The 64,544-nt window shown below is 46.7% G+C and overlaps 6 protein-coding genes and 1 long non-coding RNA gene across 11 annotated transcripts; 1 reads left to right on the top strand and 6 right to left on the bottom strand.

Annotated features, from left to right (window-relative positions):
• Positions 1-11,382: 11,382 nt before the first annotated feature.
• Positions 11,383-15,475, bottom strand: LOC112886386 (mitogen-activated protein kinase kinase kinase 3-like). Of its 4 annotated transcripts, none has more exons than XM_025952280.1 (11): positions 15,271-15,464; positions 15,124-15,205; positions 14,906-15,017; positions 14,623-14,794; positions 13,934-14,015; positions 13,760-13,822; positions 12,998-13,155; positions 12,832-12,907; positions 12,246-12,323; positions 12,034-12,174; positions 11,383-11,950 (listed from the first exon to the last, which is right to left on the bottom strand). In XM_025952280.1, the coding sequence occupies exons 1-11, from the start codon at positions 15,321-15,323 to the stop codon at positions 11,774-11,776; spliced, it is 1,194 nt and encodes a 397-aa protein (XP_025808065.1). In that variant the 5' UTR covers positions 15,324-15,464; the 3' UTR covers positions 11,383-11,773. The 4 variants fall into 4 exon arrangements, with proteins under 4 accessions (XP_025808065.1, XP_025808066.1, XP_025808068.1 ...); XM_025952281.1 differs by having other exon boundaries at positions 12,264-12,323; positions 15,271-15,460; XM_025952283.1 differs by lacking the exon at positions 15,124-15,205 and having other exon boundaries at positions 14,895-15,017; positions 15,271-15,475.
• Positions 15,476-18,815: 3,340 nt separating this feature from the next.
• LOC112884917 (calcium-transporting ATPase 10, plasma membrane-type) lies at positions 18,816-24,518 on the bottom strand. Its single transcript, XM_025950550.1, has 7 exons — positions 24,342-24,518; positions 22,851-22,905; positions 20,783-22,734; positions 20,534-20,692; positions 20,155-20,326; positions 19,773-20,071; positions 18,816-19,402 (listed from the first exon to the last, which is right to left on the bottom strand). The coding sequence occupies exons 1-7, from the start codon at positions 24,516-24,518 to the stop codon at positions 19,154-19,156; spliced, it is 3,063 nt and encodes a 1,020-aa protein (XP_025806335.1). The 3' UTR covers positions 18,816-19,153.
• Positions 24,519-27,365: 2,847 nt separating this feature from the next.
• On the bottom strand, positions 27,366-30,997 carry LOC112887666 (protein misato homolog 1). Its single transcript, XM_025953909.1, has 9 exons — positions 30,749-30,997; positions 30,557-30,658; positions 30,422-30,467; positions 30,220-30,298; positions 29,322-29,673; positions 28,909-29,152; positions 28,301-28,543; positions 28,100-28,219; positions 27,366-27,956 (listed from the first exon to the last, which is right to left on the bottom strand). The coding sequence occupies exons 1-9, from the start codon at positions 30,818-30,820 to the stop codon at positions 27,505-27,507; spliced, it is 1,710 nt and encodes a 569-aa protein (XP_025809694.1). The 5' UTR covers positions 30,821-30,997; the 3' UTR covers positions 27,366-27,504.
• Positions 30,998-31,894: 897 nt separating this feature from the next.
• Positions 31,895-34,492, bottom strand: LOC112887755 (transcription factor NIGTH1-like). Its single transcript, XM_025954016.1, has 4 exons — positions 33,944-34,492; positions 33,588-33,862; positions 32,721-33,033; positions 31,895-32,615 (listed from the first exon to the last, which is right to left on the bottom strand). Exons 1-4 carry the CDS (start codon positions 34,158-34,160, stop codon positions 32,254-32,256), a joined length of 1,167 nt encoding a protein of 388 aa, XP_025809801.1. The 5' UTR covers positions 34,161-34,492; the 3' UTR covers positions 31,895-32,253.
• A 7,243-nt stretch (positions 34,493-41,735) lies between these two features.
• Positions 41,736-42,501, bottom strand: LOC112883949. Its single transcript, XR_003227001.1, has 3 exons — positions 42,339-42,501; positions 42,105-42,188; positions 41,736-42,009 (listed from the first exon to the last, which is right to left on the bottom strand). It is a non-coding gene; the product is annotated as an uncharacterized LOC112883949 (long non-coding RNA).
• Positions 42,502-46,009: 3,508 nt separating this feature from the next.
• LOC112885933 (serine/threonine-protein kinase SAPK9-like) lies at positions 46,010-48,471 on the top strand. Of its 2 annotated transcripts, XM_025951640.1 has the most exons (9): positions 46,012-46,357; positions 46,488-46,562; positions 46,695-46,796; positions 46,911-46,964; positions 47,070-47,162; positions 47,390-47,482; positions 47,720-47,824; positions 47,902-48,000; positions 48,082-48,471. In XM_025951640.1, the coding sequence occupies exons 1-9, from the start codon at positions 46,160-46,162 to the stop codon at positions 48,373-48,375; spliced, it is 1,113 nt and encodes a 370-aa protein (XP_025807425.1). In that variant the 5' UTR covers positions 46,012-46,159; the 3' UTR covers positions 48,376-48,471. The 2 variants fall into 2 exon arrangements, with proteins under 2 accessions (XP_025807424.1, XP_025807425.1); XM_025951639.1 differs by having other exon boundaries at positions 46,010-46,357; positions 46,488-46,796.
• Positions 48,472-48,788: 317 nt separating this feature from the next.
• LOC112885931 (putative disease resistance protein At5g47280) lies at positions 48,789-52,757 on the bottom strand. Its single transcript, XM_025951638.1, has 4 exons — positions 51,953-52,757; positions 50,408-51,158; positions 50,102-50,313; positions 48,789-49,740 (listed from the first exon to the last, which is right to left on the bottom strand). Exons 1-4 carry the CDS (start codon positions 52,755-52,757, stop codon positions 48,908-48,910), a joined length of 2,601 nt encoding a protein of 866 aa, XP_025807423.1. The 3' UTR covers positions 48,789-48,907.
• Positions 52,758-64,544: the final 11,787 nt, after the last annotated feature.

Raw genomic sequence — 64,544 nt, 5'->3', positions numbered from 1 at the left:
GTAATTTATCCCGAAACAAGAGGTTTTCAAAAGTACTGAACCGATTTGCCAATATTCACCATCAAATCTTTACCGTCATATATTGCATGCCACGATTCTTTGGATCCTTTATTCCAAACCTTGGGGATTTGGATTCAAGACTCGGGGGCTGCGGGACACGTGTCATTGGCGACTTATTTTTCAAATCTGTTGGAAGATAAGGATAGAAGACTCAAGATTAATTGATCGTCAGCCTGATTCTACGAGTCAACCTAAGACTCAGGTGCTACTCCATATGGAGTGCGAGTTTAATCGCACCCCATATAAAAAAAACTTAACAACTACTCAGGGCATGAGCACCTCATAGTCTCGATGCAGCCAAGGAAATACTCGGAAGACACCGGAAGATGGACTTCGGGAGGGCTTGAAGATGCCTTCAGAAGTACTCGGAAGCCTGCAGTACTCAACTACGAAGAGCTTGGGGCTTGTCAGACCCGGGCACACGGGACTGTGCACGTGGCGTACTTTTCTAAGGATACGGGATGGGACATGGCCCATACCCTACATCTGTTGTAACTACTTGTAGTGTAGTAGGACTACTCATGCAGTAGTAAAACTAGTCGGATACAGTAGGGAACTATCAGAAAAGTACTCAGGTAGGACTGTAGGGACTGTACCCGACTAGTACTTCTATGTAAACCTGTCCCCCCAGACTATACAGGGGCGGACTGGGACCCCCTCCAAACAGGGAATCACCCCGGAGATCACCCGGTCACCACCTAAGAAAATACAAACCACATAGGATGTAGGGTATTACACTCTCGGCGGTCCGAATCTGTCTAAACCTCGGGTGTATCCCTCGGTGGGCGTGGTGGTAAAACACCGACAATACCAGTCGTAAACCAGTAAAACAGAGTTATACGGAAAGTATTGATCTCCAGGTGTCGACAGAAGATGTCTTGCTTGATTAAGGATGAATACGGCGCGGATGCTCGATATTCCAGGAATTAGGAACCTCCTGGCCATCAGGGCACTGTAAGCGATACGACCCAGGTCCTGTTGAAGCGTCCCCCCATCAGGGAAGACTTAAAAGTGTTGCTTTATCAGTCCCAGGAGGCTGATAACACTTTTATTACATCAGATGGTACATCACCGTACTACTCTACGCGGTAATGGGCAGTGAAGCGCCACTATCGCGAGGATTACAACCAGAACCCACACAACTACACTAGCTACGAACAAAGGATCATCAGAGTCTTGCGCCATGCGGAATCCAACGGTGGCCTCAACCACAGGCAAGACTGGGTGCAGGACGAAACCCTACTCGTTGTCTTCGGGAACGTAGTCTGGGTCTTCCACTGTAAAAGTAAGAAGGGGTGAGTACAAACGTACTCAGCAAGTCCAATCACACCCACGGAGAGGGGTATAATAGAATTTAATGCACAGGATAATTCAAGGATAAGGTTACGGTTCATTTGCGGAAAACACAGTTATATGCAGGGGTTCGTTTTAAAAGCACTTTTCAAAACAGGTTTTTCTTATACCAAGGAGCACGCAGTATTGATCCACACAGGATCCAGGTTTTAAACTGCTACCGGACTCCCCGTCCGCCGTAGCACACGGCACAACTGCCGGACACTTTCCAAATAACTCACACCAGCCCAATCATTCCCAAGAGAAACACTAGTTATGTGACCACACCATAACTTGCCCAATACCGTGGGCACGGCTATTCGAATAGATCTTCAACTCTGCAGAGGTGTGCAACTTTACCCACAGGTGGGGTACCACAGCACGAACACCTTAGCGCCGGTGCAGATCCCAGCAAAGCCATTACCCACCTTAGCTAGACCCGACTAGCCACCACGGGATCCATCAAGGGGTCATTCGACCTATCACCGAGGTTTAACCGGGGCATAAGTCACACAGAGCTTATCCCGTCTCCTTGATCACCCGTTGCTCTCAGCTCTCCTGATGGCTATCAGGCTAACTAGTGGGATTTATGCTAAGCCGTTGCCCATACAACGGTCAAGTGGTTTGCACGACAGGAAGCTAGGTGAGATGTCACATCAACTCGGTCCTTAGGGGTGACAGGACGGATATCTCCCTTCCTCGCTCAACCATACAGGTATGAGCACACCAACGGCAATTCACACAGAAATGCCATCCATCCCGTCTAACTCGTCTTTCAAAACCACATTGTATCCCTTCCCACACACACACCTTTTCTTTATAAAAATCAGGTGGTCAAGGTAGGGTTATCTCAAACAAGGGTGGCTATCCTACCATGTTTTCATCACACAAAACCATGCAATTTTATAAAATAGGCCACTGGGTTGTGTTTATAAAAACTAGGACAGAAACATGCATCAAAGGGCGGAATTGAACTTGCCATCGTCAAACCCTTGCGGGAAGTCCTGATCGAAGCACTGTCCTTCGGGTTCGGGGTCGCAGAACTGGTCCTCAGTTGCTTGGTCGCGGTCGGGAACCTCGTCGTTCACTCCGTGTCCTACGACGCAAACAAACAGACACACAATCAAGCGAAAGAACTAAAAGCTTTTATCGTTGGGCTTGAATCGGAAATAATTTAGTTACGGAGGTCGGGGCAATATCTCTGGATGGTTTCTTAATGGCATGGCTAAAACTATACTAGAAAGGGCGTGGTAAAGTTTCGGGTCAATCGGAGGTCGTTTCACACATAAAATGACGCGCTAAAGCGGGTTTTAGGGCTTAAACGGGGGTCCAGGGGCCTATTCACAATTATCTAAGGAGGGTAGGGGCTTATTTGCGAATACTAGAAATATTCAGGGCATACTAACGGGTGTCGAGTGTAATTAGGTTTACGTGGTGAGGGGGGCTTGGTTTGAAATATTAAAAAGAGCGGGTTCCTTTTGTAAAAAGGGGTGGATATGTGTGTTAGAGTGAGGGGGGGGGCTTCTTTGGAAAAACAGGAAAGGGGGAGGGGCTTTTGGGCAACAACCCCCTTTCTTACTCCTCTTGCCAGAGGAAAACAGAGGGGGGGAGGGAGCTCGGCGCCGGCCCCAATCCGGCGGCCTAGGGCTCGGGGCGGCTCGGGAGAGAGGGGAAAAGAGAGAGGGGGTCACGGGAAACTAGTTCCCGGCCTCACCTCGGCTTGGGACGCGGTGAGGGAGCGGGTCCACGGGGAGGGGCGGCGGCGGTGCGGGAGCACGGCGGGGGCGGTGCTAGGGCGGTGGAGGCGAGGGGCTAGGCGTCGTAGCAGGTTGTGGGGGGTGCCGGGGTACCCCTCGGCCCCTTTTATAGGTGGCCGGGGCATCGGGGCGGCGAGCTCGGCCGGCGGCGGTCGCGGGCGGACATTAATGGAGTTTGGCTGCCCGCGGCCGTCGTGACGCGGCTTGGTGGCGGGGCGCAGGCGCCGAGGCACGTGGGGGGGTGCTGTGCCGGCACAGCGGCGCGCGCGCGGCGGAGCGGGCAGCGACGGGCGGCGCGGCACGCGCGGCACAGCGCGCGCGGGGCGTGGCGTGGCGCAGCGGGCGGCGCGGCACGCGCGGCACAGCGCGCGCGGGGGAGTGGCGTGGCGCAGCGGGTGGCGCGGCGAAGCGCGGGCCCAAGCGGGGCGCGCGCGCAGGCACGGTGCGGGCGGCGAGGCCGGGGCAGCGCAGCGATGGGCGGCGCGTCGCCACGGCTCGGCCGTGCGCGCGGGGCGACGGGCGGCACGGCGGGCGGCGCGGCACGCGATGCACGCTCGTGCGCGCACGTGGGCGCGGGCAGGCGGCGTGGCGCGGGCCAGGGGGGCGGCCGGTGCTTAGGAGCTGGGCGGCGCTAGGGAGCAGGGAAGAGGAGGGGGAAACAGGGAGGAGAGGAGGGAAGGAAGGAAAAGAGGAAGGGGAAAAGAAGAAGAGAAAAGGGGAAAAAGAAAAGAAAAAGGGAAAAGAAATGGGAGAGAGAAGGAAAAGGAGAGAGAGGGGGAAAGGGGCGCGTCGGCGCCGGTCGCGGCGGCGACCGCGGCCGGTCGGCCACGCGCGCGCGGGGATTCGCGCGCGGCACAAGGAGCGCCGGCGCTAATTACGGCAGCGGTCGCGGCCGGTCGGCCACGCGCGCGGTATTCGCGCGAAGGGAGTCGCGTCTGCGTTAATTACGGCGGACGGTCGCGCGTGGGCGGCGATGCGGAACGGAACAGCACTCCGGTTAGGGTTAGGGTTTTGACGTCGAACAGTTTTTTACGAATTACTCAAGCGCATGATTTTATTAAGTAAATTTTCAGGGCGTCACACGTGTAAACTTGTGCAAGATAAAAGGCGCCTTCCATCACGAGCTTAAGCTTGTGTAACCCGGTGTCATCCTGCATTCGTCGAAGAACCATATCTCCAACATTGAAAGAGTGTCGTTGAACGTTCCGATCGTGGTAACGACAGACTCCTTGTAAATAGCGGGCCAACTGGAGCAAGACGTTGCATCTGGTTTCCTCAGCTGAGTCGAGCTCGAGATGTCTCGCAGTGTCAGCCTCGCCCTCTTCAAACATCTCCAGTCGAGGAGACTTCCACATCACATCAGTTGGTAATATAGCTTCAGACCCGTATACGAGGAAGGTGACTGTCCTATGGCTTTGCTTGGTTATGTGCGAAGCCCCCAGATAACTGATGAGATTACATCGATTCATTTGCCGCCCTTTTTGCTATCCTCGTCGTAGAGTCTTTTCTTCAAGCTATCAAGAATCAAGCCATTGGCACGCTCAACCTGGCCGTTGGCCAGCGAGTGAGCCACTGAAACGTACTTGACTTCAATGTAACTACGCTCACAGAAATCCCAGAACTGATGCAAGTGGAAATTGGATCCCAGGTCCGTAATGATAGTGTTAGGGAAGCCAAAACGGTGCAAGATGTCACAGATGAAGGTAACCACTCGATCTGCAGAGAGCGTTGTGATTGGCTTGTACTCGATCCACTTGGTAAATTTGTCGATAGCCACCAACACGTGAGTAAAACCACCTGGCGCGGTGGTCAGAGGCCCTATCATGTCCAGGTTCTAGCATGCAAATGGCCATGAAGGTGGTATGGTAATGAGGTTGTGAGCCGGGATATGGGGCTGTTTGCTAAATAACTGACAGTTTGTGCACCGGCGAATGAGCGCTTCGGCGTCTGCAAAAACAGTCGATTAGTAGAAACCAGATCTAAAAGCCTTGCCAACTAGTGTGCGAGAAGCAGCGTGGTTCCCGTACACCCCTACTCTGTGCGGACACACTTCATGAGTACGCCAGACGCTGATCCACGCTTGTACATGTTACCCCCGACTAGAATGTACCCTTTACTGCGCCTTAAGATGCGTGTAGTCTCAACGCTTTTTGGGTCGATGCCGGGGGGTAGTTTGTGTTCCTGGATGTAGTCGATGAAGGTCACCCTCCAGTCGACCTCGATCATCAAGACCCCTCGGTCGGGTACCTTTGGACCCTAAACGATAGAACTTGAGTCTGGTGCCTTGATGGAAGGGTGATTCAACTTGTGAGCGAAAACTCCCGATGGGATGTTAGCTCGATCAGAACCCAGTTTTGAGAGCACATCTGCTCCCACGTTGTTGTCGCAAATCATATGGTGGATTTCCAACCCCGAGAACTTGTTCTCAAGCTTGCATATCTCCGCAACGTACGCGTCCATTGTGTCCTTGTTGACGTCCCACTCTTTGTTGACTTGTTGGACCACCAGTAAAGAGTCACCATAGACAAGCAGTCGCTTGATGCCCAGAGAGACTGCCAGGCGTAGCCTGTGCAATAATACCTCATACTCGGCTTCGTTGTTAGAGACCTCAAATAGTATTTGGAACATGTACTTGAGTTGTTCTCCTCCCGAAATGATGAAAAGTACTCCAGTGCCACCGCCACCGAGCTTGAGTGAACCATCGAAGTACATGACCTAATGCTCTAATTGGTTGGCTGGGGATTCCACTTGGTTTTCTCGCCACTAAGCCATGAAATAGATTGGTGCCTGCGACTTGATGGCCGCCCGGGGCTTGAAGTCGAGGGTGAGAGCCCCCAGTTCCACTGCCCAATAGGAGATACGCCCGGCGGCGTCCCGATTGTGGAGGATATCCGCCAATGGGAAGTCGGTGACCACCAAGATGTTGTATGCATCGAAATAATGGTGAAGCTTCCAAGAGGTGATGAGTATACCGTAGCGTAGTTTCTGAATTGTTAGGTAACGAATCTTGGATTCAGAAAGGACTTCGCTGATGTAGACTGGCCGTTGCACACCGAAGGTAGTGGCCTTCCTCCTGGCGCTCCACCATTACTGACGACGTGAGTAGTTGCGGTGATGTAGAGTAGTAGGTTCTCGCCTGGTTGGGGAGCCGCCTCTGATCAAAGCAGTCTTGGACAAGTCGCCTTCTTGCAGTTGGATGGCCTTGATGCCGACGTCGCTGGGGTTGGGTTTAACCCTCAACTGGCTAGGCCTCTTGCTGGAGATCTCCATCTCTGAATTGGTGAGTTTTTGCGTGGCTGCAAGTACTTCTGCAGAAGGTTCTAGCACCGTGATGTCGTGGCGTACTCAATCGTCTCCTGGTCACAATCGTACGATTTGTTCAGGTCACCACGGAGCATGAGTACGCCTATCTTGCCTAGCATCTTGAGTAGCAGGTAGACGTAGTGGGGCACTGCCATGAACTTGGCCAATGCCGGTCTGCCGAGGATGGCATGGTATGACGACTCGAAGTCAGCCACCTCGAACTTGATGTACTCGATGCGGTAGTTGTCCTTCATCCCAAAGGTAATTGGCAGGACCACTAAGCCGAGTGGTATAGCCGCGTTTCCCGGGACAATGCTATAGAACGGAGCTTTGCTAGTGGTGAGCATCTTGGAGATGTCCAGGTCCATCTTCTACAGAGTACTCGCAAAAAGAAGATTGAGGCCTCTCCCGCCATCGATGAGTACTCGGGTCAGCTGTGAGCCCGCCACGACAGGATCTAGGACGAGCGGGAATTTTTCCGGCTCGGAGAAGCTGGTCCATTGATCATCCCTAGAGAAGAAGATCCAGACCTCGCTGTATCTCAGAGGCTTTTGCATGGCCGGCTCTACAGAGAGGATTTCGCGTAGGGTCAACTTCTGCGAACGCTTGGACGGGAATCCGCCGTCTCCGCCGAAGATGACGTTGACGACATTCTTCGGGTCCTGGAAATCCTGAGCCCCCGACTTGTCATCCTCATCGTTGTCATCCTCCTGGTCCTTTCGCTTTCCTGCTTGGGGAAGGGGTGGGGCATTGAGTGACTTGCGGAGGCTGACGCACTCGAAGAGTGTGTGTCGTGACTTCAAGTGCATCGGGCATTGTTTGTGCAAGACTTTCTCAAATTGTGAGTCATTGTTCCCCGACTTCTTGCCACGCGGATTGCACTCAACAGCCGCGACTTCTTGGTCTGGCTTGCGCTTTCGGGGGTTCCCCGAGTGCTTCCGCTGGCCCTTGTCAAAGTGGCTATTGCCGTTGCCCTGCTTGTCGCTATGGCGCTTGGGGAAGCGGCCGTTCTCCTCATCCTCCTGATCAGCCCACCGTGCCATCATGTCACATAGCTCCACGGCGGTAGTCGGGCGGTTGCGTCCGAAGTTGTGGTACGTGTGCTTCGAGAAAAGCCCATTCTAGAAGCAGCGGATGACATCCTCGTTGGTGATGTTGGTGATGGTGGTGCGCATCTCGAAGAAACACCGGGTGTAGGACCTCAGGGTCTCGTTCATCTCTTGCTTGACCTAGGACAGATCATGGCGAGTGCCTGCTCTGATCAAGGATCCTTGGAAGTTATTGATGAAGTCCAGCTTGAGGTCCTCCCAGGAGTCGATGGAGTTTGGCTTGAGGCTTTCAAGTCAAGCGAGGGGTGCGGATTCCAAAGCTACCAGGAAGTAGAGAGCTTTGGTGGAGTTGGATCTCCCTGAAACCTCGACGGCAACGGAGTGGCATCGAATCCACTAGCGCGGGTCCTGCTTGCCATCGTACTTGGGGATTCCGACTGGTTTAAACTCCTTGGGATAGGATTTTCAGTGATGTTGGAGGTGAAGGTGGTGAAGCGGTCGTTGTCGTCATCGTGGTACCTATCAGGACAGTCCCTTCTCCTTGCTTCGATAATACGGCGCGCATTGCGGCCGTCATTGATCTTGTACCTGTGGTCGATCGTGGGAGCATCGTGAAGGCTAACCTCGAGTGGTGCTTGGCCTTGAGGCCATGCGCCATGCTGGTTGCGGGGTTGGCGAGTGGATTGTTGTACTTCTTGTTTGGCGTTGCCACGCGCGGACTGGTGGCCCTCGTTGCGCTGGCGACTATCGTTCCTTCGGTTCTCGGGGCCTCCTTTGAGGGTGCGACTGATCAGTGTAGTGTCACCATGGCGCTCGGACCTCGAGGGCAAGTTCCGAGTGGAAGACATTGGATGTTGTCCATCGAGTTGCACGAGCGCGCACTGGGTTCGATATTGCAGCCTTTGAATCTGGGGGTTAGGTGGTAATTGTTGGGCTAGGATCGCTGCTTCTACAATGGCGCCAATCGATCCACGATACTCCCGATCCACGGCTGCTGCGAAAGCATTATTGAGGTTCCTTTGGTACATTGGATTGCGAGTGCGATTTTCCATGTTCCGCCTAAGCTGGGCGCGCTTGGCGTTCTTCAACTGTCAGGTCCTTCGATGCTCCTCATTCTCATCCTGGGGGGCGTCTGCCGTGGGCTCATCGGCGGACATGTCTGCGAGTTGTTCGTCGTCGTACTCGGGACCCAGCTCGTCGTCGTCCGCGTTGCAAAGGGAGGCCATGTAGACTTGACGATCCGACGAGTTGTCAGCCGTGTGGCTGTGCTCAAGTAGCTCTATGCTACCGTCTCCCTCTTCCGCGATAGGAGAGAGAGGTTCGCCCTCTTGGAAAGGCAATTCCTGCGTGAAGGCCACAAGGCGGGAGTCATAGTCGAATAGTTTAGAGGGCTCTAAGCCCTTCCAATACACGAAATGGCCTTGTGGCGTAGATATTATGGTTAAACCCAAATGATTGCCCAAAAACGATTCGAGGTAGTCATCGGATTGCGAGTGGTTTTCAAGAGCGGGGTCCCCCGATGGGTGGTGGCTCCCTCATCTCTGAGTCCTCCTCGGCTCTGGCTTGAAGGTGTAGTACTAAATAACGAGTACTCTTCGTTGGAGTCCGGAGTAGCTATCGAAAACGGGGCCCCCCGGCAAGCGGTGGCTCCCACGTCCTTGAGCTTAAGCAGCAGATCTAAGTCCTCCTCCAAGTCAGAGAGGAACTTAGATTGTGTGCTCCCCTCAAATCGGTTTGAGTCCGATCCGACTAGTTCTGGTGCATCACGAGTGGAAGTAGCGTCGAAAACGAACATCTTTTCGATCTGCAGGACCAAATCGGGGAGCAACAACTCGTCGAGGTTGTCGATGAACTTGTCGAGGTCGCTGCTTTGAGTTGATGTAGAGGCCTCCGGCTTCCTGGAGTCGGCTAGATGGCTGTTGAAGCCACCCAAACCGTTGGTGACGTAGATCTAGGAGCCAAAGATGAAAGTTGTGCCCTCATCGAGCATGGCGCTGGTGAAGTTGAAGGACACCATCGAGTTCTCCGGTGGATGCTCGATGAACACCCCTACTTAGCGCGCCAACTGTTGGTGTTTTACCGTCATGCCCACCGAGGGATACCCCGAGGTGGTGAGTTTGTAGGTAAGGTGCTGCCGAGATCAAGAACTTAAATATGCAAGGAACACAAAGTTTAGACATATTCGAACCGCTGAGAGCGTAATACCCTACGTCCTGTGTGTGGTTTGTATTGCCTTAGGTGGTGATCGGATGATCTCCTGTTCGGAGGGGGTCCCTGTCCGCCCTTACATAGTGTGGGGGATAGGGTTATATGGAAGTACTAGTCGGATACAAGCCCAGAAGTCCTACCCGAGTACTTTTTAGGTAGTTTCCTACTGTGTCCGACTAGCTGTACTACTGTTTGAATAGTCCTACTACACTACAAGTAGTTACAACAGATGTAGGGCGTGAGCCATATCCAATCCCTTATCCTAGAAAATATATACTATATGCACAGTCCTATAGGCGCGGGTCTGACACATGTCCCCCTGGACTATATAAGGTTGGGCAGGGATCCCCTCCAAAGCATAACCACCATAAGATAATATAAACCACTATACATGACGTAGGTTATTACGCACATCGCAAACCGAATCTGTCTAAACCTTGTGTTGCTTGCACTTTCGAGTTCCTGGTCTCGGCAACACCCTGCCTACAAATCTACTACCTTAGGTTATCCCTAGGTAGGCTTGCCGGTAAAATACCGATAATATGTTCACTGCTTAGATCTACTCACGTGGAGTCCATCAAAATTGAATTTTCTATTTTATAATTTACTATAATTTTTCAAAGATTCAACCAAAATAAATATAAAGAAAAAAGAGAAAAACCACATAGAGAAAACTGAGAGAAAACCGCCTGGGAGGTCACATATCCGGTATCATGAGCCTGAAAAATCCAATCGGACAGTTTTATTATTTAGGGAGAAAATACGGACTCGGCTCGAAGTCCAGGAAGATACACGGAACTTTTTCCTTAAAAATATGGTCTGTGGCCCATAGGCTCCAGGCCATTGCTGTTCTCCATGGTTGCGACAATTCTCGGCCCATGAATGTATTGGAGCGGACGTCATGATATTTTTTGATCAGCAGCAGCTGAGCAGACTCTGCTTCCTCTAGTTCTCCACTTGTACCACACCAACGGGTGCTAACAGCAACGCTTCTCTGTATCAAAGAGGGCTCTGACTGAGTTTCGATAAAAAAGAGAGGGTTTGGCATGATTCTTACGGCTCGTTTGGTTGGGGGTAATTGATGCGAGGAAATGGGAATTTAGAAGTATGAGATTAAAATTCTATTATTTGTTTCGTGTGAAAAGGTGTTCACTGGGAGTAGGGAAAGAAAGTTTAGAGAGTTAATTCCCACCGATCTCTTCCCATGGGAGGGATGGGAATTGGGAGGGAATTCTACTTTAAGATGAAAACAAATAATCTTAACCGTTTATCATAATTTATGATTAATTTCCCACGTCAAAACCCACGTACCAAACAGAGGGTATGAATTCCCTCTCCAACTCCCTCATTTAATTCCATCCACGAATCAAACAAGGGATTGAGACTAAAAAACAAACTAAATAAACTCCCAAGTGAATTCCCTCCATCAAGTCCCACAATTTCTACCATTTCTATACCTCTTTCTATTCAGTTGCTAAACGCATTAGGACAAATTGGTTCCAAATTTGTGGAGATGCGTCGACCCAAACCCTATTCATTCATAGTCAGCTGTGTAGATACTGCTTATGTCCCAACGTCGCATTTGCATCTCCCGACTGAAATCTCCGATAGAGTTTTTTTTTTATGGAACAGGAGGGGGAGTCCCCCTACCGAGTATATTAATAAGGAAGCGGTTACAAAAAATTACAAAGATTTAGCTGTTGCTAAAGTTTTCTAGCCATATTGACAGAATTTTGGCCATGTTATGCCAAAATGCATTCCATTGGCTGCTCACAAGAGGTTTTTTATGGTGCACGATACCCACAGTCATAAAAAGTTCCTGGATCGAGTAACGTGGAACGTGGTACGTTGTTTTAGAGTGATTTTAATACTATTGGAAAAAAAATGTACCCGTGTTCCCGGCATGGGAATGACGTTCCCGGAATGAGGAACATGGCACTGTACCACGTTCCGGTGACTGACGATACCACCACTTAGTGGTATATAGTGTAGTTCATCGACCGACTTAGACTTTACGAGTGCTAAGTAATAACCTTGTCTTCCAATGGGCTGGATTTTGGAGGCTCACGCAGCAGCAAAATACTCCCGAACAAAAGGGTGATCCATCAACTGAGCTGCAGTGCTGCGAGATCTTGGGTCACGTCGCAAGCACTGCCTCAAGAATTCTTTCCCTTCCTCCGAAAGACCCTCTGGGATTTCAGGTGTATCATCAGAGTTTGCAGCCCTAAACATTCCTGCTATCTGAAAGACAGGGTTGGAGAAGATCGACTCAGCATCATCCATTACGGTTATCTTTTAAATACACCTGCTAACTGAAAGCATACCGGATTATGGCATGGTTCCCCGTGTCTACAATGTTCATGCCAAGGATGTTCTCCCGTTGCCATTTCAATAACAGTACATCCCAAACTCCAGATGTCCACCAATAGATTGTAACCGCTTCCACTGAATTTACTCTTTATAACCTGCACAATGATGAGAGAATTTTATTCAGGAACATCCAGTAGGTTATGACAAATAAGGGAATAAAGTTTACAGTTGACAAACAGCTCACTTCAGGAGCCATCCAGAATGAAGTCCCTTTGTCAGAGTGTATTGCAGCCTCATAAGATATCTGTTTCAACATAAGTAACGAAATGTACGTGTTTGAAAAAGAAATCAAAATATTCTAATAAACGAAAAAAAATAGTATTTAAACAATAAGATATCAAAACAAGGACCAAATTCTGTGGCTCTGCATGTTCTTTCTAATGGTGACCACCAAAAGAAACACAAACTTATTATAAGTATATATTCCTCAATGTTTCGGTTTTTAAGCTAGATCCTTCGTCTGGGCATGCACAACAAAGCGCGGGCAAAGGATGAGTAGGTGAAATGACAATTCTATGGAAAAGCGCTGCAGTCCTGTGCTCCTGTGTTTAAGTCTTCCATAAAAGAAAACTACAATGATCCTACAACCGAGCTGTTAATTAACTTAGCTGCATTCATGTAGTACTCTTTTTCGAAAGCACAAAGCACTACTCATTGTAATCTCTTCAAGGATTCACCAGCTAAACTGCACTTTAGGATAATGGAAAGCTACAAACCAGGAGAGAAAGGGATGGAAAGAAAAAACTGCATACTTTCTTAGCCAAGCCAAAGTCAGCAAGTTTGACTTCACCATTAGGGCCCACAAGTATGTTTCCTCCTTTTATATCTCTGCAAAGAAAAGTACTAGTATGAAGTGATTATTGCATTTTGTACTAAATATGGAATAAGCAAACAGTTTTATACAATGCATATTACAACCTGTGGGCAATTTCCATGGCATGCAAGTAGGCAAGACCAGAGAGAATCTGCGCAGTGCAATGGCGAATCGTATTTTCTTTAAAAGGGCCATCTTTAAGTAACTTATGGATTGAACCCTTAGGCATATATTCCATATAAATTGAAAGAATGCCATCAGTCTGTACAGAAACATGCACAATTAGAAAGCCCAAGCAGGTCAACAACTGTATAATGTAACTCCAAAACAATTGATAACTGAACAGTAAAGTAAAATCAGAAAACTAACTCTTCATGAAGGATAATGCAAAATAAGCACAACCAAAATGCGAGTCAAGAACAACAGAATTTTTTAATCAAACATAGAGGCACCACTTACCCCTCTTTGTTACATGCATGCCCTCCGTACTACCAAAAGATGCTGCACTATCACAATATTCTACTTATATCTGTAACTTTCAAGTGGAAATAATATCATTGCTAAATGCTAATACCCTCCAAATTGTTGAATCAAAATCCAGCATTAATCACAATGTGCAGTTATGTGCTTTGGAGGGCAGGATTTTGCCGCTCCACATTTATATAATACCAGCTATATAATTTTTATGGCTTCATAATTAACTGTTAACAATGTGCCCAACACATAAATGGCCTTACCAGACCACAAAATGGATCCTATTAAACCGTATACACTGAACAAATTGCATGATAGGGAAAAACAGGTACAGGAACTACATGGCTGCACAGAGACAAATGCAATGCATTCACTTATGAAATTGAACTTACCAGATTACTTCCATAGTATTGCACAATGTTTGGGTGTGAAAATTGATTAAGAATATTTATTTCCTGTCAATACAAAAAAAAATCATGTTGATCAGTCAGTCAAACAAGAGATACAAATATTGTGATATTCATTAAACGCCGGCTACTAAGCCAACTAAAATGGATAACAAATACCCAATATAATTTTTCGATCTGTTCCTTTGAGTCTGGATCAGGTATTCGTATTTCCTTTATCGCACAAAAGAACCCACGTTCCCTGCATTACGAACTGAAAAAGTTATGCATGTTTCTAAACTTGGTTCCAAGGACAAGTAATACATACCAACAATATGGTAACTTGAAGGATGATTAATCGAACGGACGTGCGTTCAGAGGACATTCCTTTAATCCATGAGGACTTTTTCGATGAAGGAAAGCAACAAGCCAATGATACACATGTAGCCATTACAAAGAAATAAAAGATGCAGAAAGATTAACATGCAGTATGCACAAAGCAAAACTGAATGTCAACATAAGACTAACAGTCCTGACAGTGAAATTTGGCTGCACTTACCACTACTCATTCATCATGAATAGAGAGGCTCTAGAATCTAGAAACAGGCCGATGTACATCCACAAATAGGCGAAGAATATAAAGAACTAAAGCTTCTCAAAAGCCAAAAGCACCCATAAGCGTAAGAATTACATGCATACTTAAACTTCATTGCCAGCTCCCTAAGCCCATGCAAAAATATGAACATTTATGTGCACCACCGTATATATCATCTGGTGTATAAGCTTGGAATGTGGCTCTAATAAATCAATTTCCACACAGGGGCACTATTTTTTTTTATGGTAGGAAAACAGAAGGGATCATGCTGTACCTGTAAGAAGCGAGGTAAACCTGTCCAAATGAACCACTCCCTATCCATTTCTCTTTCTTCCACTGTGACCAACGAACCAAAGATGGATGCTCAGCCACATAATAGTGTGCGGACAAAAGGTATATGGACCCGGATATGAACAGGATAGTAGACAGAAACATCCACATATTGCCTGAAGACATGGGTTTCAGCAGCATGATTACATGCGAATTCTGAGAGCATGGCATACTCGGTAAATCATGACACAAGATGATTAAGTATTAGACTATTACTACATAATTACCGACTCCTTTGAGACGATCAAAATGAAGCATCGCGGTGGAAGGGCACATAAGAAGAATGGAGATGACGGATGCGAGACGGACATCCCTTGGTCGCTTGCTCTTCGTCCGGAACTGATAAGCAGCAACAGAAAATAAGCACAAAACAGAAGATTCACGAGACGACGAGACTAGCGCTAAAGCGACCACTACGCGAGCTGAATCCGGCGCGCAAGCTTACCCCGCTCCAGATCCCGCAGCAGGATCCGTGGCGGGTGTTGGAGTGGTGATTAGAGGGAAAATCTTCTTCGAGGGCGAACCCCCTAGGTACCAACGTCAGTCATGGTGCCAGAATGATAGGAGGAAGAAGGAAGAAGGTGGAGCTGACCTTAAGGGAGAAGAAGATGCGCGACACCACCGCCGCCGCCGCCATCGCCACATCCATTCCCGACAATCAACGTATCCCCTTTCTTCCTCGCTCCCTCTGTCCTCGCTTCACTGCTTCAGGACTTCGTCGGCTTGGTTCAGCTTCAGGACCTCGTCGCTCCCTCCATTTTCTTAACTTTGACACGGTCCTCCTATCGGTGGCGGCATTGTATCCGCTGCGCATGGTCAGAAAGTGCTCAAATGCGCACATTGCTATCCCGCCGTCCAACTCCCATCCAAAGGTGCGAGCCGTTTTTTCGTTTTAGCCCTCCCGCACACAGGGACCGAACCAAAACTCTGGGGCTTCTCGTCTGCGGTCATTCGTTGCTCAGATGCGCACATTAAAACTCACGCGTCCATCTCTCATCCAAGGGTGGGTTACGTTTTTTTATCTTCCCCCTCCCGCACATAGGACTTGGGTGTATAGTTCATTTTATTCTCCAATCGATAGCCCCCAATCGGACGAGGAGGGCAGGCAGCCGGGCGAGCACGTGCGGCGCGGCGGCGGGCCAGGCTCGGCGCGGCGGCGGGCCAGCACGCGCGGCGTGGCGGCGGGCCAGGCTCGGCGCGGCGGCGGGCCAGCACGCGCGGCGGCGGGCCAGCTCGGCGCGGCAGCGGGCCAGCTTGACTTACATTGTCATTTTAGTTCCTGACTATTTGTTTCTAAACTTGAAACTTGAAAGCTTGGTTCCTATTGTACTGCAAGTTAAAGGTTCTGTTGGTACAACATTAACGGAATCCGTTGATCTGGTCTGATCCAGTTCTTTGATATTTTACTGATTTGAACTGAATCAGCACGTCGTGGTCTTTATGGGACTTATCCATTCTTGTTAGATACCTGAAAATTTCTTCACTGGTCTTAAACGAGTCACATATAATAGCATTCCATTTCAATTCCTTCTCGAAATCTGCAGGGTTTTGCAGGTTTTAGAATTTTCCTGTAGCCAATCCTCACATTTATCTGCATTTGGCCGTCTTGATGAAGAGTAAAACATGATATCAAAAGTATTATTTTAGCTGTTCTGCCTTTCATTGGCAAATGGAGTTCCAGCAACTCAAGAATCTGTACTTTTTCAAGGTGAAATTTCTGCAACTTGATCTGGATAAGAAAAGGAATTAGCTTGCAGAGATTCTGCCTGGTGTAATTCTGTACTGTGCAGTACTGCATCTTGCATTGCAGCTAGTAGGCTATACTACTAATTTACAAAACAACTAAAGCAATCAAGTAAAGAACCTGTTACAGAATGCCAGCCTGCTGGGTGCTGGCTGTGTGTTACAGGACAACTATGCAAATTAACAGCTTATAAATAACAAAGGTTACAATATTAACAGCTTATAATTTACATGCCCAAAAGGATTCTTATAATTCTGGTAATGTGAATTAACACAATACCATGACTTACTAAAGCTTTGGAGCATAGCTAGGTACCCTCAGTTCCCAAAATCCTCCTGTCCTATTACCCTAGCAACGCTGTCAAAACACTATTTTCATTCTTGCACAAAATGCAGCAACCTTCTGAGCTAGTGGATCCTGTTTGACATTCTTCCGCTTCCATGGATTGGGTAATTCTTTAGCTTTCTTGATTCTTTTACAACCTCCCTTGGACCGAACATTAGTTGGTGGATGTATCTCTATTTTTTCTGGAATTTGGCATCCAATGAAACCCTCGTACTCTTATTGTCTAGTTTGAACTATGTTAGGTATAATGGAACCAAGAGAAGCTTCTATGTTCATCACACTTGAAACTAAAAAATCCATACCTTCTTTTGAACTCTTCGCGTGTTGAATCAAATCTTCCACTTTATTTCGCACCGTGGCTATCTTTTTTCTTTTCTCCAATTCATCAACATCTATGGGCTTCTCATCCAAAAGGTTGCCTTTCTCATCGTACACGTGATCTCTAAAAGAACAAGTACATAATAAGCTTTAGAATGGTAGTAAAATAATATGACGATATGAAAAGAATAATGTTTTTACCTTTTGCATCCTTTTGATTGCTTTAGTTGTTTTGTAAATTAGTAGTATAGCCTACTAGCTGCAATGCAAGATGCAGTACTGCACAGTACAGAATTACACCAGGCAGAATCTCTGAAAGCCAATTCCTTTTCTTATCCAGATCAAGTTGCAGAAATTTCACCTTGAAAAAGTACAGATTCTTGAGTTGCTGGAACTCCATTTGCCAATGAAAGGCAGAACAGCTAAAATAATACTTTTGACATCATGTTTTACTCTTCATCAAGACGGCCAAATGCAGATAAATGTGAGGATTGGCTACAGGAAAATTCTAAAACCTGCAAAACCCTGCAGATTTCGAGAAGGAATTGAAATGGAATGCGATTATATGTGACTCGTTTAAGACCAGTGAAGAAATTTTCAGGTATCTGACAAGAATGGATAAGTCCCATAAAGACCACGGCGTGCTGATTCAGTTCAAATCAGTAAAATATCAAAGAACTGGATCAGACCAGATCAACGGATTCCGTTAATGTTGTACCAACAGAACTTTTAACTTGCAGTACAATAGGAACCAAGCTTTCAAGTTTCAAGTTTAGAAACAAATAGTCAGGAACTAAAATGACAATGTAAGTCAAGCTGGCACGCCGCCGCGCGTGCTGGCTCGCCGCCGTGCGTGCTCGCCCGGCTGCCTGCCCTCCTCGTCCGATTGGGGGCTATCGATTGGGGAATAAAATGAACTATACACCCAAGTCCTATGTGCGGGAGGGGGAAGATAAAAAAACGTAACCCACCCTTGGATGAGAGATGGACGCGTGAGTTTTAATGTGCGCATCTGAGCAACGAACGACCGTGCGTAGCGGATACACTGCCATCGGTGGCACGCCACGGGAGTAGATGTTTGAACTTTTATCAACTCGCAGGGTTAGATGTTTGAACTTTTATCAATTCCCAGGGTATCATAAGGTACGGTCAGTGCGCTGCATCCTCGCAAAGTAACTTGGCCCCGAAAAAAATACAACTCAAATTTAATCAAATTTATATAAAAAATTACTAACATTTATATCTCTAGATAGATAATAAAAATATATTACATGATTAATCTAATAATACTTATTTTCTAATATAAATTTTAATATTATTCTTTATAAATTTGACTAAATTTGAAATTGTTTGACTCAACAGAAAATGAAAGTTGTATTGAGGGGGTACGCTCTAGAAAAAAAGAAAAAAATAAAAAATCCTAGAAATTCTAAAAAAACAGAAACGTCCGTCCATCTGGTGAACTCTAATCAGTCATTGGATGCATCATGTTTCTAGAAAATAACCGCTGCTATTATGAAGAAAAAAAAGATGGTATAAAGTAACCCCTAAATTTATATCTAAATTAACTACATATGTCATTTAAAAAAGCTTAAGCTAACCTCCTAATATTCATCTAAATCATCCGCCTACGGTATTGTAAAACCCCTAAGTTTGCAGATAATTGCAGACTTCTGTCAATATTAAAAATGACTTAAATAACCCCTAAATCTGCATCTGAATTGCCCATATAAATAACCCTAATCTGAATTAACCATGTTTCCATTCATTGATCCACATAAATATCCTGTAGTCTAAATTCCATTTCAAAGGCTAAGCACCAATCTTACAATTCTGCTACACTAACAGAGCTGAGCCTGTACTCCAGTGTCAAAACACAATGCTTCATACAATGCGATGCAATCTAGACACATTTGCAGGCTACAAAACTTTTCAAAGCAGCTGTTCTCAAGCCAGCTCTCTCCGTGCATTCCAAAAGTTCACGCACAGGGAGTTCAGCTCCACAGAATATCATGCGATTTGGTTAAGCTGAATATATCTGTGCTTTGCAGGTAAGGATCTTCAATGATCACGACGAGCCGACGGGAATCAGCTTGATGGTGGCGGCAATGGGCATCCCAACCAGGCCGAGGAACACGCTGGCGAGCCACTGGTGCAAGTTGAGGGGTGTCGTGTTGGCGAACTCGCCCAGGAACTGCACCATGATGAATTGGAAGATGACCGTACTGGTGAGGACAGCCATGAAGATGTAGTTCCTCGTCATGCCCTTGAGCACGTTGATCTTTTCCATCTCCCTCGAGCTTATCTCATTAAACACCTGGAGCAGCATATATCAAATCAGAATAGAATAGAAAGTGCCTAAAAGAATGTTGATGTTATGTTCCACAAAATTAATTGTACTGACTTCTCCTGCTTTGTTCTTTTAGCTAAGTGTGTTAGGTCAATGAATTCTACTCAGAGTTCTGACAGCCAATTTTTTTTCCAGTAACAACAATATTGCAGGAAAAAAGAATGAAATTGACTTGGTGTGATGCATAGAAAAGGTCGTGATGAATTTACTAATACTACAAAATGAGAAATGTAGAACTGCTTCTAGCGCAAGCTAAGGTGATGATGCCAGCAGTGACATTGCTACTGAGAAGATAGATCACAAGTAGAAAATAAGTTATTTGCAGCAGTAGTCATACCTGGCAGAAGACGAATGAGTTGAAAATTATTGTGTTTAGCACCACATCGGTATCAGAGCCTTCAAGCCCAAAAGCGTTTTTCCCTTGTGTCTGGAGATACCACATAACAAAAAATTGGTAGAAAGACATTCCCAAAATGTTCCTCCACATCACATTTGTAATGAATTTCCCTGTCCTTCCTACAGGCTCTCTCTTCATCAGGTCATTATTAGGTGGTTCTGTGGCCAGTGCAAGAGCGCCAAGGGTGTCCATGATCATGTTGACCCAAAGAAGCTGAACAGCTGTCAGTGGTGCATTTCCTGGCATTACAAGTACATATCATTAGACACATCTGAACTCTGAAGTTAACAGAATAGCAGGGCCAGGAGCCCAGGAGGCATACCTGTAAAGCAAGCTGAGGAGAAGTTAACTAGTAGTGCCACAACATTGACAGTCAGTTGAAACTGCACAAACTTTTGAATATTGATGTAAACAGAGCGTCCCCACTTCGCCACAGTTACTATTGTAGAGAAGTTGTCATCCAGAATTATGACATCAGCACTCTCTTTTGCCACCTGAAAAGGCTTATATTAGATCCACTGGATGAAACAAGAAAGACCAGCAGGGTGTGATATCCTAGCAACACCAAGGTCCAGCGAGGATGAATAAAATCCTACATGCATATACTGCATAAAGCAGAAAAAAAAGACCCCATGGCATATCTGCTACTTAATGAATATGACTTGTTTGATATGGTCTCCTTAATGATTAAGCATTCGCACCTCAGTCCCCGCGATGCCCATTGCGAGTCCAATATCTGCTTCATGCAATGCAGGAGCATCATTTGTGCCATCACCAGTAACAGCAACAACATCGTTGAATGTTGTGCGCAAATGCTTTACAAGTGTATGCTTGTCGAGTGGTGATGATCGGGCCATTACCTTCAATGCACAGAATCAGCAGTAGGTGAGACTTGTTGATAGATTGTCAAAGTGTTTGGAAGTTAATAAGATATCATGTAGATAACAAACCTGGATTTTTGGAACCAGCTTAAGGAGTTCATCTAGGCTTTTCTCTCTGAATTCTGGTCCTTCAATAGCTATGCCATCTTCAGTAAGTATACCGCATTCACGAGCAATCGCCTTTGCTGTATTTATGTTATCTCCTGTGACCATTCTCACCATAATTCCAGCAGCCCGGCAAGTAGCAACAGACTCCTTCACACCTGGACGGACAGGATCTTTGATACCTACGATTCCAATGCATGTGTACCCCTGTAATGGTATATGATCTACGATGGAAAAACCTTCTTCCATTTCCCTATAAGCAAGGCACAATGTCCTAAGAGCTTCACCAGCAAAACTATCAATAATACCATTGAGCTTGTCAGCGGTTGTTTTATCCAGAGGATGAACACTACCTGTATCATCTATGAACTTATCACAGGCAGCCAAGACTATTTCTGAAGCACCTTTACAGTGTGCACGGCATCCTCCTCCAGGAAGCTCAAGAATAACACTCATCCTCTTTTTTGTTGAATTAAAAGGTTCCACTTTCACAATCTTAGTTTCATCACGTTTTGCCTTAAAATCTCCACCTAGTGCCAATGCAAACTCCAATAAAGCTGTCTCTGTAGGGGTACCCAGGATCTGATATTTCCCATCCTGGTTAAATACAACCTCACCACCTGTATTGTTAAATATAGACTCCAGAAGAGTTTTGACAACAATCTCTGGGAGTTCAGAACATAACTTGGATGCGTTCTGAGGACCGTTAACTTCCTTGATATTTCCACAGATGCAGGCCTTAACAACAGTCATATGATTGGTTGTCAGCGTTCCTGTCTTGTCACTGCAGATGGTAGTAGCTGAGCCCATAGTTTCACATGCAGCCAAGTGACGAACCAGTGACTTGTCAATCATCATTTTCTTCATGGCAAATGCAAGGCTCAGTGTGACTGCTAATGGCAACCCCTCAGGAACAGCAACAACAACAATGGTAACTGCAATAGCGAAATGCTCCAGCAACTCCAGTGCTTCATCTCCTGACCAGCTTAAAAGCAGCCCCTCATGGTATTTCTTGCTGAATAGCCCTTGGGATAGGACGATGAAAGTTATAACAGAAAAAAATAGTCCAATCTGGCCAATAATAGTAGCAACTCCATTAAGTTTGACCTGCAGTGGGGTTTCATCATCCCCACCTTCACTTAGAGTGGCCATCAGTTTTCCCCATTGAGTGCGCATGCCCACTGTTGTGACCAGCATCTTGCAAGACCCATCTTGTACTTTGGTCCCCGACAGAAGAAAAGGATTATCTTCATTTACAGCAACAGGTTCACTCTCACCAGTTAGGCTGGATTCATTAATCAATAGAGAGAATCCAGAAATGAAGAGCCCATCTGCAGGGACCTGATCTCCAATTGCTAAATGGACAACATCTCCAGGAAGAAGATCATATATTGACAATCTCTGCCTAAATCCATTCCTTGTAACTTGGACTTGGATTTTCTTTTTCTCCTTGTCCAGGTCCTTGAACTGCAGCGACTGCCGATAGTCACTTGTCGCAGTCACGAACACGACCAAGAGGATACTTGCAACAATTCCAAGACCATCATGAGCACCTTTTGGCCACCCTTCCATCGCAATGCCAACAACCAGAGATACGAACGCGCAGACAGCAAGAATTATCAGAGTAGTATCTTGAAGCGCTTCCCACACAAACACCCAGAAACTGCGGACCTCACTTTCCGTGAACTTGTTTATCCCATATATGTCTTGCCTGCGCTTAATGCTGTCCTCATCTGTACTAAGCCCATCTGTTTTCGATGTTGAGAGCTTTTCAGCAATTCCATCAACTCCACCATGGATGATCAACTTTTTACTGTCATGGCCCTCGACAATGGAGCCCAGCTCATCGGCGCAGATCTGAAACCCAGCAGCCTTGACTTCCTCAGGGACGACATACTCGCTCCGAAGAGAGAGACCTGAACATTCAGAAATATGGTTTTAGGCGCTCTGTGTTAGAAAAATAAAAGACCTGGAGTAAAAATTCCAAAAGCATGGCGAATCCAGGTCGTGTTGCCTGTTGGTACACAATTACCCTGTATAAACTGCAGCGCAGCCTTGGAGACGAGCACAGCAACACGCAGCTTCTCCTGCGATACACCAGCAGTGTGAGCTTGAGTACGCCTTTAAAGCATTGCAGAAGAGAAGCTAGTGCTATTAGGGGTAGGGGGGGGGGGATGGGGAGGCAGCAAGGCCAGAACTGACTCGGATCGCAAGCTTCACCGCCGAAATCCAGAACAGGAGGGCAAAGCAATGAATGTTGCTGCACTGTTTCCGGATTAGCTAGCAAAGTCATGGAACGAGGTTTAATGTTAGGCTCTGTTTGGATCCACCCAACTAAAGTTTAGTCCCCCCATTTTAGTCCCTTTTTAATCCCTAGGGAGCCAAATACAGGGACTAAAAGAGGGAAGGTTTTAGTCCATTAGTCCCTAAGGGATGGCTAAAGCGGACTTAGGCTAGGTTTGGTTACTACAGGGTTTATTATAAACCCCGTCACATCGGATGTTTGGATGCTAATTAGGAGTATTAAACATAGATTAATGACAAAACAAATTCCATAACCCCTAGGCTTTTTTGCGAGACGAATCTATTAAGCCTAATTAGTCCATGATTAGTCCATGTGATGCTATAGTAAACATGTGCTAATCATGAATTAAGTAGGCTTAATAGATTCGTCTCGCGAATAAGCCCTAGACTTATGCAGTTAGTTTTATAATTAGCTTATGTTTAGTCTTTCTAATTGGTATCAAAATATTCGATGTGACAGGGCTTATTAAGCACCTGGAATCCAAACAGCCCCTGAAAGCCCCCTCTCTCTCATTGTGCAGCTACATTAATGACTTTTAGTCCCTCCATCCAAACAGGGTAGGAACTAAAGTTTAGTCCAGGAACTAAACTTTAGTCTAGGGACTAAAGGATCCAAACAGGCCTTATGGTTCTAGTAAGCTTAGAGTGGAGCTGATAGTGGCCGGTTGCAACAGCCCACTGAAAATGCGCTATATAACCAATTGGTGAAGCAAGGCTGGATTACCCCAACTAGCAGCACTAAAACAGAGCAAATCCAAAGAAGCTAAGGTATGTTGTAGCAGCACTGTGAAAATGGAGCAAGAATCAACTACAGTCCCCCGTAGCTGGACAACAATCATCCTCAATTTTCAGCCGCGTTTAGCTCCTCACGGCTGATCCCGCACAGAAGTCAAAAGCCCCCCAGAAATGCTCATCAACAGACGGCCAAAAACAGTGCTAGTTTTCAGTTAGAAAAAAAAAAGAACTCATCCCCATCCGTGTACCCTGGAGAATCGTGACCACTGCCACACACTGGCGGAGTGGCTGTGTAGAGCTCGCTGAATCCAGGACGGCGAAGCAAAACGATAACGATCCGCCACTAGGCGCGGTGTCTAGATCCCGCGGGCGGAGCGCCGCGGCGGCGGATCCCGGCGGAACTAAGCGGCGGCGGAGGTGGCTGAAGAGCTGAAGAAAAGAGGGAGGGAGGGAAGCAGAAAGAATCGGGGAGGAAGAGACGCACGTGGTTGGCGTGCTTGATGGCCTCCGCCTCGCCGCGCTTCTCGAGGTTGGCGGTGAAGCGGAAGCGGCGCTTGGGATTCTTGACGACGCTGCAGAGGCGGCGCCACCGGCGGAGCGCCTCCTCGGAGGAGTTCTTGGGCTGCACGCCCCCGAACCGCTCCTCCAGGTAGCTCTCCATCCCGCCGCTGCCCCCTCCTGCCCTGCCCGCCCGTCCCCTCCGCTACCCACAGCAACCTGCTCCGGGCCCTCTCCCTCCCTCGGCCTCGGGGTCAGCCGGCCAAGCACCAATCAGGCGCGCGCGCGCATGGGGCCGGGGCTGACTCTCGCGGCTGCCGGTCCGGTCGGTGACGAGGTCTGTGGCGGCGGTTCCCGCGAGCCGCGACCGCGGGGGGAGCAGGAAGGAGCGCGGAAATTGCAGGAAGACGACGACACCGGAGGAGGGTGGCAGGGAAGGCGAGGAGGGCGACCAGTAGCGCGTCCGCTGGAGCCTCGGTGACGTCACCTCGTCGTTTTGGTGCGAGGGTCAAGCGGAGCAAAAGCAGCCGAGGGCCCGAGACCAGGTAGTGAGTGTGTGTACCTGCTCATGACGGCTCCTCCTGCTAACCTGCTCGGCCCGGCCTTCACTGCTGAGCACGACTTTTCGAGTTCGAGCTGGTGGGCCCAGGACCGGCCTGGTGTGACAGTGCCACAGTGCTCTTGGTAAACATCTTTCAGCGATGTGTTGGACATGTCAGGTGTCCCAGTGATTTGGTACCTAATTTTTGTTCATTCAAAACGTAATGTTGGCACGAGAAGAATAACCGGGAAGGAAAAGATAGCATCCCCAAGAGAATCGACAAAAGTAGGCAACTTTTCCCGCGCCATTGTGCGCCTATTCTGAAAGCCGCGGCGAAAAGAAGCTACCACACATTTTCGCTTCCGGAACCAGGAGGTAAAGAGTCCTAATCTTTTATTTCGCTTGAATTCAAAATTATCAAATTCAAATTTTGTCGAGAATTTCTTTAAATTCGTACCAGCGAGCGAGGCTCGGATTCAGATCAGACGGCAGGGCTTTTAATTTGATCCATCATCCTAACGAAAGAGCTGGATCGTCTCCGGTGTCGTCTTCCCCGTCGCCGCTCACTCACGCCCGATCAAACGCTTATAATAAACAAAAAATTAAATCCATGTCAACCAACTGCTCTACGCTGACGGTGTTTGTTTTTGCTAGCCTCGAGGCCTGTCGCGGTCGCATCGCACGCGTTTTGGGCACATGCCGGCCATGTGAGCCTCGACGCCACCAATCATGCGTGCCAAGTGCCACGCTTTTGTAGGGCTCATCATTCGACCAATCGTATATATTTTCTGGTACGACCGATCCACCATCACTTGGTTGACGTTCTTGTTTGGCTTTCCATGTTTTATGGTGCCACGTTTTGTTCTTCAAAAACTTTAACCATAAAAAAGAAAAAAAGAAAAAGCTGTCTCAGGCATATCTAATTTGATCACCACTAGGTTTTGTTCCCCGTCAATGGGGGACTGGGTAGATTTTTGGGAGCCTGGGCAATTTTAGGGTATGTTTGGGAGGATCCCTCTTGATTCAACGTTACCTCTTTCTATACCTCGAAAAAAAAAGCTTCACTTATTTTACGCAAACGAGACACTGTAATATGAAGCCGTTTTATATAGAACTACTAAGTGCAGATTATGCTTACCTTTATATATATATATATATGGACTAATTACATGGACCTAACGGACTGAAACATAGATGAACCTGGGTGGAGCGCTAGGGTCACTAAGCCCTAGGTCCACCACTGTTTCAAGCCGAGTTGAGTTCGACAATTCGTCTGCATTTTGAGGAGGTGTTTAGTTTGAGGAATGGGGTGATGCTCACTTTTCATTTGGTTTGTGGGATGAAATTGATTGATCCATCACCACCTCATCACCCAGAAGACATGGTTACCTTAATTACAAAGAATGGATCCATGGGATCAACTCATAATGGACTACTTCCTCTAGAATGAGGAGATTACTCAAACCAAACACCACAAAACTGCTAGGCGTTCTTCCTCAGTCACAAAATGTTCTAAGCCGATTCCCTCTTAATGAAAAACATGCCGACACAATCATGAAATGATTCAATAGGAACGACTACCTTTACCCCAGATTTTACATGGAAGTCGTTGGGTATATCTTAGATATTTACTGAATCTCTAACAAACTTAGATTCCGCATCGCCGCCCTTTGAATGGCGAGAGCTTTACACGCCATTCTCATGTTAATGGCCAAGGCAAAAAGGTTATCATCGAAAAGGTGAGGGAAACGTTCCGGAGAAAGTACAAAAAGTATGAAAAGGGCCAAGAAAAGTGTTCCCCCTTGATCACTGAGACGATGGATGGAACAACAGGGAGTAGGAAAAGACAGAGCCGGCTGGGTGGTATCTGATCTGGATCCTGCGTTTGCTAGCCTCAAACATCGCAGAATGTATGCTGCAAACATGGGTGCGTGTGGCCTGCGATGCATTCAGCAATTCGAGATCGTGCACACACCAACAAAAGGCGCAAGGTCATTGTAGCTGCCCTCTTGTTTAGATCAATCTAAACTCAATTGCAAGAACCTGTTTCTGTCTGGATACAGATGATATGAAGAACTGATGCATGTCTTCTTGCAGGAAAAAAAAGATTTTTTTTGTCCCAGATTAGACCACTAGATGCACGGTTCGGACTGATGCTTGTGAAGTTAAAACGAGCAGATAACAGTTCAAACTTCAGCCCGTCTGAATGATTCTGTTCTTCAGTTTCCACAGCTGCGGTTTGCAGGTACAGCACAGATCCGGACCTCTGCATCAGAGCTGAAAATTTGCAGAATACAACAACAGCTGCACGTGGCAGCGCACGTGCGCGTCGCCAAGATTCACGTGCACCACATGCGGAGCACTGACATGGTGACACGCCCAGACACTCAGATCCCATCTCCAGTTTCCTCAACATACACGGCCATATTTCAGAACTAATTGTACTGCTCTGCATCGATTGAACACAGATAAGAGGAATCATCACAGCAAGACATCTCGCCACGGTTACATTAGTTCTTCCCACAGACCAAAACTAACCCGATCTTTGCACGATACACTGGCAAAGACGGTCCATCTAGTCAGCGATACACTCGCAAAGACGGTCCATCTAGTCAGAATCTGATGATAGGTCCATCTCAGGGTAAAATGGGCGCAGCATCTTCGCCAGGTGCTCGCCCATGTCCTCGACCTCCTCCTTCCCGAAGCCCCAGTCCCGGAGGACCTGGGAGCCCAGCCCGCCCCTGGACATCCCAAGCTTCTGAAGACTTGCTGATCGCCTCTCGATGAAGGGCACTACGGCGTTGCTCGATCTCAGACGTGCAGCCATTGGAATTGAGACGACGTCGAGTGAGCCCTTTGGCCTGGTTCCTTCTGGGAGGTCATTGCTGAGGATTTCCCCGTGTTGGCCTATGCTGCTGCTGAAAATCGATGGGAATGGGACTGGGACTGGGAGGGGGCATGGTGATACTGAGAGATGAGAGAACTTTGGTTTTGTCTCCCTGCCTTCCAAAGCTGAACAGACAAAGTCCTTCACTTGTGATATGGAAGCCCTTTGCCCACCTGTGTTGACAAAATGTAGGTTAACGATTTTACTTCTACATACAAAAATTCGCCAAAAGTCTGCTAACGAAGTAGTATTTTCCAAAACAAAATCTAGCAGAATAATAGAGACTACAAATAAAACTGATTATAAGGAATAAGACCTGAACCCAGAGCTCCATGGAACACCAACGATTCAACAGTATAAGGATCTTCATCCTCATCACTGATTTCAGGGGTCAAAGCGCGCAAGCTCCTCTGTATGGTCCTCAGACCTTTTCTATCTGGAAAACAGGAGCTTGCAGTCAGCAAACGAAATCAGTTTTTCCGTTCAAACTTGATCAAACAAGTCATCTATTATGTACCTGTCAAAGAAGGGGCAGGCATTGCTACGTCCAGAGCAGTGACCATGTTCTGCCTACCTTGATCAGATAATATGTGCACAAGCTCACCAATATCAAGGTTACCAGATGAATGTGCTGAATCTGAGGCTGGGCCGGCATGTTGTAGCCTAAATGGAACAGATAGTGAATGTATTGCTGCAGCACAGATGGCACTAGAGTGGAAGTATTTCTCATCCTTTATAGAAAGCAAAGGTGACAAGTAACCTGCAAAAGCAAGGTTAAAAGGAAACTATTAGCTGCACAAATATGAACAAGTCTTGACAATGATTGAAAATAATACTGTATAAATAAAGTGATAAAAATAGTAATAGTCATGCTAATAAATCTGCTTTACAATGGAATGTGAATTGTATTCACCAATAGTAGGTGCATGTGAGTTAATTAATTAAGTAAAAGGCTACAACCATTGACTTCTTACTTGGCTCATGATCAATGAACAAGAAATTGCTTATTTAGTAGAATTATAAAAATATGCAAATTTACACATGCTATATGGAAAAAGGGATAACAGAAACACATAACTGAACATGGAAATCTATGTAAAAGATTATAAGCAAATGGAAGCATACTTAGCGAAGGTAGTCCCATTGGTACCATCAGATTGCAAGAGGATGAAAGTTTTGAAAATGACACAGCATCATGCAAAGATCTTATGACGGTTTCACGTTGATTTCTGGAAGACCCATGGGAGACTGGATCCCTCACACAATATAGCAATACAGGAGTATTTGTGTAATCATCAGCAATGTTCTCCAAATATTGTGCAGCTACACTGGAAAAACCTCCTGAATCATCCACAATAAACTGGATACCCTGCAGTAAATCAAGATAAACAATTTAAAAGATCAAGACCTCAAAACAGAGGCAAGATGGGAAGTTCTAATAAATTCACTAACTGCATAAGTGAACATAGCCCATAGTACAAGACTAACTGCAGATAGAGTGTTTATTGATAGTTTGCTGTAATAAAAAAAGACAGGACCTGAATGTGGTCACATTCTTCAACAAAGAACCTGAGCCTCTCATTCAACTCTTCCATTTGAGACCATTCTGAAACCACCTCCCTTGCAGCCCCATAGTTATCGAACTTGTCAAAGTCTGTCCATGATCCATACAACTCACACAAGCTCTGAGGGTGATACTGAACTTTCGAATAATCAGTCCAAAATTTGACTCCGTTCTCTAGACTTTCAACCAGATCCTTATCCTCGACACTTTTCTTGGCATTGTTTCGGTCATTGCTAGAACTTGTGTTCTGTTCTTCTTCAGATAAACTTTGCAGAAACAAGTTCCGCTCATGAGGTTTTGCTACTGATTTAGTTACATTTCCAGACCTGCAACAATTGGGATCAGCTCATCACAAGATTCAATGATCCTGTCATATCATGGTCCAGACTTGTGCTCCCTCATCACTCAATAAACAGTATAAATACATCTTATCACGTGAATAGTACAAAGCAACATTTTCAATGGTAGGCAATTATAAGCCAAAAGCTGGCGATGTTCCAGGAAAAAGGTAAGCAGATAACAATTTTCAGAGTGGCTGAATGAGTGTATGCAATGCAACATTACAAACTCCAGAATGCTTGTACTAAGAGGCTAAAACTGGTTCATCGTTCCTTCCGGACGAAATAATTTCCTACAATTTTATGAACAGCGGAAATTGTCTATTTAACAGGAATATAACAAGCTAGACATACACATGCAAAGCTTTAGTCTGCAACTAGTGCAATTTTAGCCCCATCGCACAAGCAACCAAAGGCATACAAAACGAATTGCCCATTTATCGTTTGCTCATAAACGCCAAACACCAGAGACCGATGATGCATGTTGGATTTAGTAGTTAGAACATATAAGTTTGAGGATAGAACATCACTTGCCATGTGAGGACGTTAGGCTGATCAGCAGCAGCACTACTCGAACCCAGAGTACCGGAGGAACTCAAAGAGCCAAGAGACCCTGCAGATATCATCAGCACGTGGTTTACATTACTAGAAACAAAATAGTATGCATGACGAGAAACAAAGTAATATTCGGCATGAACAGACGCAAAGTGAAAGAAGAAAACGGTCGGTCAAGTACCTCGAGAACCGACTGATACCAGACGGGGGCAGTAGGTGGCCACACCCTGAAGAAACCGAGCAGCGTCAGTAGAGGAATCACGAGAAGCATACTGAATACTGACCACTACCAATACAAGCGGGCGAGCGCCTCCACCTGGTGCGTCTCGCCGGCGCGGTACAGGACGTCCATGTCCAGCGCGGCGGTCCTGAAGACCGGGTCGGCGCCGGGGTCGTCGGCGAGCCCGAGCAGCTCATCCTGCGGAGCGGGAGGAGGTGAGCAGGAGGGGAGCAGAAGAGTCTAGGGAACCGCGAGGGAGAGGCACCGGAGGCGAGTCGAATCGGTCACCTGGAAGTTCCAGAAGTGGGAGCCGACGAAGTTCGCGAAGCCTCCGACCTGCACCGTCACCACCTCCCTCATCCCTCCCCTCGTGCTGCGGAGGCCTCAGCGGAGGGTTCCGTATGCCCCGGCGTGGGTTGGGATTTCTGGGGCTCACCGTGCCCCCGGCGTCGTCGGCGGCGGCGGCGGTTTCGGGGAGACAAACTGACAAGGAGTGGGGGGTTGAGGATTGGCCGATCCAACGGCTGCTGTGCTGATCAGAGATCGGACGGCTAGGAATTTACGTGGATTCAAGCGAAGAGGGTCAAAATTAGTCAGACCTGCAGCCCTTGACTTTGACTCGCAAATAGGCAAACCAGTGCTATAGTCAAATTAGCATTCTGAACATGCGAACTTTCGAAGATTCGTGCTTTTCGCAGCATAGTCAAATTTACATATATATATATATATATATATATATATATATATAGCGGGTTTTTTTAGAGACCGTGTCTACGTATTATGAATTATTTACCGTACACTAAATAATTGTAAATTGGTCTGATTATTTCATATAGGCAGATAAATTAAATTTGAATCGTTTGGTTTGATAGGAATCATAAAACAACATAAACCCACTGTGATGGGAGAGAATACAGTTAGTTGAGAAACCGTGATGTGAATCAAATTTACAGTATATTCCAAAATATTTCTGTCAAGTTGACAACCAAGCAAAACGCATTCCGGATTTACTATTGCATACTGAAAACACAGTTACTCTCAAAAAAGAGAGAGAGATGATGCAACTTTATTCCTAAAAAAAAATCTTAAGCTTCGTCGCAGTGCCGTGAACGGTGAGGCCACTGCACCCTGAAGAAGCGAAGAGAATCAACAAGGGTGAGCTGATGAACCCTAACCAGCAGCGTCCGGGCCACCGGCCGGTTCCCTGCCTGAAATAAAACCGTACGGCCTGCACGGCGGATCACGAATCCGATCTCATCATTCCCATCAGGTACCACACCGCCGATCCGTATGAGAGATACGCGAGAACCAAATCGAGATCGATCGGCACAAGAGCATCTCGAAGCATGCCTTCAGTTCTCCATTTTCACAGGGAGACTCAAAACACCATCAGGAGGACTAGTCTGACCGGATGAATGAATCTGCATCAGATTGTGAAGAACAGGCGAGATCGACAGATGGATAGCTCATAACTCCAAGTCAGGCAACAAGGCCAGCAATCCTCCTAAACTCGATCGGCCTCTCGACCACCATTCGATTCAACCTGAAGATTTGTGCAATGTAATGTAACAGCATCTCATTCTCATCTCATATCGCACACCTACAAACAACACTCGACAAATCACTCGCATCAGTTCATCTGCAAAAAGAAAGAATCCTCTCAACGACTGTACACAAAATGCCTCTCATCTGCAGTGTTTGTGTTTGTGGTTTCCATCATCTCATCATACGCTGCATCCATCTTCTTCTTCTTCTATACTGCTGCGTTCCAAGGAAGGATCAAGCAAGATTTTTCAGGACGACGAGGCCTTCGTCCCGTGCTGCGCCCCGAAGCCGTAGCTCTCGGACCCGCCGCCCTCCGCCTCGTCGCCGTCGCAGCTGTCCCCGGCGGTCGCCGACATGGCCCGGCTCGACACCGTCAGCTGCAGGGGCCCCTGCGGAGACCCCGACTGCGACGTGCTGTGCTGCGACGTCGTGTACTGCTGCTCCGGCGCGGGCCACGGGCACGCCGCCGCGGCCGACACCTGGAGGTCGCAGCCGTCCGACGACGACGCGCGCCGCGTGTGCAGCCGGTACTTCTGCAGGTGGCTCTTCACCTCGTCATTCGTCAGCCCGTCCACCTTCATCAGCTCCCTGATCTGCTTCGGCGTGGCAACTGCCGCGACACCAATTAAAGCAACCCAATTCAGCACGGCGAATCAAGAGCTCGATTTCTTAGCAATCGCACAGACAACAAAAATCCTCGGCGATCCTCCCTCACCTTGCGCGCCGCCAAGCCGCTGGAGCGCGGCGACGAACCGGCGGTGTAGCTCGGGCGACCAGCACCGCCGGGCCTTCCTCTGCTGCGCCTGCTGCTGCTGCTGCTGCTGGCGCTGGCGCAGGCGCTGCGCCGCGGCGCCCCCGTCCGTGACGGCGCTGCTGGTGGCGCTCGGGGCGGCCGGGCAGGCGGCGTCGATCGCCGGGGACGATAGGGTCAGGTCCGGGACCGGCAGCGCCGCGGGCTTCTCCGCCGCGTCGTCCGGTGATCTCCCCAGCGTCGGCAGGCCGCTCCGTGGCAGGAACGCGTCCGACACCTGGTGGTTTGGAATTTGCCAAAGCAGGTGAGATAACATGTGGTGTGTACAGCTCTTGTAAGAACATCATGTATATGGAGTACAATTCTACATCAGCTAGACAATCTGATTAATGGATGAACGAAAGAGATTAGATTAGGCATCGTGTAAGAACAAATGAGCTAAAAAGATCCCAGACAAACCCATTTTGGGTTTCTGCTACTGTAATTTCTCTCTCTCTCTCTCTCTCTGAAAGAAACAAAGATTCTTTCCTTTTTTTCTACTAGCTGTACTACCATAAAATTCACCACTTTTTACTGAACAGAAAGATTCCTCTTATTTTTGTTTACACTACCACATGTCCTCCACATAAATTTGCAATCTCGGTTGAAGCAAATTCGCTCAAGTGGCAGTGTTCTTTGTTCCAAAAAAAAAAAACTTTCTTCAAGTTTACGCAAGAATGATTACGAATTGAAACCCAAACTATGCAAGCACATAATTTCTTGAGCAAAATCACGTTCCGCAGAAAATAAAGGAGCTGCCATCGTCTCCTCTGTGTCTGTTCCGTTCCCTACCTTGCGCGAGGGCTTGGCGGCGGCGCCGCCATTGGCGGTGGCCGTGCTGCTGGCGTCGTGGCTCCCGCAGCTCCAGAGCTGCGCGGAGCTCATCCAGCTCCGCTTGTCGTTGGCGTCGGCCTCCGCCTTGACGGTTCCCCCCTCCGGCGCCGCCTTCCGCTTCGCCGCCGCCGGAGCGGCCGCCACCGGCGCGAAGAGCTCCGGCGTGGGGGCCGGGGCCGGGGCCGGGGCCGGGCGGCGGTGCTGCGCGAGCTCCTCCTTGAGCCACTCGATCACTGCACGCAAGAACAGAGCAGGCTGAGCCAAAGCTGCGATCCCCCCCCCCTCGCGGTTGACGAGCCCGCGCGGCTACGTACCGTCGGCGACGAGGTGGACGCTGATGGGGAGCTCCCGGCGGAAGACCTCCATCTTGGCCTTCTCGGCCTCGAGGCTCCGCACGCAGTCCTCGAAGCGCGCGGCGCGCTCGGCGGCGGTGGCGGAGCGCGGCGCGGCCGCGCGGAGCGAGTCCGTGACCGCCCGCGCCGCCAGCGCGCGCAGGTGGTGGTGGTGGTGGTCCTCCTTCCGCGCCATCATCGCCTCCGGTGCCGCTGATGCAGCCTCCGTGTCGTCGGTTCCGGCCACGACGGGGAAGGCGCTCGCTGTTGGCGTGGTGTTGCTGTTGTTGGGAGAGCCTCGGTCAGTCGGTTTATACTGGAAGGAGGAAGAGGAAGAGGAAGAGGAAGAAGAAGATCCCTTCCTGGCCCGTGGTTCAGCCGGAGGGCAGAAGGGTCATTTGGGGGTGGAAATGAGCCGGAACCGGACGAAGATGTGTGCGCAGGGCAGGGGCAGGAAGGTAATTGCGTGGGTGGGAGGGGGAGAAAAGATGCCGCTGCTGCTGCTGCGCTGGAGGGGCGAGAGAATGCAGAGGCGTTTCGTCGCGTAACAGCGAAGAGGCGTCCAGAGACCGCTTCCCCTGCCGGCTGCGGTGCCCCGACTCCGGCCTGGGAATCACTCTCTTTCTTCCCCCTCTCTTTACGGTTAGGCCCCTTGGCCTTCCAACAATTCGGGCTAGCCCACTTCCAACTCAGGATGCACCTGAAAGATGCCGGTAGCGCAACCCTCTTTAGGTCATTAGGTGTGGGATTATTACGGCGAAGTACTAGTGTGGATCAACCCGCTTTGACTCGGTTTTTAGTTAACATGCCACCGGGAAGGTCGCGATGAGAGAGGTATGTGGGGTAACGCGTGAGGCGCTGATGATCAGTTGGATGGTGAAGTGGTGGGAGGCAAAGCGAATTACCCTTGCTAAGTGGAGTCAAACATTTACAAATTGATTGAATAATAATAGTGTCTTTTTTTCTGATGAGGAATGCTCGAGACAGATCTTTTATGGTCTTTCTTTGGACCATGTCCATTTTTGCGATTGTGTATCCCTAAAAGTAATTTGTGCCTGGTATGTGGAAAGTTTTGTGAGACAGGACTCCCGTGCGATATTGCAAAACTTGGAGGTGGCGGCAAGGTTTTTATTTTCCATGGCTGGAAGATTCCTCGCGGCCTCGCCCTTCCTTGTCGCTAGCTTTGAGGTCCTCTGTGCAGTCTATTCCACCAAGGAATTGTCCTGCTGCTTCTTCTACTTCGGCTGTGTGTATGTAAGATCCCATCCCCGGGGTTGGTGAGAGGTAGGTGTCACTCAAGGCCCCGAGACAAACCTAGAACCGGTATCTCTGAAGTTTGCTAGCATCATTCTTTCAAATACAAACTGCCAGCAGCTTAGACATTCACTTAAAATTCCCACAAATTTTCAATATCCTACATTCGGATTATCGTTGTGCGTAAACATTCATGAATTATTTTGTCATCAATTATGCTAGCACCGCATTTGTCAGATGAGAGATTCTTTTTACGGAGGTGATGAGGTGGTTTTGAAGATGCGGATCCTGCGTATTATCCTAGTCAACTGTCCTCTGTACTCCTACTAGGATTCGGGAATTTTGAAGTGTATTAAGACTTGTGATGTGGTTAATAATTCACACGTCACACTTGGAATGTTGAGTAGACACCGAAGCTTATTGAGAAGCGGGGTATGTAAGCATCATAGTATTAAATGCATCTATCCTCATTCTAAATGAAGATGAGGCTGAGGTCAAATGTGAAAACCACGCATTCTAATTAATAATACATCTACATGGTGGTTTATAGATTATTGTTTTGCTTTTGTTTTCAACTCCACAACAAATCAAACCCCCTTTTGAAAACATGCAAGAATTTCTCATTGTTTGAATGGGATATGAAATTGCTTCATATTGAATTCCTATGATCTAATTAGACACCCTTATTTGTGTATGTTGGTGCAGCTCTTCTGTGGCTCAGAATTTTTCTAGGAAGTTTAAGCTCTAGCTTAAATGGTTATGCTTATGTTGTTCAGTTTTATTAGATTCTAACATGTGGTACAAATTAAACTATCCAGTTGCTTCCGCTTAAAATTATCCATTTTCTCTCAAACGAAGGACCAATTGCTACATTCTCTATGCCCAAGTATGCATCAAAGTGGTACATGATAGATCAAGATATCTTCATGTCATCATGCCATGAAAGTGAGAGGTTTCCTCTCCTATCCTCTTCAACGAGCTAGTGCAATTCAAACTTCAGAATCTGTCAAATCTGACGAAAAGGGATGTACAGCCTTATTAACAAAGCTATAATCACATAGGATGTCAAGTACTCACTTCACAAAAGTTAATAGCACTTAACGTTGAATTACTATTACAAAGTATTCATACAGTGCTACTTCCTTCGTTATTAGTCGTTTTGATTTTTCTAGATTTATAAATTTTGCTAACCACCTAGACATAAATATATATGTAGGAGTAGATGCATAACTATGTATCTAGAAAAACTAAAACGACTAATAATTTAAGACGGAGGAAGTACTAATCAACAAAAGGATAGCAGAGTTTTATTCGCAGCAAAGTGCAATAAATCTTTCCATCACTAGATATGATAGTAAAGTTAAAGTCAGTGTGCAGAGATAGATCCATTATTCATGTAGTAAGTTTGGTAAGTTATACCATCCTCCTAGATCCAACACAAGATTGATCCTCCTCCGAACCAATGGGTTTCATCCACGTGGCAGTGGTTTAGGCATCTAATACGAAAGATTCCTCTTGCTGCAGGAGCAGAGCTGTGGAAGAATTATTGGCAAGGGATAAGGATTCCATGTATTAGTGGGCCAGAGAGGAGCGGGTCAGGTCAGATGAGATCTCCATGGGATTTTGTTTTTGCCATTGCTGAAAGGACACGGCTAGGAGAGTGAGGGAGAGATTCTCCTCTCAAAGGGGCAACACGACAAGCCAACGTCACATTGCCCAAGCTACAAAGATTCTCCCCCTGTCACGCTAGAGGGTTGGAGCTTGGAAGAAGAGGATGAAGCACTCCAAGATCGTAAGAGCCGTCGGCTCCTAAGCGGTGTTTGATCGTAAGCACCAAAGTTTCATATCACATCAAATCTTTGAACGTTAATTAGGAAAATTAAATATAAGATAATTATAAAACTAATTACATAGATGGATGCTAATTCATGAGATAAATCTATTAAGCATAATTAATCCATCATTAGCACACATTCACTGTAGCACCATATTGTCAAATCATAGACTAATTATGTTTAATAGATTTTTCTCGCAAATTAGCATCTATATGTACAATTAGTTTTATAATTAGTCTATATTTAATACTCCCAATTAGTAACCAAACCTTCGATGTAACAGGGACTAAAGTTTAGTCCGTGGAACCAACACCTAGCCTATTTTGCTGATTTTAGTTAATCTATGTCTTGCAAGTTGCAAATTACACCTCTACTAAGTTTTTAGTCAATAGAAGATGCCTCATGGTAAAACTTAATTTTGGCAGGCATCAATAGTGCTGGTACGCAAGCACCATACTGATATATTCCATGACTATTTTACTATTTCTACTTTGAAACAAGGCGAGACTTGTAATTCTAAGTTGTATTTGAGAAAAAATTATTTTTGTTAAGAAAAAAGGTAAAAAGGCAATAAGGTTGATGCAAACAGAAACGTTAGCCACTTTCAATAAAGCAAACTTACACACATAAGATGGTTTTGTACTTAACATTGGAAAGCAATAAGAAAATACCACTAGTTTCTAGTCCCAAATAGAACCTATTCCATTTCACTATCCCTACCTTCACAAGGGTGTTTGTCAATTATTGTGTGCACCATTTTCCCTATGGTGTTGAACTCCACAAGAACAGGTTAGAGTTCCATATTCTATTACATTTTCTCCATTTGTGCAAAGTACCTAACACCCTCACTGTCAATGGAAAAGATGAGGAGAACAAAGCTGAATGCTCCCATTATTCCCCATTCAAAGCCAAAGATATTGACGGAAATACCCATTTCCTGGTACAGAAAAAAAAAGGTCCAAGCATATTGTGGTCACATGCCCCACTTGATTTGTGGAATCCGTCTGATCTGCTCCCATGGCATCATACATACCATCATATCACAACTGCAAAAACCACATATTGTTGGTTGTTTCTATTTTTCATTCTTGCATGACATCTCCATTTGGTGCTTATTCTTTTCTTGTCTTTTGCTCTCTTGTTCACTACAGCGATCCGATGAAAAATGGATATATAGTTCAAATTTAAACGGTCAAGAAATTAAATTTGTTTTGATTAACATTTAAGAAGGTTCTGCACGTCATATGTTCACCAACTTCCTTTTTTGACTTGCTAGTTGCTACCTAGCACACAGCTATTCAATTTGTTAAATTTGCATTCATAATCTGTGACTACCTTTTGAACTGACTTTTTGGTTCTATGGAAGAAGGGCATAGCAAAGACCAAACCTAACCCAAAAGCAAAGCAAAACTGCAGCACCCGTTTGGAATGCTATGATTAGCCTTGGATCTGAGGAGATTCTGACGAGCCCCACATGCCTGCCTTTGGACGCAAGGATGGCATATCGAGAGATGCATGGGTCCTCAAAAGGTCAAGAGGCCGTGTAGGTAATAGCCATCGTGTTCACATGCATGTTTTTTTCAACTGGACACATGCATGTGTTTTGATCGATTGGGTCAGATTGTATTCTCCTTGGATTCTTTGCTCTTGCTCCAAGGAGTGTATCTTGCCGTACAAACGAATCTACAAACTTTGTTGAAAGAGAATATTATAGTTTTTTTTTGGGGAAGCTAAGAGAAGGGGGAAAGAGAATATTTTTTTCATTATGTTTGTTTTTCTCTCCTTGGAGTTTTTGATACTTTTGTATTACGTACAATTATCAAAAAAGAAAATGTACCTTTCTTTGTTATGGCAGTAAAATTTACTGTTTGCTTTTAATTCCATAAAACAGGTGGTACTGTGCCCACAAGTACAATAAATGAAAAAATTGGATGCTGTCGGTACAACCTCCTGCTAGTGTGTTCAACCCGAGGGACGCAAGGTTATGTGTAACCTCGCACTAAGCCTTTGAGTGACGGGCATACGGCCCGGGTCTGACAGCTGGGGTCATGATGTCGGGACATCCCCCCATGCTCTAGCAGGTCCGGTGCCTCTATGTGCCCACGAGGACGAGACGCACGGGAATGGCTATCGCCGGCCCGGTCCACCGCAGGTTGGTCCGGGCCCCTACGTATGGAAGCCGGACCCCAGAGGACCTGTGCGCCAGCGCCAGCTGGTGCGGCCCGGACCTCCCTTCCCACCGGGGAAGAGGTCCGGTGGCGCCGCATGCTCCTGAGGAAGCGGCTGCTAAGCCAACTCTGCCACGTATCCGGTGGCAGCCAGTCTTCGGCGGGACGCCAGCCCAACTACCGCATTAAATGCGGGTAGGTCGGGTGCGCGTGTCCAAGACAGGGCATGGGCTGCCCACTGATACGTTGGGCAAGTATGCTGACACCACGGTAAGCTCGCCTGTTACCGAGGCGGCGCATCACATCACCGCGCTACGCGCGCGGGCGGGCGGCGTGTAGGTAAGCTCGCCTGTTACCGAGGCGGCGCATCACATCACCGCGCTGCGCGCGCGGGCGGGCGGCGTGTAGTCACATCACAGCACCGCGCGCATCAGCAAAGTGTAATTATGATCTGCTGCAGGAGGATCGCGGCGTGCGCTGCTACAGTGCGCGCGGAGGTTACAGCATGGCAGGTCAACATAGCCCCTTCGCCTGTCAGCGGGAACTGTGACCCAAAAGTGTCAGCATGTCTCTCACTGTGCATGTCACTGGCAGCAGACCCTGTACAGGCGAGACGGCACAAGACCAAATCCAGACGGAGGATACGCACGGAAGCCGAAGAGGAAAATTTCCGAATCTGTAGCATTTAAGACTCCAATGTTTACGTTATTTACTTATATCGCCGGGTCCACCTGTCGGGACCCCGCTCAGTGTACGCGCTCCCCTTGAGCCTATAAAAGAGAGAGTGCGCACGCTAGAACACAAGGTTCACAAAAGTTCCACGAACACACAAGATTCACAAGCTCAGCCAATACAACACACAGTGGACGTAGGGTTTTAGGCTCCGGCGGCCTGAATCACTCTAAATCCCTTGTGTGCTTTCCGTGTTCATACGGCTCTTGATGTAGCATTCCTTGACTTCCCCAAACTCATTCTAAACTAGGATTAGGCGGGTGCATTCCGCCATCCGGCTGGAGAAATCCTTGGACAGATGCTTTTCTAGTTGTCGGTGTTTTTTAAATGCCTAGACATCCCAACATAACCTAATAAAGCACAATAAAATTGTATGAACTGCCATGCTGTCATTGATTCCTTGTTGGGTGTCCACACGCCAAAGACTTCAACACCATTGGCTGTTTCACCAAACGTATACATGTGGCGGCATTACTATATATTAGTGTATGTCTTATATAAATGATCAATACATTTTACAAATAGTGGTCCTACCACCTATTTGGGCTTCTATACATTACTCAAATAAAAACAGTCTTTATAAAACCAAACTCCCAAAGTGGTTTAGCTAAAACTATGGGGCACATGAAACGTGCATCGGTACCAAAAGAATATGGCAACATTTACTTTGCCACTATTCAACATATATTTGTCAACCAATTAGCAGATAGCCTACTAGAGCACTAGTATAGTGTTTGCTTCACTAACACGAAGGCTTACCGTCACATCCAAAGTGGTATTTTCCAACCTCATTGGAGTTCTATTACAATTTTAGACATCGCACATGGCATATTGGCTCAATTGAAAACTAATAAAGAGCTATGGTGTTCGCGCTATAAATGTAATTTAATTTTTTTTTTATAAAAAAGATGAATACAATGAGAACCTCACAATGCTTCATATTCCACCCAAAAAATGAGACACACATCAATAAGTTCGTAACGACCTTTTATTTATATATCAAATGGTTTTTCCGCTCGCCTCCTCTCTCCATGCATCGATTCCGGATCGGACGGCTCTCGTCAAACCGTGGAGGGCCGCTCCGAGTCTCCTCATCCCATGGTCCCCTTGAATGGATGATGAACCATGGAATCATGCACAAGAAGTGTGGATAGGTGGTGGACGCCATTGTTGATGCCCCACACCAACTAGATGCTGCCGCCCTTTACATCAACCGTGGCTTTTGGTAGAAAGGGGGTCAGGGGCTCACTGAGTCACGGCCTCAGGGGATGCCGTGGGATGCGCACTGCCACAGTGAAACCGTTGTTGCTGCTGCTGTTGCCAGTGACAGTGATAAGGCCAGGGAGATGAGGGATCCCTTGGGACCAAAGTAGCTGATGGAACGAGCGTGGCCATTTGCCACTTTGCTATGAGATTATATTGCTGCTGCCTTTTGTAATCCTCTAGAAATGAAACATCTCATTCTTGTGTTGCAGTTCGTCAACGCACAAAAGATGGCTAGGAGGCGAAATTGAGCGTATTTGTGCCGTCAGATATCCAAGCTTTCCGTTCCTAAATATTAAGTAGGTTTCGGCCATATAATGGGATGTGAACCAAACACGTGTATAATTCGGCCATCGCGACCAAACTTTGAGCTACGGGTATTAGACTCATCAAGCAACCATTTACAAAAAAAAAATGATAATATGGTGATGCTTGAAAAGGGAAAAAAATATTGTATATCCTGATACTGTGATATATACTGCACCACGGTATACACCAATGTATGCAAGAGGAAATGGGATATCATTGTACTAGGTTATCGCAAACCGTACACACGGCCTGCAGCTATCGAGATCCTTATCGGATCTCCAGAGATCAATGGTGGGTTGCAGCCCCAGGGCACTAGATTACCTACCGGTCGTCTCTTCTCTCCTTTCGTTGTGCTGTTGGGTGCTGCAACTGCAAGCTTGAGGGAGAGCCAGATTTCAAGACTGCCTTTTGCTGTCCCCCTAAAGCTGTCCTGCATGCCTGGCCATCTTATCTCTTGCCATCACTCCAAGAATTGCAGGCCTGTCTCCTGGGCATATTTTAATATTTTATAACCCCTGGAATGAATCTGCCAGGGGCAGATCTGCAAAATATAACAAAAATATTCTACTATTCAACAGCTACCTCTTCTCACAAACAAAGTGGGTTCTGTTTCTTGGATGGCTGGTGTTGTAGATAAACTACTTCTGCTAGCTCTGTAAGATAAACCTGCACCAAAAACTTCCATGAACAAACCTTTTGGTACTACTACTAGTAGTTCTATTCAAAGTTGATGCCAAGGACCAGGGTCCAAAAGGACGCATTCAAAGTCCTAACAGCACATAGTTAAAAGCTGGAAGCAAGGACCAGGAGACTGACTGATTGGCCAATTGCCCCCTCAGAGATCCCAAGAGCCACATCTTGACTTGGTTGCAATCTCATCTTCACATGAGAAACATCAACAAGAGAAAAAAAATGGACCAGTTTGAAGGGGCAGAAGAATCTTTGAGATCCCCGGAGATTACTCCGAAGACTTGTTCATCTTGTCCTCTTATTCTCTAGACTGACTCTCTCTCTCTCTCTCTCTCTCTCTCTCTCTCTCTCTCTCTCTCTCTCTCCCACATTTCATTATGCAAGGGATTAGTATCTTATCTTATCCTATCTTAACCCCTTCAGATTTTTATAATGGGGAGTAGTGAGGTAAGATCAGATCCTAATAATCTCCTCCTTTTGGTTGGGCCATGAAAGCTTGGAGATCAGATGCACGCAGTCCAAATGTTCATTCTCCTTTTGGTGTGAGGGTGTTGCCATGGGGCACTCACTACTCAAGATTCTCGCAAGATTGTGACAGGGCACCAGCTGATTTATATATAGTACAAACTCAGCGTGGAGTTTATGCCAAAGTCCATCTCCTCTTTTGTTAGCAGTTGGCACAAATGGGCAAGCAGGGTCTCAAAAGAAACAGGGGATCGACCATTGCCAACCCAACTGCTGAAAAGCAAAGCTGCAGTGGTTGGCATAGCTTCAGTTTCTTTTAAAACGGCTTCTGAAACAGCTTCTTTGATGAAGCTGGAATTATTTTCAAAATCGTGAAATATGGGCCTACGGGAGAAGCTGGGTGAAACTACGATTTTCGGCTCTTTCTCTCTAGTGTAAGCTGGAAACAGCTTCACCAGATATTTCATACCATACCAGATACTTCATGAACGAAGCTGCTAGTAAAAATATCCATTTAGCACAGTTTTAATAAAACTCTCCGTGAATGCCATCCAAAAAGGTGTGCCAAAGAAGAACTTGAATCGAGGTAGACAGGACCTGAGTTTTCGATCTCAAACTAACTGCATAGTTCTAGAATGACCTACGTATAACATAGCAAGAACTCAAGTGAAATTTCCATGAAGGCCAACGCTCGACGGAATTCTACCGCCACGTGTGCTATTGTTGCTGAAATTTCCATGCCATTTGAGACCAATACTCAGCATTCATTCGTCTGTGCTGTTTCGGAAAAGTAAAAGAAAAAAACGAGAGAGGAGAGAGAGATGATTGTACTAACCAAAATCATTTGGAAACTAAAGTGCCAAATTATGAGTCCTTGGAAGATTCTCCAGGACTGAGAAATTTGTATTGTTCCCTTGAAAAAGGAGAGGAAAATGAAAGGGCAGGCCAGCCAGAGGAGAGAATCGGAATCCCGGTGGCGGGAGTGGCACGTTGCCGTTGTCGGTCTCCCTCCAGCACGCTGACGTGGCCAGCTGTTAGTGAGACAGAGGCATCGATTCGCCGCGTAGTGGGGCCCACCACTTGGGCAGCAGAACCAGAGGAGGAGGAATATCACACATCAGTGCCCGACAAAATAGCTTTGGAATAAAAAAGAAACGAATATTACTACAAGCCAGAGCCAGGCGTGCATCAAATTGCACTGAAATTTCCCAAAAGGCAAAGGAGATGCTGGTACTGTACGAACTGTATCTGCAGTTTTTAAAATCTCATCTGAACGTTAACTCAAGTGTATCTTCAAAAGAATTTCGACTGAAACTCAAGTGTAAGTTTGGACTATTTTCATATCAGATTAGCATCGCGTTTGGATGGAAACAACACAACTGAGCCCAAACGTTCAGAGTTAGAACTTTGGTTGCTTTTCCTACTTTGCAATTCAGTGGACAGTGGTTGAGGAGAATATTCGAAGCCGCCAACGTTGATGGGCATGGACCGGACGTCTTTTGTGAGTTGTGTGATTCGAGGGATAGTGTGCGCGCGCTAGCTTTCGGATCAGTACGTGAAATTCAGAGGAGATTCAGAAATTCAGATTTCAGATTGATCCGCTACTCACTCCCTCTGTGGTCTCTCTCGGTCTCTCCACGAACTGTAGGCTTTACGGTTTGTGGAGTCTGACGAGCGATGAGGAAGGAAAGAATCTCGCGCCGTCGCCAACCAATGAACCAAGCACACGCACAATAGCTCTTGTCACTTTCAGAAAATCAGAGAGAATCTCGCAGGTTAGGTCCTCGAAAACTAGTAGTACCTAGCTACTCCCTCCCCCCCCCCCCCCCCCCACCCTCTCTCTCTCTCTCTCTCTCTCTCTCTCTCTCTCTCTCTCTCTCCTGTCTGTGCAAGTTGCACGAACAGGATTTCAGATTCCACGAGTAGCAGAGTCCAGAGGTAGTAGCCAGCCAGTACGACCATCTCACTGCAAAGAAAAGGCTAGTGCACCGGCTTTCCTCACGGAGGGGAATCTCGTGAGGTTTCATTCTCGTTTCCTTTCAGAGGAAAACGATAGCCCGGCGAGGGGAAAAAAAGAAGGCGCCATGATCTGCTGATCCGGTGAGATCTGATCTGACCTCCACATCGGACGGCACTAGCGCTGCTGCACCTAACAACAACCTTATCCAATGGAAACCGTGCTGCACGGCAAGCTCCAACCAATCCCTTCAATGTGCCGTGCCCATCGATCGCAGCAGAGACACAAGCAAGCGGTTTCAGAGTTGCAGAGACCTAACAACTTCTTCCCTGTTCTTATGAACAGGAGTAATTCCATTGGTAGGAGATCAAACTATCGCGCTCCATGCCTGAGAAGCTTCTATGATCAGTTCGTAATAGGAGGGCTTGGTAGGTGATCCTTGGGATTTACGTATTTTGTGTTTCTTCCTCGTAGTTTGCTTTTTTCTTTTCTTTTTTTGGAAAAGGAAGATGCTATGAGCAAGGCGGGCCTCAGCACTATCACTCGTCAGACGACTAAAAAGTCTCTTACGGAAAATAATACTCAAAACGTTTGCAGGCCTGCCCTTTAGGCCCAACATAAGATAGGAGGATACCATGATGGCCCGGATTAGATAGCAGTAAGGCCCATATATACCACGTCCGTTTGCCTTTTGTGTTTGAGGCAATTGCACGCGCGGCACCGAAGACAAACTACGATGACGCTTGCTAATCCGAAGCGACATGGGTCGTGACAACGCATTGCGTGTGGTTGCCGCCCACGCCATAGCAGGGGAGTTTCTCCTCCCTACCCACGCAATACAAGAAAAGGTTCGGCGGCCTTTTTTTATTATTATTATTCCTTTGAGAACCATTTATTTAGCCCTTTATTATTATACTACCCCATGGGCCAATTGTTTTTTAAAATGGATAATAGGGCAGTAGGCTATTTCCAAAAACAAAACGAAAAAAAAAATCCCACTGCGCTTTTGGGCCCCACCACCAGATATCCCCGTGCCTTTTCACCCCCGCCGCCGCGTCACCGCTCCCGACCGACGTGTGGGCCCACCGCCTCCCCCGCCCCCGGGCCCGCGCCGCAGTCGCTGCTGCGGTTTTCCGCTGGGGCGCGCGTCCAGCTTGTCCGAACGCCGCCCGCCGACGGGCGCTGTCCTCGGAGCTACCCGATGACGCGTGGGTCCGGATGCTAGTCGGACCCGCGGGTCAGTGGGTGTGTAGTGCCATAGCGGGTGGGTGTGGGAGGCGCAAGTGGATAACGTCCTTTCCCCCACGCTGGGCTAGTCGCGCAATATAAAAAAAAGCCAGCGATTAAAAATGAGAAAAAAATAGCAGGAAAAAAAGGGGGGGAAAAAACAAGCGAGAGCGAGAGAGCAGAGGAAGCAGAGGGGGGCTGGCTGCTCGAGCTCGATCAACGGGAGGAGGTGGAGGAGGTAGCGGCGGGCGTTTCTGTTTCTTGGTCGCCGGCGGCGGAGGAGCAGGGGGAGGGGGCGATGGACGGGACGGCGGCGGTGGCTGGAGGGGCGGCACAGGCGCCGGCGCCCGCGGTGCCGCTGCCGATAATGCACGATGGGGACCGGTACGAGCACGTGCGGGACATCGGGTCCGGCAACTTCGGCGTCGCGCGCCTCATGCGCTGCCGCGCCACCGGCGCCCTTGTCGCCGTCAAGTACATCGAGCGCGGCCAGAAGGTACCCTGCCACTGCCAGCTTCCCCCCGGTCCCGCTCTCCAAAGCCGCCGCCGCCGCCTTTTCGTCCGTACGCCGAGCTGCGAGTTCATCCATGTGCGCCGCGTGCTTTATGTTTTTTTTTTTCCTGCAGATTGACGAGAACGTGCAGCGGGAGATCATCAACCACCGCTCGCTGCGCCACCCCAACATCATCCAGTTCAAGGAGGTGAGCGACGGCGCCGCCGTCACGGCCGTGGCGGTTGCTGCCTCTGTGCTGTTCTGTTCTTCCGATGCCACGCCGAACGACGATGTCAGGAAAAAAAGGAAGGAAAAAAAACCCCACTCTTTTCTTCTCCAGGTGATCCTGACGCCGACCCACCTCGCCATCGTCATGGAGTACGCCTCCGGCGGGGAGCTCTTCACGCGCATCTGCAATGCCGGCCGGTTCAGAGAGGACGAGGTCTCTCCTCATCTCATCGATTGATCGCCTGATAAAAACCTGTCCTCTTAACTGTTGCATGCCCCTGTAGACTGTAGTGTCGATGACTGACTCTGGCTTCCTGTGCGTGTTCAGGCTCGGTTCTTCTTCCAGCAGCTGATTTCTGGGGTCAGCTACTGCCACTCCATGGTAAACCTTTTCTCCCCAAATTACTATCTCATCCCTTCTGTTTCAGTTGTTGTTCTGTGTATGACTAAAATTGCCCTATTTACACGATCTTTTGGTGTTGTCAAGCAAATATGCCATCGTGATTTGAAGCTTGAGAACACTCTGCTGGATGGAAGCACTGCGCCTCGGCTTAAGATATGCGACTTTGGTTATTCCAAGGTATTACTTGCCCCTCGGAAACGCTCCAATGTAATTGCGTTTTCTTGTACTATACTGTGCTTACTATAGTATGGTGCCTAATTGCTGCTATATTCTGGATATACATCATGCAACATGATATGATTATTACTGTATTGTAGTGGTTTGTTAACTGTAAAAAAAGAAAAGACTACTTGTGTTTCCTTTACCTGATTTACTGTCCTGCTGTTCTCTGATCTTTTTTACAGTCATCTCTTCTGCATTCACAACCTAAATCCACTGTGGGAACTCCAGCATACATTGCTCCTGAAGTTTTAATGAAGAACAAATACAATGGAAAGGTATTATCCATACCCTTGTGCTTTAAGTTGCCCTCTGACAGACGCTGCTACCAGCCTGACAACTTATGCCTTCTGCTCGACAATAGGAGTCCGTCTTCGTGCTGTAAAGTCGTTATTGATCTTTTGATGTCATGAATAGTAGTATCAGGTCTTTGCTTTAGAAAAAAAAATAGTGTCTGGTATTGTGGAGCAACTCTTTATACAGTGCATTAGCTAATAATTTGTCATTGGATGGAGATTTCCGATGTTTGGTCATGTGGGGTGACCCTTTATGTGATGCTGGTTGGCGGGTATCCTTTCGAGGATCCGGAAGATCCTAAGAATTTCAGAAAGACAATTCAGGTATTTTTTTGCGAACCTTGGCAGCTCCACTGGCTGCAGTTATATCCAGTCAGCTAAATGCTGATGTCAATTTGCAGAAAATAATGGGGGCTCAGTATGCGGTTCCAGACTATGTCCATATATCTCCAGAATGCCGAGATCTTTTATCAAGGATTTTTGTTGTCGAACCAAACCTTGTGAGTTGTCGAATATTTTCCTTTTTGCTGTGTCACTTGATCATTCAGATGTGAGATACCTATAATATATGGTCTTTGCAGAGGATCACCATACCCCAGATAAAAAGTCATCCTTGGTTCCTGAAGAACCTCCCTATTGACATCATGGATGATGATGGTTCAGTGAGCTATGAGGAGCCGGACCAGCCGATGCAGAACATGAACGACATCATGCAGATACTGGCAGAGGCAACAATACCACCTGCTGGAACCCGCACAGCGGCCCAGTTGTTGTCCGACGACCTTGACGTCGAGGAAAACATGGAGGATCTAGATTCAGACGAGGACCTAGACATGGACATTGAGAGCAGTGGGGAGGTAGTGGTTGCCCTGTAACCATGTCCATGCTTGTGTGGAAACCGTATTTGCGGCCTTCCTTTCAGTAAATCAATCAATCTGTCGAGTTGCGCTTCTGTTTCAGCTCGAGCTTAAGCTATGACCCAGCGATCGGTTTGTCGCCATTTCTGCTTCAGACGGTTGATTCCTATTGTGGTGCTGCTGCCGCTGTCTATTGTGTAGTGTAGTATAGTATGTGTGCTGCGCAACAATCTAGCCCCGGTATTACCATGTGAAAACTCTTCAGGTTCATTTTCAGAACCATTGCTTTGTCTCTGTTTCCTGAACTGAAAAGGCGTATGGCGGTTGTATATAATAATTTTGTTTTGTGCCAAGAAAAAGCTTTTTCCTGTGTGCATTTCGGTTTCGGGACGTGTTCTAGCTTTGTCACCGAAGAGTCGGCGCATGAACACTGACTGAACATGTCAAAATTGGCCAGTGGGTTGATACTCTTGCTGCACTACACAGGGCAAGATATAAACATCATATGTACATGGTCAGTTTGGAAGCCCAAAGCATCCAGAACGTGACATCAGTCTACAAGCCAGTCCAGGTTATAACACTCCTCTGCCACCTGCACCCGGAGGTCAGGGATTACCTGCTCGGCCTCCCTCCACAGCAGCGCCGTCTCCTCGTCGCAGACGACGTGGCCGAGGGACTTGAGGGAGGACGATGACCTCGGGAGGCTCCTTAGGCGTGAGCATTCCCGCATGTCAATCTTCTCCAGGTTTGTCAGGTGGCCAAGCTCCTCCGGGAGGTCTGTCAGGTTGATGCACTGAGATATGTCAAGGTATTTCAGCCTCTTCAGGCTGCACACCGACGGCGGGAGCCGCCACAGCGCCGGGCAGGCATAGACCCGAAGAATGCTCAGGCAATGCAATTTGCCTAGCTCATATGGCAGCTCCGTGAGGTCATGACAGTTTGAGATGGAGATGGTCTCGAGGGAGCTGATCTGACAGATACTTGATGGCAGCTCCTTCAGATCTATGCAGTGGTCAATTGTGAGGTTGGACAGGCGGGGGAAGGTCATGGAGAGATCCATCGTCGATCCTCTTAGACTGTTGTTCAGTTCGCAGAGGACGAGGGAGATCTTGTGCAGGTTCTTTAGCGGGATAGTGGTCTTTGGCAGTGGTGGGAGTGTGATCTTCTCCAACCAAAGGCTCCTCAGGCTGCTGAGCGTGGTGAAGGCAGATAGGTTGTCAAGGGTTGCGCTGGTGGTGCTGTAGTTGATCAGAACCAAGGCTTTCAGGTTCTGCATCGTTGCGATGAATGGGGGGAGGTAGTAAACACTTGAGGCAAAGTTGAGGATGAGCACTTCTGCCTTGGGGAAGCTCATCTGGAACCAGTCAGATTCTTTCATTTCACCTGGAGTTTGGGTAACAGTTGGTCAGATCATTCTGTCCCAAGGAAGAAAGCACATGGTAGAAACTACTTCTAGTACTCTATGAAGAAAACGTTTCAGAACAAAAATACTAAACCATGTTCCTACTATACTGGTGTAAAAATAGAATTTTAGGGATAATGATAAGTTTGCTGATGAACTTAGCAGTCATGGATCAAACATATAGTCTCATTATGTTGTGTACTTGTGTTTATTACTACGATGGTTCTTCTTCCAAATTTCAGTACGAGTTCAGAGTTCAATACAGATGTTGGATGATAAATTGTTGGCAATAAATATCCAGAAAAGTGAAAAGTAAAGAGCAATAAAGGACTAATGTTGTACCTGTGTGAATGGAAACTATCTGAGCTTCAAACGGAGTGTCTTTGTTCCTCTGCCAATCCCTTGGAAGAGTTTCTTCCCTTCTTGGCATCACCAACCGCCTCTGCTTGTTCAGAGGGTCACGCCCACTCATGTGAAGCGCAAGATCTCTCAACACATCATGTTGCGTCACCGAGTAGTCATGGTAGCTACTGTACAAATCTCCAGCCTTGTTCCTGCACAAAGAGCAGCAAAGAGTTAAAACCTGTTCTTTAAGATAATACCAATTCTTGAATATTTTGAAGCACATATATGGCAGATGATACATACTGTGCATCATTAACAAGGGTAAGAAGGTTCTTGTTCGAAAGCTCAACCAAGATGGCGAAAGCATCTGGCTCATCAAGATCATGAATCTCCATCCAAATGTTGATCAACACATCAAGAGGGATCTTCTTATCCTCTGGGAAGCAGCCCAGATCAAGGAAACAATCTCTAACCTTCTCTGGTAAGCACTCAACACTTGCCGCCATTCTCTCTAGGAGCTTGGTCTCATGGGAGTCAGAAATAGCCTCTCCTCGTGACAACCGGTTCTTGGCACTCAGCCATATCTTAGGAGGCTGATCTCGCAATGATGCACCGATGACCTTCAGAGCTAGAGGAAGGCCTCTGCACTCTGCAGAGACCTGCCTAACCAATTTCTTGTCAGCAGTCTTCGGAACACACTCCTGATCGAAGGCAGCGCGGCAGAAGACAGATAAAGCTTCCTCCTCATCAAGCAACTGCATTTCATACGTCCGGGATACCAACGTCGGGAACTTGAATCTCGATACAACAAGAGTCTTGCACCCAGGGAACTTGAAGACGAGATCCTCAAGCTGCAAGAGAGACCACACATCGTCAAGGATAACAAGGACTGGTCCTCGGTCCCTTGGTCCTAACTTGAGCTGCCATTCTGGGATCTGGTTGTATGCACCAAGCACGATGTTTCCGCTGATCTGCTCCCACAGCTTCATCTTGATGGTTTCCAAGTTTGCAGATTGTGAGATCGTCTCAAAGAAGATCCTGTCGTTGTAGTAGGCTATAGAAAGAAACAAACCATATCAGAATCACAAAGCCAAAAAAAACTTGCAAAAAGGAATTAGAATTTAATTTGATGCTTAAAATCTCGATTCAGGATAGCAGCCACTAAAAGATGTTATTTCTCAAAGATGGTGACTATTGAATTTTAGTTTACTATGATCTTGAGTGCAGAGATGATGGGAGATATGAACGCAGGTTGCTCATTTTTTGCTATATTAGAGCTTCAACAACATCGCTCATCCTGATCCCTTGCACTAAAAGAGGATCCGAAAATTGGCATAGCTCCAGATTTTGTTTTTTTCAGAAAACAGATCTAATTGGATCTGAATCTGGAAATAACACACTAGGACCTAGCTGTTTGTGCTTACTCTGTCCGAAATAGATGCATGGTGTGCAGTTCCTTAAGCAGCTATCATATCTCGATTTTAGAGTAAGTAATCACCATAGCCACGATAAGGTTACTCAGGTCCAAGCAGAATTTAAGAGTGTCTGCTAAAGTTGTGAGAATTCAGAAGCAATCTAACCCCATCACAATGGTACTCCTGCCACTAGCTGGTCAAAGCGCCAATTTTGACCAAGCCAGTGGTGTGGAGCAAAACGAAAGCATCAACCTCACCTTTACCTAATTGCACGACACGCACGCAAACCAACCACCAAAGATGCTATGCACCCAATTTGGGGAATTTTTGCACCCCAATAATTCATGAAAGGATGCAATCTTTGTTTGCACAAAAAAAGATTGGAAGAATTTTAAGGAAAAGATGGTTGAGATTTGGCCCTTGTTCTCCTTACCTCGGACCTTGTGATCCTTGAAGATCTCCATGGCGAGCGTGGTCTTGCCGCTGCCGCCCATGCCGGAGATGCCGACCACCTCCCAGCCGCCGCCGCCGCTCATGACCATCTCCTTCACCTTCTCTTTGGCCACCTTGAGGCCGCCGCCAACCATCTCCTCGTCCTCGTGGCCCTCGGCGAGCTCCATGTCCATGGCCATCACCCCGGCCTTGGCGGGCACAGCGACGCCCTTGAGCGGCGGCCCGTCCACCGGCATAGCGGCCACCGAGCCCTTGGTGAGCGGCGCGTCCATGGGCATCTGCATCTGCATCGGCACGCCCTTGTGCATCTGCGGCGGCGGCGCGACGGGGACGGAGAGGGCGGGCGGCGGGGGCTGCGTGGCGGCGGCGATCTCCTCGACGCGGCGCTCGAGGCGCCCGATCCGCGCGTCGGCCTCGTCGCGGAGCCTGCGCACGCCGCCGATGACGTGCGCGGGCGCGTGGCGGGCGAGCCAGCGCGCGATGCCCCGGTCAGCGGCCTCCATCCGGCGCGCCAGCTGCGCGGCGCGGTACACGTTCCAGCGCGGGGACAACGCGGCGCGGTGCGCCAGGTCGAGCGCCTCCCGGACCCGGGCGGCGAGCTCGGCGAGCTCCCCCGCGGAGCGCTGGCCGGCGTGCGGCCCGAGCCCCTCCACGAGCGGCAGCAGCGGCTCGACGCTCCGGCGCAGGCGCTCGGCGGTGGAGCGGCAGAAGAGGGTGCCCCGCACCGCGCCCAGCAGCTCCCGCAGCGCCTCCCCGGCCAGCTGTTCCAGCAGCAGCCGGTCCATGGCCGCTGCTATCCTATCTCGCTCTCTTCTTCCTCGCTTCCCTCCTCTATCCCTGTCCGCCGGGCTGTTTGCTCGTTCCTGCTGCTCGCGTGTGCGCGGTGGAGTTGTTCAGCTGGGTGAGTGAGGGGTCGCCATCGATCGGCGTGAGGTGGGGGAGGCGGCCAGGCCGGGGGGCGTCGCGTTTGGTCTCGGGGGAGGCGGAAAGGAAAGCGAGTGGTTTATAGAGGCGGGAGGGTTGGAGACGGGCGGTTGGGGGTCAACCGCCGCGGCGATGGGGTCGCCGGTCGCTCGAGCTCAGATCTGGGGGTGCGACTGGTCACTGACAACGCTGGCCCACCCGCCGAGTCTTCGCTTCTCCTCTTCTACACTGCTGCTTCACACGGTAGAGGTTAGTGGTCAGCCATCACCAAGGTAGTAGACCAGACGCCACGCTTCGCAGCAAGTAGACCTGAGATCGGTTTACCTTGGAGAGTTTGGCCTGGCTTCGGGTCTCGCAGGTTGATGATGGAAAAGAGCTCAAGGTACTGCAGAGCATAGAAATTTCATGTCCTGTACGACTGAATTATACATATCGCTAATGACCGCTCTAAGTTAGCGTCCTCCTCCGTAAGTTTATATATATATATAAATAAGAATTTTGATAGTTTAAATTAGTAGAGACATATGTTCACTCTACCAACTCTAATTGTGATATGTTATTAGGTGGAGTTAGAATGCCAGAGGATGATGCTCTTCTTTGATTGATGATTTTCTCCATATGTTACTATATCTTTCCATATAAAATGACTAATTTCTTGATTTAGCATCCTCTGATAATACCCTGTTCTTCCTACTTGGTCTCCCAATTAATTTTTTTTTCTAGCACCCTGATCCCTGATGGATCTTAGAGCATCTCCAACCATGAGTCCTATATTTGGGTCCTATAATTTGTATTAGGGACATATTTGATGTGTTTAGGGTCCAAAAAAAAGCTTATACTCCAACAGCGGGGTCTCAAATCATGTCATTTACAACTAATTGGGGAAAGATTGGAGCGGAGGCATTGGGAGAAGAAGTCTCTGTCAGTTAGATTTCGTGGCAAAAGGAAGATAGGACCCAACCAATTGAGTCCTATATCTAGGACCCGGGAGACTGAGTCCTAAATTGATTTGCCTTGCCAGTTTTTTTTTTGTAAAATAGGACTTCTGTTGGAGGCTATTTTTTTCTCTTAAGCCTTATATTTCAAGATAGTACCCAATTTAGAACTCTTATTGGAGATGCTCTTAGGGACCCAGCTTAGGCCTCTTCAGTTTGCTCATTATTTGGCTGATCACTATCCATTGCTAGCTTGTGCTTGTCCTCTTGTGAAGTTAACTTAGAATGTCCACATTCCATAATTTAGCCACTTGCCAAAAACCTCTTATATTATACCCCATGTCATCTTTATAGTAAATGGCGACGACAGAGCTGTATGGACATTGATTAATAACCTCCAGAAATAAAAATGGAGTCGTTGCGAAGATGCATGATGAATATGATATTTGGAATATCAACGGCTATGTACTCTTTTTTTGGGTAAGACTAAGAGGAGCAAGGTTATTATTAGATCGCAGGCCATCAAGGTATGGGATCGATGAGTGACAACTAAAGCATCACTTGATGGGCTTTGACCAAGCAATAATCGAGCATAGTAGCTAGTGGAGACCCATGTGAATGCACGGGCCAATTATTATGATATATATATATATATATATATACCAACAAATTTGCTATGGACTTTGACCAAACAATAATCAAGCATGGTAGCCAGGAGAGGAGCTAGAGATAAATAGGTGTGTGTATGTAGGTGGACGGTGTTTTATCCAAATATGGCTCAGTTTTACTCGCACGTTGAGTAAAACACGCACTCGCACCAACCCCGCTTACGCTTTCATTCTCGCTTCGCGTAAAAGGGTTAACCCGAGGGTTGAAATGCACTTGGCACTTGGGTTTATATGTTGGTGAGACTCACCCTCAACTAGCAAAGTGGGACAACTCCCCACACATGCCATACCACTCATACTTGGGCCACTAGTGGGCTTAAATTCATCCTTGTTGAGCCGGGATGTCACAGATTATATACAGTTGTTATGAGTTATGTACCAAAACAATCCAGCACCTTTGTTTTCAAACATGTCCGTTTCTCTTTCGCTTCATATTCAACAAACTACGGAAACAGCTTTGAACTAGAAAGAGTACACGCTGCAGTAGCAAGCCTCTATTCGTGAAGAGTTTGACGTTTGGCTCCATGGATGAGCAACTTTAGTCTTAGCAATGGAACAAGTTGCTCCATAACTAACGTCGTCAGTACATGTGCTCGAAGATGTTAACATATTAATTATGAAATATATATTATCTGTCTCTATTTTACTGTCGTGTGGAATCTTATGCTAGCGAATTAAGGAAGAGGACCAAGAACATCACGGAGCTCATCGATTACCATGCATAGTTAATCAGCTAATAAATTAAACCTTGTCTACATCTTGCGATCTCTCAGCAATACAACTACAAGCACAAATTGTTACTTTTCACTGAAAAGTGGAGCTTTATGACAGAATATGCTCGTCTTCAAGAAGCAAACAAATCTTTATTCTTATTATAAAAGTACATCTCTTTTGGACTCTGAGAGAGGCACGATATATTCTTGAATTCACGCAAGTCATATCGCTGGTGACTTTGCGGTTATTTATTTATTAAATCTACTCTTGTATCACACACCATCATTATCAAATTCCATACAAAAATTTATAATTGATCATGTTGGATTAGGCCATCTTAATGCTTCCATAGAATATACCTATTTCAACTTTCACTGAAGAATAGACATATATATGTAAGTTAAAATTTCTCTGTCACAAATGTTGCACGCACCAAGCTGGGCAGACCAACTCTCTGAACCCTCCTCAATAGTCAACACAAGCACATGTGCAATCCCTACTTTTCACTAGAAAATAATTTCCATGCATAGTAGAAACATGCCGTTTTCAAACATCATCTTACCAACTGCCTTTTCATGGATCTCATCTTCTATTAGCCACTTTCCCATTGTTAGTATTAGAAATTTTTTTTCTGAATCAAATATTTTTCCTATAATAATTTAAACAAAGTATTGCGTGAAATGGTTATGAACTAGGGTCCAATAATCCTAAAAATCAACTCCGACTGCCCTATTCGCTTTACTGAATGCTAGAACACTTTGGGAGTTTTCGAGAAACATGAATTGCTGAGATGAAAATAGTAGAAACAAATGTATATTGCAAGCTATGCTAGCTCGTACATATTGCCCTTTTTTTTTTGTAAGATGGTAAGATGGCAGTGCAGGAAATTAATATAAGCGATGTGTGGTATAGTACCTGTATCTATAGCCGGTAGTTTGTGTGCCAAATTAGTCAGTAGAGTACCTCAAGGATTGAATGAGCATCAACAAACTCGCCGTGGGCTCTGACCACAATGCAAGCATCCTGCACTGAGAAGTCGCTAGCGCTGACCCCGTTGCACGGGAGCTGGCTATAATCATTCCTTTTGAAAGAAAGTAGTTCCTCTGCAGTAACTATAGAGGAATTTGTCCTATTAATAGGTGAGTCCATGACCCTGTCGGGCTCACATGTTAGTGGGTGAGTCTCTCCACCGTTACTCTAGAGACAACTCAACCCACCTCCCCTTCAATTCTTTTCCAATATGTTCCCATCTTTCGTGTTCCAGATAATATAATCAACATCTCACCCTTTTTTGAAATTAGTTGCTAGATGATCTTGTACCAAATAACTATGGAAGGTGCACGTTGAAATTATGGATCGAAACATTTAGTTTATGCACCATCCATGGGATACTTGGTTTGAGGAATGTGGTGTTGCCGCATTGGAGCGATTTTATTGAAGTCCGAATATCAGGCTCGTGTATTTGTATGAAGTAAATATTTAATTTGAGATTGAAACTTCATATAACAGTTTGATTCTCATGCTGGCGATCCGTAAATTCCGGACGATATGGATAGAAGAATGATGTTCTTTACAATTTTTTTACGATTACAGTGAAACTCAGAAACTCACAACGTACGCACGTGCCCCATCCCTGTGAACACAAACAGATGTATCAAGCTAACTTTATCTACATTCCTTTGAATCCTTGCTAGCCTGTTAGTTCAAAAAAGAAAAAAAATCCTTGCTAGTTTCTGAATAAAAAAATGGCACAGCAGCTTTTCATGAACAGACATTAACCCAGAAAAAAAGGAGCAATCAATATGAAAATATCTAGACACCATCGTCGACGTTGACGTCTCAAGCCTATGATAAATTTCCCTACAACTAAAAAAGATCCTACACATACTTTCCGCCAGAGCCAGACACTGTCTCGTCGCGTGCAGGCGTAGCCAACTTTGGCCAGCATCATCCGGATAACCATGGCCGCCGGCCGTAACGCCACCCCTGACCGGCCAATAATTCAAGCCAATCTGCCACGGACGTCAAGGGGCCACGGCCACCCGGCGACGAAGATGACGACGAGCACATGCAAAATATGTTCGTTGCCATGCCACTGCTTGCTTGCTACATCTTGCAGCTAGAATAATAGAATATGCCAGCAGCACCCACGCCACGCCACGAGGCAGCAGCGATCCAGAAGAGAGTCGCGTTCCCATGTCAATATTTTATTTAAATTTTGAGCAATTTTTCATATGATTACAAGGTATGATTTCCCTTTCTTTCTTTGGCGTTTTCGATTCCCTTCAATGAACCTGGTCAAAAACTTGGACCGGCGACCGGCGGGTCATTGACCTTGGCCATATAATAATACAAACCTTGTTGCCATCCATCCCGTCTCAACCACACACCCCCACAGCCACAGGACACGATAACAACACGAGGAGATGAGTTCATTGGTGTTGAGCACTGCGGCCAACGTGAGAACTAGATCGACCTCGGCAAGTTAGGATAAAAGAGTCAAGAGTGTGCCAGCATCATCTGGATAAAACACCCGTGTCGAGTCGGGGACTCGGAATTTCGCAAAGGAGCTCATACCACCATGAAAGCATTGGTAAGTTAGCACAATCATTCAACAACACTGGGTACCGTGCGCGACAATGATCACGTATAAGAGGAGATATTGCCCATGGAGAGAAGAGGATGGAGAAGGGAACATCTTAATTTGCGTAGTTTGGTACTAAAGTAGCGGTGGTTACAGTAGCAAAACGTGCCGTTATTAGCTACACAAAGAGAATAATCCCTTTGTACATACATACAGCACACGAGGCCTAACTTGATAGTGCCTCTGCCTAACCCCTACACCCCTAGACCATAGCTCGTTCGCAACCGGAGACATGTAGTCTCTTTTCCCACCATGAGCAAGCAAGACCGGCGAAATGGTGACCCTGCCAGAGTCAAGAAGAACAAGAAGAATCGTCTGATTTGTTTGCACACCATCAAAAAAAGGGTTTCGAGCCGAGTGACGTGCCGTCCGCCATCTCTGTCTGCCGTCTGTTCTTTGTACGTGAACGCGCGCGTGCGTCTCGCATTGGCAGCTGCTGCGACCTGCCATGTCCTGGCTCGAGGCGGCAGCGGAGCCTGCACGGCAGGGCACACGGCCATCCCTTCCTTTTTGTGAGTGAACGGGGGACTTTGTGAGTGAACGGGGGAGCGAAGAAGAAGAGGAGGAAGAAGACGATGGCAAATAGGACTCGTGTTCTGGAAACCCGTCGCTGTTCTTGGCCGAATGATTGATGGCCTGTTACCAGGGGTCTTAATTGTGTGCGTGATAATAATAAAGATGGTGTTAGCTACTCCTGAGGTCAATGTTCATGGTACCCGCCGCTGCTTAGAGCGTGATTGGTTGTCTGCGTGGGCTTAATAGGGATTGGTCATGTAGAATATTTTCGAGGGAGTTTCTTGATTGGCGAATGATTAGAACGATTTTGAAGGGAATTATTGTGGCATAGTGTCGAAATCACTGTGGACGAGTGTGACGGCAGTTCTTGTCTGTTTTCTTTTTCGCAATTATTGGGTGCTTTGAAAAGGAAATTTCTTTTAGTTCTTAGCCGGAGGGTTTGCTAGTTTTTCAGGGCCTTTGTTACTTTAACTACAGAGAGATGTAATTTATCTTCTCTTGTTTTTTTCCCTGAAAAATGATGTAACCTACCCCTAAAGCTATGTTTGGTATCTATTACCGTCGCTAATGGCGTGATTGGTTGCTCGCAGAGGTCCAATTATAATAGGTGGTGCTGAATACGTTCGAATGCTGTCTTATATCAAGACGTACACAATCCTTTGAAAAAAAACGTAATCATGATGCTACCAAAATCACCATGGAATGGACAGATTTATTCAGATAAAAGATACTGTTCCTGTATAAAATAAAAATAAAAACAAATGAGCACCTTTCAGTTAAATGCTGAGGTGAATGGTGATGTGGTGCAATGTATCGGCTCGGTGTGGAGGCAGCTGCTGGTTGGTGGTGGTGGTGGTGGTGGTGGCCTCAGAAACAGGGTGTCGCTGTCGCTTCTGGCTCCACGTCCTTTTCTGGGTTTCTCCCCTCAGTTGAAGGTTATTTTGTCTACTGAGTCAAGAACTTTTGAGAGGATTCACTGTTTCACACTGTCCCCTCAGGCTCCATCTCAAGCTAGTAGACCTTAGCTGTTGAACATGAATCAAATTATGTATGTATATAGCTTCTGTTCAAGTCAGATCCGTGAGAGCTTAGTCAAGAGCCCTACTAAACTGTAGCAAAGGGATTTTTACTGCATATATACGCAGTTATGCACCATCAATTTCTGAACATGGTTCTCGAACAGTTAGTGCTCCTGATGAAAAACCGGATTATGGAAAAGGAATCAGAGGTTGCCGCATAAACCGGTTGCGATTGGCAAGAATTTGTGGAAAAAAAACCATACAAAAGGATTGCGAATGGCAATAATCCTTGATAATGCTGTAGTGACGCTGGCAGAATATGTTGTGTACTGTGAGTTTTGACAGCGGCAAAAGTGACATGTTTTGAAAGAGAATAGACCTACACGCGTGCAAGCGTGCACGCACAAAAGCAAAACCTTCCAAAATTACTGAATATGCTGCCTCCACCAGTTTTCATAGTCCTCCCTGAAAGCATGAACCTTATAAAGCTGAGATGAACTTTGACCCCACACACAAAAAAAAATGCTGGATCTAGCAACTACTACCATAGTTCCATTACATGTGCATTACTCACATGCACGATGCATCTAAAGGACGTACACATGGACAAGTTCAGATGATGAGTTTTAAATCTGAACTGATTCAGTGCACTGAACCTGACCTTAGCTCTGCACAGGTGATAATTCTTTTGCAAAAATAAAGAATGATATAGCACAAACTTCAGAGATAAGGAGCCGCTTGTGCTATGGTGTGGTCATCACAAGAGCCCCGATCTGCCAAGCAACATCTAGAAGCTCACGTGCTGAATTCATCTGGAGTGGGGGGAAAAAATACAAGAGGCACAGCAACGGTGGTGGCCACAAGTCTCTCCAATAGATTCTTGGCAGCGACATCAACCAGCAGCAACTCTTTATTTACTTCCTCCATTGCCCCTGAACTCTTTCTGTTCGTTGCTCTAAAGTCACCACTTGCAAATGGCATCTAGCAAAAAATATCCAATGGCAATTGAGGGACACCACACAAGGTGGCTAAGATTAGGCGATACGTGGTTTAACTCAGCATTTTTTTGATTAATTGCAGCCAGGAAATTTCGATAGGTAATAATAAGCCATTCAGAAATTTGGCAGTTGTGTATGTGATGGACAAACTTTTTTTTTTGGAGCAACGCATTAGGCGAATCCATCCATGTTGGGTGTTGAGCTGGCTGATCTGCACCCAAACAAGGGAGTTTCTTCAAACATATCTTGGAATAAGATGGATCATATCTTCTGAAAGGCACAAGAGACAATTTTTGTAACCAAAATTTCACAATTCTTGCTGACCGCAAAGTGGTTAGTAACACACGAGCCCAATGATGCAGCGTTAACGTCCTGTTTTCATTGGGTCCACTTGTAATAAGTGGCTGGTATAGCACTATATGTAAGAATGATGATTTTTGCACAAAAGGGCCTACGGCGTGCAATTTGTTGAGCCATGTTGCTTTCAAACCTTTTGGACTTATTTGGAAGACCAGTATGTTGTTTCTTGCACTCCTGATGCCGATGTCCATGGCCCCTCCTCTCTAATGGTTGAAGAAGATGGTGAGCGTCATCGGTGTGTCATTTTGATAGGCCTGAGTGGATCCATCACCATCGTGAAGGACCACAATTTTAGGCAATGAAATTGTCATGACGCCTTATGTACAATTTCTTTTTTTTTTTGCGGATAGACGCCTTGTGTACAATTGCCACCTTAATTATTATCATGTAAGGACTAGAAGGTTCACAATTGCACAAAGCTCAGCAAGAACTTTTGAGGGTTCTGATGAACTGCAGGAAGCTCTGGATCTGAAATTTGTCAAAACAATTGTACTCCATGTACATTGAGTAGTGCACATACTTCGTGCGGGTACGCCGTGCAAGTAGGACTTTATGCCATAAAGATCATCCAGACACTATGCTTCTTCTTGTACGTGGTGAAATACAGGGAATTCTGAATCCACTTGAAGGGAAAGGGAAAGCATACTTCTTGTCTATCCTTCTCTCTAGTTTCAAAATTCGAGCAAATGTGCTTTCACTGCTATTTTAACGCTAGCTCTCATTGGCACCGTAATAAAGAAGAAAGGTTCTATGGCCATCAAGGCAGATCAGAACGTAATGCATTCAAACTCAACTCCAGGTTTGCGGGTTAGCGATACAGAAAAATGCAATCAGCGTTGATCACAACAGCACATCCATCATGTTCAGGTCGACTTAACTTTTGCTGAAACTTAGAAAGATGAAAAGCGCGAGCCGGGTAAGATGAAAAGCCCGAGCCAAGTGGGAACTACTTACCCACAGTCACAACAGATGTTTCCGTAATGTGGGAACTACTGATGCTTCCTACTCCTATGGGTACGTGGCATAGCAAAGCCACCGGAGCATCTTTAGTTAGCTACTTTATCTATCAACATGCAACACTGGCTTCTGCTCCCTCATATGCTCTTTTATAAACAATTTAAAAGGTAATTCTTTAGGACATAGGCATATCTGATACTATTCACCTAACACTGCATGGACGAGTGTACTACCCATCATTTGAAAATGCAATTGGGCTATTAAATGTTTAATCAGGTTTTGACTGGAACACTTCCCTGGAGATTGTGTAAATAATAGAGCTGTTAATGTTTATCGGGTCATAGATGGGATATAAATTTGTACTAATATCAAAGATTCAGAGCTGACAACCTGAAACCTCTAAACATGCAAGTTCATTATAGATAGACATGATTATCTCTTTTTAGTCCTTTCTTTGTAGAAAATAATGGTTGTGTTATACTCTCATTTGGAATCAACCTAGCTACGGTTTAATTCTTCCGTGCAGTTATGCAGCGTTTCACAGCTACATTATGCACATACTAGCTACCGCGGTGCACGGACGTATCACCGCAACCATTCAAATTCAGACCTGAAGTCCTGTAGTGGATAACAGTATATTTTCACTCAACTAAGTCCCAAGAGAGTCCCCGGCCTCCCTCTTTGTGGCAACATCATATCTTGGTGTAACGTTAGTCTGATGCAGGTTCAGTCATTTGCTTGGTTCAGTTGTAAGTTCGGACGGAGATTTAGATGGCCATGCATTTATGTCCCCTGTTTTCCCAAATAACCAACCAATGTAAGGAACTTGTTAGATGCCAATCAGAAACTTGTTGGGACCTTGTTCTTCATCCAATCAGCTATTTGAATCAGTGTTTTCGTCCCTGACTATCTGGCCGTCGAGGATGTCTTGCGACAGCATCGGCTCCTGCATTCGTTTCCCTTCTTGGAGCATCTACATTCCCATCGCCGCCCACATGCCGCGGGCATAGCCGTCGTCAGAGAAGCAACTGCTCATCGACCAGGAAACGTATCTGTACCAGGAGAGCTCCTGACGCATCCCATGCTTACTACAGAAACAGACTGGTGTGGCGCCTATCTATCTTGAACCAAACGAACAAATGTGAAGGAGGCGCTCATACTCTCAGGATGCAGCAATTGTGTTTCTTCTCCCTCATCGCTCTTTTATGGACCTAAAAAAGGAGCATATTTATCACATAAGGGATGTAATGTTTGAATCCAGTGCACCTTCAGACTGGAATGTAGATGGCCAAGCCTTCAGGTGATAAATTGATCTGGTATGGGTAAGAGGATATGGGAGGAGCTGTGCACTTTGAACTTATCCTGCGATCACAGTTTCAAATGACAAATCAAGTACCGAAAGCCTCAAAATTTAGTTAAAATACATTTTTCGACAAGGGAAAATTATTAAATTCAAGGTTTTTCATCGAGTTGATGCACTTGAACCATTTCTGGCCTCTGCATTACCACGATACATACATCCTTAAAAAGGGAGCAATGAAAAATGACGAACCAGGATGCTAATAGCTGTCAATCCATAGGCTAGACCATGACATGTTGGTTCCGAAACCAATTGGTGCTTTTGAATGACAGAAGGATATAATATAACGTGGAACAATATCCTTTTTCTCTATCCATAAAAAACAAATGAGCAGGGATGCCCCTCTAGTATTTATGACTTATGAAGGACAGTTGGATTTTTACATGAAAAATTTACCCGTGGTTATCAACTACGTTCTTGGCATATCCTATACAACTGGACTTTATCTTCTGCGATCACGCTTCTCATGCGGGCTCCTCTAGTTGCTTTTGGAGGCACATTTGTTTTCGAAGGCGTCCTTTTGATGACTCATCCTCCTTCACCGTGAATTCCTTTCTCCAAAAGTGCTGCCACCCCCAAGCAATAGCTGTTGAATGGTGGCATTGCTGACGAAAGGTGGGACTGAAAAATAAAAATAACTCAAAAATCAGTTATAATAAAACATACACCTGGCGCTAGGCAATTTAATCTTATGCCTCGAATGGGCAAAGATGATGTGGAGGGAAGAACTACTAGCTCTACCGGTTCTTTGGTAGTGTAGGCGATCATATCCTGATGCCTCATACTCCTAGGCCTAGGCATACTACCGCATAAGTGCATGAAGGTTGACTATATATTATTGTTCCATGCATGTCCCACTGCATGTGCCGAGTTTTTGGTTTTTGGGATCTTTGCTTGAGATTTCTAGCATAGGACAACATGTTTCTTCAGTTATAGTGCTATCATATTTATAAGGAGGTGAATCAACAAGTTGTACAATCACAATTCCATTCAACCCAACCTACATTATGTGAGTATTCAGGGGCAAAATGGTCATCACATACACCCACCTTTTATTTACATTCCGTTACACAAAACTGGTGCTTTGAAATCTCTCTCAACGAAAATTTGGGTGCCTATTTTATTCTTCTTAATATACTACAGCTGCATAATTTCTTTTTTTAGATAAAATGATAAATGAAAAGACGCATGATTTCTTACATCCGGTGGCTTGATTTGTGCCAAGGAGGATCTAGAATCTTCACATAGTACAAGAACAGTGGCCACTAGCTCCTCTGTTTTCGTCTGGCCGTATGAACTGCAGAGGTGGCAACGATCAGATCAAAACGGCCTCACAACGAATGGCTGCCTGAGGAACTGAAGTACAAGAACGGTGGCAACTAAACGATGAAGCTTTGAACTCTGCTGCAGCCATAGATGCTGCAAGGTCTGGTGCAGGTTCAATCATTTGCTTGGCTCAGAAGTTCAGACCAAAGAT

This window comes from Panicum hallii, chromosome 3 (assembly GCF_002211085.1).
Source record: "Panicum hallii strain FIL2 chromosome 3, PHallii_v3.1, whole genome shotgun sequence".
NCBI lineage: Eukaryota > Viridiplantae > Streptophyta > Magnoliopsida > Poales > Poaceae > Panicum > Panicum hallii.
Note: the sequence above shows the minus strand (reverse complement) of the source record. Positions and strands in the feature narration are given on the sequence as shown.

What these genes read in the sequence shown, in the direction of transcription:
- LOC112885933 (XM_025951639.1), top strand. Translation starts at nt 46,160, where the DNA reads ATGGACGGGACGGCGGCGGTGGCTGGAGGGGCGGCACAGGCGCCGGCG. An exon ending in GCGACTTTGGTTATTCCAAG is followed by an intron (nt 47,163 to 47,389) that starts GTATTACTTGCC and finishes TCTTTTTTACAG; the next exon opens with TCATCTCTTCTGCATTCACA. An exon ending in AGAACAAATACAATGGAAAG is followed by an intron (nt 47,483 to 47,719) that starts GTATTATCCATA and finishes CATTGGATGGAG; the next exon opens with ATTTCCGATGTTTGGTCATG.
- LOC112887755 (XM_025954016.1), bottom strand. Translation starts at nt 34,160, where the DNA reads ATGATGGCGCGGAAGGAGGACCACCACCACCACCACCTGCGCGCGCTG. An exon ending in CGTCCACCTCGTCGCCGACG is followed by an intron (nt 33,863 to 33,943) that starts GTACGTAGCCGC and finishes TCTTGCGTGCAG; the next exon opens with TGATCGAGTGGCTCAAGGAG. An exon ending in CCGCCAAGCCCTCGCGCAAG is followed by an intron (nt 33,034 to 33,587) that starts GTAGGGAACGGA and finishes CCAAACCACCAG; the next exon opens with GTGTCGGACGCGTTCCTGCC.
- LOC112886386 (XM_025952280.1), bottom strand. Translation starts at nt 15,323, where the DNA reads ATGTGGCGATGGCGGCGGCGGCGGTGGTGTCGCGCATCTTCTTCTCCC. An exon ending in TGATCGTCTCAAAGGAGTCG is followed by an intron (nt 14,795 to 14,905) that starts GTAATTATGTAG and finishes CCATGTCTTCAG; the next exon opens with GCAATATGTGGATGTTTCTG. An exon ending in AAGTGAGCTGTTTGTCAACT is followed by an intron (nt 12,175 to 12,245) that starts GTAAACTTTATT and finishes ATCATTGTGCAG; the next exon opens with GTTATAAAGAGTAAATTCAG.
- LOC112887666 (XM_025953909.1), bottom strand. Translation starts at nt 30,820, where the DNA reads ATGAGGGAGGTGGTGACGGTGCAGGTCGGAGGCTTCGCGAACTTCGTC. An exon ending in AAGAATGTGACCACATTCAG is followed by an intron (nt 29,153 to 29,321) that starts GTCCTGTCTTTT and finishes GATTTACTGCAG; the next exon opens with GGTATCCAGTTTATTGTGGA. An exon ending in CCATGGAGCTCTGGGTTCAG is followed by an intron (nt 27,957 to 28,099) that starts GTCTTATTCCTT and finishes TTGTCAACACAG; the next exon opens with GTGGGCAAAGGGCTTCCATA.
- LOC112885931 (XM_025951638.1), bottom strand. Translation starts at nt 52,757, where the DNA reads ATGGACCGGCTGCTGCTGGAACAGCTGGCCGGGGAGGCGCTGCGGGAG. An exon ending in ACCCTTGTTAATGATGCACA is followed by an intron (nt 50,314 to 50,407) that starts GTATGTATCATC and finishes CTCTTTGTGCAG; the next exon opens with GAACAAGGCTGGAGATTTGT. An exon ending in GATAGTTTCCATTCACACAG is followed by an intron (nt 49,741 to 50,101) that starts GTACAACATTAG and finishes CCCAAACTCCAG; the next exon opens with GTGAAATGAAAGAATCTGAC.
- LOC112884917 (XM_025950550.1), bottom strand. Translation starts at nt 24,518, where the DNA reads ATGGAGAGCTACCTGGAGGAGCGGTTCGGGGGCGTGCAGCCCAAGAAC. An exon ending in TGCGCTGCAGTTTATACAGG is followed by an intron (nt 22,735 to 22,850) that starts GTAATTGTGTAC and finishes CTGAATGTTCAG; the next exon opens with GTCTCTCTCTTCGGAGCGAG. An exon ending in ACTCATTCGTCTTCTGCCAG is followed by an intron (nt 19,403 to 19,772) that starts GTATGACTACTG and finishes ATGCTGCTCCAG; the next exon opens with GTGTTTAATGAGATAAGCTC.